The sequence below is a fragment of the Lissotriton helveticus genome, chromosome 9 (genome assembly GCF_964261635.1).
Source record: "Lissotriton helveticus chromosome 9, aLisHel1.1, whole genome shotgun sequence".
NCBI classification, from domain to species: Eukaryota; Metazoa; Chordata; class Amphibia; order Caudata; family Salamandridae; genus Lissotriton; species Lissotriton helveticus.
The window spans coordinates 1173889187-1173961275 of record NC_136070.1 but is presented as its reverse complement, the minus strand read 5'-3'; positions in this window follow the sequence as shown (position 1 = coordinate 1173961275).

The window sequence follows — 72089 nt, the reverse complement described above, 5'->3', positions numbered from 1 at the left end:
AAGCCTTCTTCAAATGCCGCAGTTCGTATAAGGGTAATTTCCGTCGAGTTAATAATAAGCTACTCCCATGCAATGATGAAGGGCCCAGCTGCGGCACATACCTTTACCGACATCAAGCAGCCTCTGCCACGGACTGCTGATCCCGTCGTGCATCTTGTTGGTAACCGATGTGCCACAGGGGAAAATCACCCCCAAAAATACTGGAAAACAACTGTCCTCGGGTCCCCTACTCCTTAGCCCTCATATCCGATGTCATCGAGGCTGGAAGCCAAAGACAATGCAGACGCCTCTCACCCGGGAAGTTCCAGGCCGCCATCTGGCAGCAGCTCCTCGATAATACAGGCATGCAGGCGGGCCGTGATAATCCGATACCTCTGGGAAATACAAGTTAGTTGCCTAACGTCCTGTAGGTATCACGGCCAAAGCATGAAGGGTCCCTTTAAAAGTGACACAGGAATGCACTTGAAATATGTCAGGAATCCTCTCTAAGACGAAAGAAGGAAGGGAGACAGCGGGGTTTGTTTGGGACATTTATTTAAACAGAGGTCGGCATGACCGGTTTCGGCGTCAAGACTTCTTCAAATGCCGCAGTTCGTGAAAGGGTAATTTCCATTGAGTTAATAACGAGCTCCTCCCATGCAATGATGAAGGGCCCAGCTGCAGCACATACCTTTACGAACGTCACAGCAGCCTCTGTCACGGACTTCTGATCCCGTCGTGCATCTTGTTGGTAACCGATGTGCCACAGGGGAAAATCACGCCCACGAAAGTACTGGAAAACAAATGTCCTTGGGTCCCCTACTCCCTAGCCCACATATCCGATGTCATCGAGGCTGGAAGTGAAGGACAATGCAGACGCCTCTCACCCGGGAAGTCCCAATCCGCCATCTGGCAGCAGCTCCTCAATAACACAGGCATGCAGGCGGGCCGTGATAATCCGATACATACATATATATATATATATATATATATATATATATATATATATATATATATATATATATATATATATATATATATATATAGACAGCATAGTAGTGGTTACGGCAACAGGGCATGGACTGGTGCATCCCCTTGGGCGATGGCACACATGCAGTATCTCTGTATGCTGATGACAGACTGATATATCTCAAAGATGTGCATGCACTACTGTGCACACTTCCAAGTACGCTGGAGTCTGTGATATTTGATATTTATTAGTTTATATTGCACCAAAATCACCCCGTAAGGGGTATCTCTGCGCTAGGACAGCATTTATCGTCAGACAAGTGGACCTAGTAGAGATGGGTTTTTAGCAACTTTCTGAAGAGGGGAAGGCTCTGGCAATCACGTAATTGGTGGGAGAGTTCATTCCAGAAGGGTGGGGCAAGGTAAGTAAATGCTTTGCCACCAGACCGAGCCTTTTTGATTCTTGGAGTGCAGAGCGATAGCTTGGAGCCTGATCGAAGGGAGCAGGAGGGGGTGTATTTTAGCAGGTTGTCCGATAGGTAGGAAGGCCCCAGGCCATGAAGGGCTTTAAAGACTGTGCAATATATCTTTAATATCACCCTCTTTCTCACGGGAAACCAATGCAATTCGTTGAGAAGTGGTGTTGAGGCCATTTTGGGGGTGGCGGTTTCTACTAGTCGGTCTGCCGTATTCTGGATTACCTGCAGTGTTTTTAAAGAAGCCTCGCTGGCCGAGGCTAGCAGTGCATTGCAGTATTCCAGCCGGCTTAACACTAGAGCTTGCATCAGTGTTTTTCTCATTGAGGCAGGTAGCATGGGAAACACTCTTCTGAGCAGAATGAGTGTGTGGTAGCAGGAACCAGCAGTGGTAGTGGCATGAGCTTCAAGTGTGAGATTCTGGTCGATCTTGATTCCTAGGTTCTTGACCACTGTTTTTGGGGTGGGAGCAGGTCCAGCTTCTCCAGCCACTAGCTGGGAGACCAGCTTATTGCTGCACCTACAAACATGACCTCCGACCTTTCGGCGTTAAGTTGCAGGAAGTTAGCTCTCATCCAGGCAGCGATGGTTTTCATACCCTCTGAGATGGTAAGTTGAATGTTGGAATTAGACTTATCAAAGGTGAGGAGGAGCAGGGTGTCATCCGCGTAAGAGAATGGACTGAAACCCAGATTCCTCATTAGTTTTGCCAAGGGTGTAACATACATGTTAAAGAGGGTGGGGCTCAAGCAGGAGCCCTTGGGTACTCCCTTGGTAACTTTGGTGGTCTTAGATCTAATAGTACCCAAAGTGACTGTCTGGGTTCTATCTGTCAGTAAAACTGTCAGCCATTTCGGAGCAACTCCTTGAACCCCGATGTCCTGGAGTCTCTCCAGTAGGATCTGGTGAGAGATGTTGTCGAATGCTGCAGATAGGTCAAGCAGCACTAAATGTGCTGCTTCACCCTGGTCCAGGGACATTCTGATGTTGTCAGTTACCTCTATAAGGGCGGACTCTGTACTGTGCTTGGCCCTGAAACCAGACTGGGAGACATCCAGGCAGTGCGAGGTTTCCACAAAGTTAGACAGGTGTCTATTTATATGTTTTTCAAGGAGTTTGCTCTGAAGGGGAAGCAGAGAAATGGAGCGATAGTTTGATAGCTCAGAAGCAGAGTTTTGGGGTTTTTACGAATGGGGACAACTTCTGCTGCTTTCCATTCGGGGGGAGTCTGCCAGCTCTCAGAGAGCTGTTGAGGATTGTGCAGATAGGTGTGGTCAGCTGCTGCGCTAGGCGGGAGGCTATTTTTGCAGGGATAACATCTAGGGGGGACCCAGATTTAACTTAGATAAGGAGAGATTCTACCTCTTCCGGTGTTAGTGAAGGAAAGTTGTGCATCTGTGCAGTGGGGGTTCCGTTGGAAGTGATAATTTCAAGATAGGTGGTGTAAATTTTCTGGGTTAGGAAGGACGCTATATTATCGCACATTGACTGTGAGGGAGTCTCCGCCTTGGGGTTAGTAAAGGTTTTCAGGATTTGAAATAGCGTTTTAGAAACGTTTCCAGCTTGTTCGAGTTGATTTGCGATATGCATTTTCCATGCAGACTTTATGTTTGTATTATATGAAAGAAACAACTTGGCCTAGGTGAAAGGTCTGTAGGGAGAAGATGGCGGCTGACTAAGCAGTCTAGTCGTGAGCTCCCCGTCTCCCAGCATTTGTATGTAGTACTTCCCACCGAGGCAGAACCGAAGCAGAGCCAGCAAACCGAAGACGAGCAGAACAGGAGCAGAAACTAGGTGAATTATGCAGCGATGTGGGATGTGCCATGTACTCTAACACAATCTATTTTTGAAAAGCGGCCGCCTACGTAACGTTCAAGATCTACCGGGTATGCAGACATGGTGAGCGGGTCCGTTTGAATGTGGCAATGAAGGAGCTGGACGTCAGCAACGACTCCGTGTAAATTTATATTTACTGTGGACTTACTGTGGGCATTTTGATGGTTCGTTGCAGTCTCCTCACTCTCTTCCCCCGGTTTTGCGGTTTCGGCGTTTGGTGTCCGACCTCGTTTCCCTGTGGCTGCGCGGAGCACCGTACGCGGTGCACAGACAGTGGACAGATCGGCGTAGAGGCGTAGAGGCTCCGGGCTGATCTCTGGAGATAGAGACATAGGGCTGTAGAGCAAGGAGGTGACAGGGGAGGCGAGGCAGCTGGAGCCCAAAGAGGAATCCGTCACAGCGCCACTGTTAGAGGAAGGAGCCTGCGGGTGTAGCACTGGAGGGTACTGAGAGCAAACACCCTGACTTAAACAACAAGGGAGTCAGTTCCAAGAGGTGCTCACCTTTAGTGTGGGCAAGAGCGGCTCATGCTCGATTGATAAACAATAAAACGGCACATCGTGTCCCACATCATGTTCCAGCCAGAGGAGAACGAGGCATAATTTCGGACTATAACATAGTGGGTGCATACTTAGCCCCTATACAAAACAATATAACAGAGGGGCCCAGGAAAGCTGTGTTTCAAATAAAGACTACAGTAAATACTTTTTCCTGTGTTATTTTGAGGTCTAGGGGCGTGGAGAGGGGCCTTAAGGCGGAGGCAGAGGCAGCGTGCAGTAAGCCTGAAAGCAGAGAAGGTAAGCTGCGCAGAGCACCTCTCAAAAGCAAACTGGATAAACTTAAGGTGCCTCCTCCAGAAAAAACTACCCTAACGGAGGGAAGGTCCACAGGAGGAGGTTACAGCCTGAGGAGTCTGAAGGGTGGCTATCAGGGGTTTAAGGTTACTAAAGATACAACTAAAACTGAAGACCTAAAAACTGCAGATATATCCAAGGAAGAGAATAAAGACGCAGGCAGAGGTAAAAGCAAGCCCTGCAACACACCCAGGACTGCTAAAGGAAGGAAAAAAAAACACTGTACCACTGTCAAACGCAGCACGGCTCAGCTTGACAAACCCAGGAGGGAAAAGTTTGCAAAAAATTACCCCTTCCCTTAGTCTGTTTTTCAAGGTACAAGAGAAGAAGGGTCTGAGTGAGGGGAGTGAAAAGAGATCCAGAGAATCTCAAAGAGAAGATACCACACAAAAGGAGGTAACGATGGCAGAAAAACCAATTATGGAAAGCTATGGCGTCCCAATAAGTAATCAGTACCAGGTTTTGGAGAACTTTGAAAAACAGGAGACTACAGGGAGAGACCAGGTATCAAAAAATATACAAATTCAGGCCCAAATATTCCCCCCCAACACCGTTCCAGAACCGGAACCGACTAAATCAAATGATAAAAGCAAAACTCCAGATGACACAGGAGGATCTCAAGCAGGAAAGATCTTTAGGGAGATGGGAGAGATGATGAGGGAGCTAAGGGACAAATTCGCGACCTCCGAAGGAAATCAGATCAAGATCCAGGAGACATGTGAAACACTAGACCACAAAATAAATACTTTGATAGAAAGAGTAACGCATGTGGAAGGGGAAGTAGAAGGCCTAAAGAAAAAAACAGAAGACAATTGTAAAGAAATAACCAAATTGAAAATCAGAGAATCAGAGATAAGTGAGAGAATGGAGTCTTTGGAAAATCACGCCCGAAGAAATAACCTTAAAATTTTAAACATCCCAGAAGGTTTGGAAGGGGATGATATAAAAGGGTTTACAATTCGGCTCCTGGAAGAACTGATACCCTGGACTAAAACAGTAAACTTAGTCGAAGACATATAAAGGATCCATCGCCATCCCTTTAGGAAAAGTAACCAGGAAAATATTGATTAACTTCCTGACGTACGCGCTTAAGGAGAAGATCTTGAGCGAGGGTCTAAAAGCAGCATCATTCTCCAAAGACGGTTGAACTTGTAGGATTAGATCAGATATCTCAAAAGCTACACAAGATAGACAGTGGGAGCTGGGACAACTTATCCCACAACTTAAGTCGCTTGGTGCAAATGTTCAAATGCGTTTTCCAGCCTCTTTAAGGATCATGTGGAGGGACAAGATGTTTAATGTTAAGGATCCAAAAGAGGTGGAAAGACTAATGGAACAATAAAGATCCACCAGGAAGAAGATGCCCATTCTAGTACACACAAATAGTTATGGTTCACTCCAAAAATAAAAATGGAGACTAAAAAACTCTCGATGGATGTGTAATAATAATTAAAGGTGGGAAGGAAAGGAAGCATTAACTCAAAGTACACAAGTTGAGATGGGGAGCTCGAAGTAAGGGCAATTGAGCCCAAAGCAAGAAAGAACAGGGAGGCTTCTCCAGGGGGGGACAATCACCTTGGAAGTACTCACCAAAAATAAAATGTAAAAAAATAGAAGTTTCACCGGGTGAGGAGCAAACTGGGGAAAAAAATAAAAAAAAAACGAAGACCTTACAACAAGCCAAGAGAGAATTCAGAGGCCGTCAAAACCATGGTTAAAAATGAGTAGAACAAATATAAGAGGGAAGGTGAAAAAACTTAACATTTTGACCTGGAATGTAAATGGGCTGAGACTAAGAAATCGAAGAACAAGAATTTTAGAATATTTAAAAAACATTGATTGTGAGATATTAATAATCCAAGAAACGCACCTAACAAGAGAAGAATGGGAACCTATAAAGAAAAAGCAAAGTTGGATAGATCACTGCATCTGCACAAATCAAAATTGCAACGTTAAAGGAGTGGCGATTATATTTAAGAAATCCCTTAAAGTAACAATAGAGAGATCAGAAGTCGACAAGAAAGGGAGATGGGCAAGTGTGACGGCTAAAGTACTTAATAACCAACATACAATGGGGGGTATTATGGTCCAAATGTGGATGATCCGGAATCAATACAAGATTTATATGCCCACTTACTCAAAGTAAATACTCCTATAATAATGGGAGGTGATTTCAACATCCTATTAAATCCAAAAGAGGACAGATACCCGATAGGGAAATTACCATCAACCCCGAAAATGAGAGAGTGGGTCAGAATCTGCATGAAGGATCTAGAGATAATGGATATCTGGAAAGCGAAGGGGGACAAAGAACATAAATTCACCTTTAAGAACAAGAGGCTAGGCCACGAATCCAGAATTGACTTTTTCCTTCTTAGTTATAATCTTGCGGAGTACACAAGTAAGATGAAACATATCCCGGAACATTTGTCTGATCATTCCGCGGTGCAATTGAACTTGGTGATATCGGAGGTTCAAACGCAACAAAGATGGACCGTGGATAAGAGAATATTCCTAGACAAAGCAAGTGTGGCTAAACTGGAAGAGGAGACACAGCAATTTTTTTAATTGAATAAAGAAGGAACCTGCAAACAAATAACGTGGGATGCCTTTAAAGCCTGTATGAGGGGGAATATCATGAGTATAATGGCCCATAAAAATAGAGAGAAAAGAGTCTATATACAAAATATCGAAAGGGACTTACTGGACCTCAATGGAGAATTAAAAAAGGCCACGAATGATCAAGAAAGTGAAGAATTAAGAGAAAGAGTAAGAATAAAGAAATTGGAAATGTCTGAGTATCTGGAAACAATAGTAAAAGAAAGATGGGAGGTCAGCAAACTTTCTAATTACGAATACGGTGAAGGATGTGGGACAATTCTTGCCTGGAAAGCAAGAACAGAGCGAACTAGGAATCACATTAATAAAATACATAGAGAGGGTCAAAATGGATGTGTCTCTGAAAACAAGGAAATAAGAAAGGAATTTGCAGATTTTTTTTCAGAGCTATACACGGAAGAAAGTACTTGTGATGAAGACCAGATACCAAGCTTGCTCGAAATGATAGAGATTCCTGAAGCATCCCCGGAACAAAGAAGGCAATTGAATCTAAAAATAAGTGAGAAGGAAGTTGCGGAAGCAATAAAATCACTAAAAGAGGGAAGGCGGCCGGCCCAGATTCTTTACCTAATGAACTATATCAAGTACTCCAAAAGAATGTCCTGACCCCTTTTACAAACCTTCTCAATGAAATTTTTTTGATCAATGGAGAGCTTCCTAAATCATGGAATGAAGAGATAGTAAGTATACTATTAAAACCAGGAAAGGACCCCACTAAATGTGAGTCCTATAGACCCATATCCCTTCTAAACAGCGATGACAAAATATATACGCAAATGTTAGCAAGAAGGCTGGGGACAGTGGCAGGGTCCCTAATCCATCCGAATCAAAAGGGTTTTATTAAGGGTAGACAGATCACCGAGCTGTCTCATGAACTTATCGCCACCAAAGATATTGCAACCCATAACCATGTACCATTGGCAGTTATAACATTCAATGCTGCCAAAGCGTTTGATCGGGTTAGCTGGCCCTTTCTAAGCGCCACATTAGGAACATTTAACCTGGGAAATAATTTTGAGACAGCTGTAAAAAACATCTACAAGAGTCCAACGGCTAAAATATTGGTCAACGAGACACTTACTGATAGTGTGCACATAGAGAGAGGAACTAGGCAGGGATGCCCCCTGTCCCCATTATTATTTAATTTTTACATAGAACCTCTAGCCTGCCTCCTAAAACGGGAAGAAGAGATTATACCCTTTAAATTTCAGGGATGGGATAAAAAAAGTTGCACTGTTTGCTGATGACCTGATGTTATTCACCGGGAACTTAAATAACTCCCTTCCAAAAATAGAGAAGATTATAAGTGACTTTGGAGCAGTTTCAGGGTACCAAGTAAATAAATCTAAATCAGAAATAATGGAATGGAATATCGCGTCTGGAAATCCTTTAGTGAAGACCAAATTAAAGTATCTTGGAGTTGAGTATAGTAAGAATATTGAAGAAATAGCAAGCTTAAACTTCAAAAGAGTGCATAAGGAAATTAGCAGACTTCTAAAGGCTTGGTCAGGCCTACGCTTATCTTTCCTAGGTAAATCAAACCTAGTAAAAATGACAGTATTACTGAAGTGCACATATTTATTCAATTTTCTTCCATTGGAGTTTAAAAACTACAAGGGGAAGTATCCAGTTTCATATGGGGGTCAAAAGGAGTAAGGATCAGTTGGAAAAAGCTGAGAAGACACAAGCTACAAGGAGGAATAGCCAGCCCGGATCTACTGAAATATTATAAAGCGTTCCAATTTAAAAATATAAGACTTCTACTAGGCAAAAGTGAAGAACGGCCTGAGTCTTGGAAAGCATTAATTGGACCAGGAAATGATCACTATCTATACAAATTTGGCCATCCCAAATAAAAAAAAAAAATCAAGTTGAAGACGATAAGATCAGCAGTAAGAATATGGTATAACATGAGAACTACTTTAGGAATACCGTACTATAGCAAATACTCCCCAATTTGGGATTCTCCAGGAACACCAAAGTGTTTAAAAGATAGCTTAATCAACCCACTAAAAGAAGCCAATATAATATATTGGGGCCAGTTGATAAAAGGAAACAAGATTACAGAGTGGGAGACCCTTGACAGAGAGACCATGGGGACGTTATCAAGATTCAAATATTATCAATTACCAAGTTGGCTTAAAGGAGTAAAAGAAAACTTTCAAAGGGATGATAATATTGAACAAAAGATCCAAAACACGGTACCCTTTAAGCAGGAGATATCATTCTGGTACTGGGCCTTGATAAGATATGGGGAAGAAGAATATAAAGTCCCGCAAAACATCTGGGGTAATTCTATGTTAAACTGGCCAATTGGGAACCTTTGGGAAGCCTCGAACACTATTGCAGCTAGAGTGATAAAATCTGCTCCGCTAAAGAAGAATCATCTGTTCACAATACATAGAGCATATTGGACTCCAAAAAAACTGTCAAAATTCAAAAACAGCACAGTAAAGAAATGTCCAAAATGTAGTATGGAAAGAACGGATGTTCTGCACATGTTCCGAGAATGTCCACTGCTGGCAGAATACTGGGACCTGATTGGTAAGATGCTCTCCGAGGTCATAGAACAGCCCATAGAGGTAAGCATTGAACTAAATATTTTTGGGACTTGTAAATATGCACACAATATCATACTGTCTAAGGGGCAAGAAAATATCCTATTTTTACTAATCCTTTTAGCCAGGAGGGAAATATGTATAAAATGGTTAAAAAACTCACCACTAAGACACTCTGATTGGTTAAACTCCATCCTAAGGGTATATAAAGTGGATAAACAGGGAAGGCAGAGCAAGAAAAAGAACAGGTTCTGGGATATTTGGGAAAAATATAAACTGTGAACTGATAGGGGGTCCAATGATTAAAGCAAAGGCACCACTGATTTCAAGCTGAGTCTTGAATTGAGTAGTCAAAATTACTAGCTCCCCTCCCTCCGAAAATCATGTGCTAAGAGATGGACAAAAGGAGGCCCAAAAGGATAAGGTAAACGGAACACCTCGAATAACCAAGGGCCGAATTAATTAAGGAAGCGGGGCCCCTGACTCCTCCATACTCCATAAGATAGCGCAGTTTTGAATCTTGCTTTATCCTATTCATTGTGTAGATGTCCCCATTTCTGTTCCGTAAAAAACACAAATGGGGTGCTACTGGTCTCAGTGGACTAGAAAGTGTCTGCTTTCTCCTAAAAAGTGTGTGTATAAACTGAAGAGTGGTGAGAGAAGATAAGAAAACCCATCAGCCCACCCATTGGCGGAGCTTCATCATCTGGGATTTTTAGAGTATAAGCTGGTATCCACTAGATAACTCACTGTTGTTTGTGAGTAGGTTCTAGTAACGGATCCACCAGTGATGGAAAAAGGTCAAAAAGAGTGGTAGTGTAAAGAGCTGTGGGCAGAGATGTTGCAATGCTCAAAAGGTATGTGCTAGTGAAAAAGTGGTGTGTTAAAATTGACTAACATGGTGCCTAAGGATAACTTTTATTCTGGTGGTCACCATGATGACAAGGTTAAAATACAGAGTGTGGATAGAGTTTCAGCAAATACTGCTATCCTGGTGGTAAGTTAACTGGTCAACATGTTTCAGCCGGAAATGGCTTTCTTCAGGACCTATGATAACAACACTACTGCAACTATTACCAAAAAGGTATAGTGAGGGCTACGTACCATGCGTGGATGACCTACCAACTGACAGGTTAGTGAGTGGTAGCTCCGAAGGTCATGGATATAGAATCACCTCTCCTAGAAAAAAAAAACAGTGTATACAGACACACAATATGACTGATGAAAGTGACAATTTGCAAACAGACTTATAACATCCAACGAGACGTTGCTCATTCATTATTTTTCTAAGTAATCACTCACCCAAAATTTGCTTGGGAGTGGCCTCACCTCGCCTGGCTCTCGCTCAGGTAATGAGGCCCCGCTCTGAAGAAATGGAAACAAGGGAAATACCAAGAGAGTCACTTTTCTGGTATTGACTCCACTTAATGAAGGATATCCCCTAGTGTGAAGCAATGGGCATGGAACGGACAACGGTACTCCGCTTACCTAGCCAGCTGATGTTGGATGGTGTTAAAATAAATATGTGCATGATTGTCAAATGGCCATATGGCCACTGCACATATCTGATTACCTTCAGAATAGTACTCGAAAGGATACTCTGCACTCATTTCAGCATCATAATTTACCAGCTGTTGTATATCAGTTGGTAGAATCAAAAAGAATACTAAGTTGAAAAAACGAGTACTAAGTTAAAAAATTAGTACCAAGTTAAAAAACGAGTACCAAGTTAAAGAAACTCTCAAGCCTAAGTTGTTTAAACACAAAGCACTAGCTGGACCCATTTACAAAGTGTCTAAATCGTTTGGAGAATGCAATGAGTAAAGTAAAGCATTTATCAAAATAGAGTGAAAAAATCACCTGGCAATATCGCTCCAAGTGAGCAAGCATCCAAAGCACCTAGCTAAAGGATCCACAAGCCGCTGTACTCACCTGTCCGTCAGTACCTCCAAGCCCTTCTGAGCTGAGGGGAAGGTAACATGACGGACAGGGACGTTGTGTGCGGACCACGGAGAAAACAAACGGTCTGATACTTCCGTTTCCTCTCTGTGTTTCAAAGGTCGTGATGAATACACGTATGCGGTAAGAGAGCGGACCAGCAGGGAAGCTATGAACGCCCGTAATGATGTAAAAAATAATAGACGGCAAGAGCGTCCTAGTAAAGCCATGTTTTTTCGGCGAAAAAGAGAACTCGCTCTTATGATTGGGTAGAAAGTCAGCCAATCGGGGCCAAGTTTATGCCCGTACGTAGCGATAGAGAGATGGCCGAGTCATCTGAGAAAAACGTGTTATCGTTTAAATGATTGGGTCGACAGACAACCAATCTGGGCCTAGCTTATGCCCATCGGTAACAACAGAAAAGCGGCTGAGACATCGACATCGGCCTCGCTCTATATCATACGGGCAAGGCTCGAGAAATGGTGCCAATACGGTATCCTAAGATTGGGATCATATATTAGCGCTGACATCCAAAACAGTGTATGAATGAAAGTATTTTTGAAAGTATTTGTCTCCCTGGTGTATCTAGAAGATATAGTACGCCGAGTATTATTGAAAAGGCGGACCAGAAAGAACACCGAATTGAGACAAGTAGACGGTCAGTAAACGCCCGATTGACTTCGAGTATGTCATGGGGGTACAATACGTCGGTATTGTCAAAAAACGGCAGACCAAAAAAGGCACCGAATGGAGTGAGGTAGAGACATTTCATTAAGCGCCTGGTTGGCTGACTTCTCTGGCAGATATTAGCAGTCGCGCTATTGGATCGCAAAACAGCCAACCGGAGGCCATATTACGCCTCTATAGTCAGAATGGGTGAATAGCAGTGTAGACCTAAACCTGCTTTACTTTTTATCATGCAACAACCATTCTGACAAGTCAGGTGACTGGCTCAAAGAGGACAAGATGGAATGTAGATGGTGATAAAATGGATCAAATGCAGTACTGTGCCCAATGGCTGACCAACAGAGGCAACCGCCGATGTTGGCACCTGCCCAATAAATGAACAGGAAGGGTGCAGGGTAAGTGGAGTGATCAAGGGATCTTGTTAGTAGTACTCTGGTGGAATGAACAAATGGTCGAGAGGAACCGAATAATGCTGGGCCAGTTGGTCATCAGATTTGGACCCAAGGGATGTCGTCATTTAACCCCATAGTGTCCCACTTCATTCTAAAAATCCATTTTTGTTCTTTGACAAACAGATAATGGGAAATGTCGCTGGCATGTTCCAACTTTTTACATTGGCTTTTTTCTTTCGGATGCTGGGGGAGTACCAACTAGATGGGAAGTATTTGGAAGGGTGGATCTGCGGTTTCCTGGGTGCTATGTGATCCATATTGGATTGTGCAGTGGTGTTGAAATGTGTTAACTGTTCTTCTACACTGTATGTGGCAGTATCAGTGTTCCAGGAATTAAAAAGGGTCTTGAATTGGTCGGGGTTGAGTTTATGCCATGGCATGTACCAGTATGTGGTGTGAGATTTAGAGGTGGGAGGGACTCTGGGACATGTGAGTTGGACATCCACTAGATAATGGACTGACCAAGTCAGAGGATAAGTTTCCCCAGAGGTGATGTTAGGGGAATTGCAGTGTAGGTGGGTGCGTTGTTGATCTTCGAGAGATCGAGTGTGGCAAGATCTGTTAGGCAGGCTGTGGCATCGGGATTGGCAGCATTTTCACTGTGGATTTAAAAATCCCCTAAGAGTAGAAAGTTCTGGGTAGAAATTACACGGGGGAAATGAGCTCCATTAGATGGTTAGTAAAGTCTGACAGAGGACCGGGGGTCTGTATACGAGAGCCCCTTTTCAGCTGTGTTGTGGGTGCAGGTTGAGTCTAAAAACTAGGCATTCAATAGAGTCCTTGCACAACTGATCTAGAATGGTGATTGACACAGATTCCCTTTGTATAATGGCTATGCCTCCCCCCGCCCATTCTGGCCTATCGAGTTTTTGGATTCGGTAGCCGTCCGGAAGAGCTATTGCAATGGCAGGGTTGGAAGAGGGTTTGATCCAAGTTTCAGTGAGAAACCCGATGTGGGGGGCTGTTTCTGTCAGAAGGTCCCACATGTTATCGGCGTGTTTGGGGAGGATCTGACATTGGCCAGAAAACAGTTCCATCCAATGTTTGTGAGCTGCGGCTTGATACAACTTTGAGGATTACTCCTGCAAGGCCCCACTCCAGTTACTCTGAAATTTACAGAATCTGCAAGAGAAAGGTCCTTCTAGCAAAGTGAGGGAGTGTGCTGTGTGTTCACAGGGGTTATACTTAGTCTTTATTATTGAATTGTGTAGGAGCGACAGTGGCTTATGGGATTGACAAAACCTGGTGGAAATCTGGCAGTGGTTCTGGCTCCTGGTGACGTCCAGGCGTGGATGAGCGCAGACGGACTTGCCTTAGGCGCGGCTTCGGCGCACCAGCGGCGAGCCTGCTGCGTGCATCCGCTGGGCATCGGTTTAGGCATCTGTTTAAGACTTTCACTGATCTCCTGGGCCTGAGAATCAACTAGAACAAGTCATGCTTGCACCCTTTCGGTCAAGAACAGCCTGAACCTGAGCTAATATGCAATTGAGTCCGCGTACCCTGCCAGCCCAACATGTTCAGATATCTTGGAATTCGTATTTACAATAGATCTCCTGGTGGGTAATCTGGGAAGAGCAATCACTGGATTACATTCATAGATGGCTTTCTGGCATACATTACCGCTTTCAGTCGTGGGTCACATTGCATTAGTAAAAATGGTGGTGTTCCCTAGACTGTTGTATCACTTTGTACACCTGCCTGTATATGTAACCCCGGTATATATATAGTTGGAGTCATGCCCAAATTACCCTCATATACCTGAGCAATAAACATCAATGATGTAGAGTCAAAGAAAAAAGGTATAAAGGGATCAATCAAAGCATTTATTTTCAACCAGAGTACAATTAATTACCCTGCTAGTACGAATTCTTATTTATGACTAATTAATTTCTACTATTACAACTTGTGTACGTGTCAGGTGATGGGACAAAACACAATATGGTCACAACAAACTAATACATAGATAATTTTCATATATACACAATATACACTTCATTACATAAACATTTAGATCACGCTCATATATATGATGCACTACATATATACAATATATACAACATGTACAACATATATCAAACATATACAAATATCACAAACAAGTAGATCAATAATTAGTTCCCCTACTGAGAAAAAAACAATCAGGGTGTACACTCTTAATTCAGAACAGTACACTATAAGGTAGTCCCTATTGCGCCTGAGAAATAACACATCAAAACTGTTAAAATTGCGCTTTTCCTCGTTTACACAACTCTAAGTGATGGGACTCTTTTGCAAATGTCGACGCAGGCACGGTCGCGTTTCAGCCAGAACTTCCTTTTGGCTTCATCAGGACAGGGGGTTCAACAGCTCTGAACATAATGTTAGCTCTCTTGGGCAAACATGGCTGGCAGGGATCTATCCCGCTGCCACCTGGCCCCAATGGCCAATGAACCCTTGCACGGCTGTATTCCACTCTAATAATGTAACGTCAAAGGTCCACTTAGATTAAAGTTGAGAGAGTACACAGGCACTTAATACCTGCAAAAACGGGATCCTGTCACGAACACAAGATTTCAATACATTCGGAACAGCAAGTTTCCAAATAGCCATATGTAACCCTGTCACGTTTCCGAAAACTAGACTCAGTGCTGCAGGAATTCATATGGAACTGTGGCCGGTGACAGGTTGCGCTTGCAAAGCTTTGCCTCCCAGTTAGTGGGGAAGCCTGGCTGTTCCTAATATGGAACAATACTACCTGGCATCACAACTACAATGGGTGACAATGTGGTTGAAAGGACTGCAGCTCTCTGATACAGCAGGGATAGACCCCCTTTGGTCTGAGGAATACATTCTCCATCTGTTTCACCCATGCGCTAGGGCCCAGCTGCAGGAACAACTGATGCTCCAGGTGGTGCATAAAGTATATTTCAGAAGCCTCTATTTGACATGCACGATAATCCTGTATGTGCCGGCACTCCCACTGCTGAGTACACCTAGGGAGACAGGCTCAGTAACCGCAGAGGAGCTCACGACCTGGCTGTCGGTGAGAGTGCACACACAAGGCGACTTATATCAAGATTGGTCACTTACTCTATTTGCGGAATTGGCAGAGACATACAGAATGCCACCTGGCCAATTTTTACAATTTTACGCAATACTGGCAACATTCAGGGATAGCGGGGGAGACATGAACACAGAACAGCCCACACACCTCACAGTGCAGTATCTCCATATCATGGGTAGGGGCAGACACCAAACCAGATGGTTTGCAGACTCCCTACTGATCCACACGGTGACATCAATTATCCCTGTCAGACAGTATTGGGAAGCAGACAAACTGAGGCCATTTACGGATAAGGAATGTTCGGAGGTATTGCTTAGCCGAGCTTATACCGCACGTAACTCATGCTTTCGACTTATACAGCACTACATTATTCACAGGGCCTACCTACCATAGGATCTAAAGGATCTATGGGGGTGCCCTAGATGCAATCACATCGGAGCCGACCTACTAAATATGTTGTGGACCTGCACTTCATTACACACTTACAGGCATCTCATCTGTGACATCCTCATGGCGACAAAACATTGCCATCTGGACAATACTAGGGAGGAGTGCATACTGAATCTTTATGCTTGAGGCAAAAAGCTGAGGGCAACATCCTGTTTCCTAATCCTGGGCAGACAAACCGCAAACCGCTTGATAACTAAGAGGTGGAAAAGGCCGGAGCATAGAGTCAGTCTCTACTGGTATGGGCTATAGCAGAAGTCTCAGCGCTCTGAATAGAAGATATTTGGGAGCTTCAAAAAGTCTCAGTAGCGTTGTAGTGGGAAACCATGCTACAGGAATTACGCTGGTCAATGGAGAGGGACACGAAAGAAACGGCTGCCGTCCCTAATGGGGGCCTTGCATCCATGGCGAACTCACAATGAGAAAGCACTTCTGGGGCAGTGTAGAGCTGGGGTTTGCCCCAGGTCATCCCGCCTTTATGCTGGAGTTTCTTTAATGGAACCAGTAGCCTGGAGAGGCGGCGCAGGGGGACACTGGTGGGATTGACCCAACAGCAGCAATATTACCTCTATGAGCGCACCCACAATTGCAAATCAAACTAAGACAGTCGCAGTGCATAACCCATCTTTATATATGAAATATAGCATACTCCCTCCCACTGAACCCATGAAAAAGATGGGTGAAGCCTGAAAGCACTGCACGCTGTATGTAGCACTGTACATACTGCCTGCATTTATGACACAAGACCACGTAATCATAAAGGGGGACAGCAATTTACATGTTTTAATCTGTTGTATAATTACGTGACAGCTGGCCCCAGCTATGGAAGGGCTCGTGGAAAATTGGACAATGTACTAGATAGCCCTGGCATAAAAAAGCATTACATGGTTAGCGGTAAAATTGTGTAGACATGCTCATTGTAAACGAGTGACTTTAACATGATGAGCCTTATCACCAGGAAAACTTTGCATTTGCTATTTCTGTATACTGTATAATGTATGCAGCTGTACTTAAATTACAAAAAAAAAACAATAAACAAATGGTTAAAATGAAATAGATAACATAGTAGCGGTCTCCAATGTGTAGTCACAGTTATGACCACGGTTACTCGGGAAATTTACTTTTTGGTTTGCGAATGACTTTGATATTTGACAAATCTTAACAAATCTTTAAACAAAATACTTTTATCCAACTTATCTCCTTCTCCTTTCTGGAGAGTTTCAGGGTGATCAGTCAAGTAGGGTCTGAGAAATAGAGGGGGGTCCCAAAATGTGGTTTACCCATAGTTTTCCATAGGAAATTTAGACAATGCTACAGTCAAAATGGCTTAACGGAATTTCATCTCATTTGTCAGAAAGCTAGATCTTGATCCAGAAAGTGTGCTTTTTCTGAATAAATATATTTGTGTGTAATCTTGGAGTTTGCTTGCAAGGTTCCCTTTTTCCTTCTGGCCGTACCAGGTCTTCTACAAAATGCAGATGGAGAGGAGCATCCTCTAGTGTTGACAGGGTCTTTGAGCTTTCTGGCCTGGAGAGTATCAGGAGATCCAGAGAAATGTCAGGCCTTCTAGAAGAAGTGATGAGCTCCAGCTGGAATCCTGCGTTCCGGTTACCCACAGTAGATACAGAGGAATTTGGAAGTCATGGGTTAGTTGGTGTTTGGAAAGTACTTGGATCCTGTGGAAGCTCCTATAGTACAAATGGTTAATTTACTTGTGGAGCAGTTTGATAGAGGGCTTAGCTATAGTATGTAAAACTGCTATAGATCAGCAATCTCTGCAGGTCAGAGTTTGGTTAATGGCAGGACTGTAGGAAAGAAAGTTTTGATCTGTAGCCTTGCTTAAAAGCACCAGATTGAGGAGACCTCCGCAAGGCTAGGTATGATACTCTTTGTATCTTGTCTTTCATTTAGTCCTCTCTATGTTTTCATCTTGGCCTGGTAATCGATGTTTAGATTTTAAAAGGTTTCTATGAACTTAGTGTCTTTGCTTTGTCTAAAATCTTGTCAAAGATTATTTAATGGAAAGGCCTTGGAGGTATGTAACCGAGTTTATGACTCCTTTGGTGTTACTTTTGAGATAAACAAAAGAGCAAAAACCATGTCCTACATCATATTTTATCCTTACTTTGATTTATGCAAAATGCTCTGTGTTGTGAATTGCATGAAGGAATATGATTCCAGAATGAGTGAATTTAGACTGGATGGTTCTGACCAGTTTTTTGCTGCCTTTTGTTGAAACCTTTCAAAGCAGTTTCCACAGCTATGATTGCGAGGTGGTCAAAAATATACTATGCAGCAAGCTGGAGTCGACTTATTGAAATTTTAAGCTCATTCTATGAGGGGTGCAATCACTAGCCAATGTTTTTTCAGGGGTGGCAGACTGGAGGATATTATGAATGTGTTTAATTCTTCCACTTTTGCAATACATTATTGTAAGCTAATTGAAGACATGTCTGAGGTGATGTAGAGGAGCTACCAACATACATAATGGTAGCCTTTGGTCTTGGTGCTTTGGTGAGGTTACAGGAGACGAAACAAAGGAATAGAAAATGAAACACATGAAATTAAGATTAAGATTTGGATGGCAGATTAGGTTCTCTGGACCTTTCAATTTCCCCTCGCCTGCCTCCCTGCCTGATCTTAAAGTTAATGTCTGAGGTGTACAAGGTTTCATTCATGTGCAACAGTTTATGTAACAGTTTGTAAACTAAACTGTATTGTAGTGCCAGTATGCCGCTTTGCCTACCACCTAGCCACTGTTTTCAGTTTAGTGAGCTTTATTGAGAATAGAATTCTCAAAGTAAAGTAACAATAAGGCTAACAACTGCAAAATGTTTAACCATAGATAATTAATATTATATAAGTAAGTAAAGCTGTTTACAATTTTATATAACAAAGGGAAAGATGGATAACAGAGAGAGGGAAAGGGAGGATGTGAGGGAACTCATAAACCAACAATTAAAACAGAGTATTAGCAAGCAGTAAACAATAAACTGGAAATAAGTAAATAACATAGTTAATTAAAACATTGAGTATGAAAACTATCATTAACAAAAAGCAGAGAACGTAATACATTACGGGGCACAACATTCTCAAAATTAGTAGAAACTTGTTGTTTAGCATGAACATCTAAATTTTTCCTTGAAGGTAAACAATATAAGTCTCTATTTACATGTGGTCAACACAAAGAGGCAAATGCTATATCTAATCTGTGATGATGAGAAACCTCTTTTGAAGTAGGCTAAGATGTTTAACAATATGCGCATTGATGTATGTCAAAACCTTACTTTGTCAAATTCTATCAAAACAGTGCTGGCATCTAAATACTTGTGACCAGGAACGTTCTGGGGGAGTTGCCTGGCACCCTCCTCCTTTTATGATGTATGCGAATTAAAGTCCATTAATTTGTGCTTATACTGACCTATACACTAGTACAATGTCCTGTCCTACTCATGAATAAATTAAATGTGTTTAAATTACTCCTGGGTTTTAATGAAAGTAAGAATGCAAATCTAACCGAGAACTCATTCAGAACCTCACACTTCTCTGTATCTGTATTTTCATCCCCCAATTAGACAATACTAACTGAACCAACTAATAATTTGTACTTGCCAGTTTACACTGCAACTCTGGACTATTTCCATAGAACTACAGGACTATTTCCAAGAACACAACGTGGTCATTAACTGTCATGAAGAGTTTGGAATTCATTAAGCGATATATGCAGACAAGGAATTGTGTTAATTGAGCTCTTTGGTTTGGTTGTTTCCACGGAGACAACCATTGCTCTGTATTTTGATAGCCCTTAATATCTACATACAATTATCTGCTGTTTCTAATTTATGTCATTTCTTTGCATCACGAGGAAATATTATTAAACTGTCATGAAATGAACCCAGAGACCATCAAATGATTTTTTTATTGCACCACTTAATTGGTAAGGAGTGACTTAATTGCATATATTAGCTATTGAACATATAAATTCAGAAGAAACTGCTCTCAGAGGTGTAATGCAACAAGTTTGCTTGCCAGCTGCACAGAAGAGAACTCTACATAGAACATGTTTTACATTTGCAGTACAGGAGTTTTCAATAAGTTTAGAATTTCTCCATTCTAAATGTAGGTGGTATTTTATTTTGATAACTATTTGATTTGTGTGTGACATGCTGTAAATACTAGTCGATGATGAAGCCTGACTTTGTCCTATATGAGCCCAGTTATGTTGAGTGAAACGGTTTTTCTGGGTAGTAACGGCCAGTGCAGGTAAGAGTGGGGGGGCAAGCGGAGAGTCGACAAATGATGGCAGGGAAGAAACAATTTAAAAATAGGAAATCACTTACCTTGCACTCGCCGCATCGGTGATGTGGTGAGCGCTAGGTAAGTGTTTTTCTTTTTTTCTCTTTTATTTTCCCTCGTCATTGTTTGTCAACTGCCCCCCTCGCCACCCCGCCATTCTTACCTGCACCAGCCGCAACTGTCCTAGGGTGCGATAGCACTCCACACAATACTATTTGACTCTACGTTCTGCCATACTCATAACCCAGGTGTGGAATCTCCAGATCTGATTTTACCACAACCAAATCCAGGCAGAAAAATCTCTTAGGGATTGAGCTATAAACGCAGCTTGTTCAATCCATGGCCCGTGCCTCAACCTCTTCCAAAGCATGGGGGAGCTTTCAATGCTCCCTCTGCCAAGCCACATTCTACCCTTCCCTCTGCACTAGCACTTGTGTTGAACAAGCGTATAAGACTGCTAGTGCAAAGTAGAGGCTGGTAACCTTTGTAGTCTGCCCCTTGAAGGCCTGGAAAGACTGGTAGAAGATGTGCTTAAATATTTTTCAATCTGAACGTCTTTCTCTTCTCTAACTGCCTCATCTTCGTAGGGAATGGCATGGGGTCCCTGAGAACAACATTCTCATGGCCTTTCCAAGTCTTCTTTCCTAAGAAGTCAATATAACATAAAATAACGTAACATAATATACCATGACCTAACATAACATAATAACCAATCTTGTGCACTATGGTCTCTTGTACACAGCATGTCCCGGTGTTAGAAATGGCGGTCTCTAGTTGGTAGAGGTAGGTACCTTTGTCCAAATAATGACCCTTGCTTCTAGTCAGGGTAAGTTGGATACACTTCTAAAATAACCCCATCTCACCCCCTTGGTAGCTTGGCAGGAGCACACACAACGGACCTGTTCACAAGGTGAATCTAGTGCTCAGATCCCTTCCAATCCATTGTAATCTCTAGACAAAACCTGTTGGATCAGCGGTTAGCCTTATACCGTCTGTACTGGTCAGACCCTTCAGGATTTCGCAATATGCAAAAAAATTGCGAAATCGTCAGTTTTGTAAAAAGGCAGCGATTTTTACCAAACTGCCCGCGAAATTCGGAAAATGCCATTTTCTTTTTATTTTTTTCCTGCTAACCACAGAGGAGAGAATCACAACAGGAACCTTCACTAGGCTGAAAGAGGCCAGGTCCCGGGAGCAAAGAGAAAAGTTCAGAAGTTAGACTCGAAGGCGAAAGGAGGTAAGGCATCGAGAGGAGCATGCACTCAGCAAGGTGTGTATGGCAAGCACACCAGATGCAGGGGCAGTGAACCTGTCTCGGAGCTACTGAAGATCAGTTCTGATTCTTTACTATCATTGCCTAAGCACGCATTCATGTTGTAGGGAAGTTCTGTGGGACTGTTCTACATTTTTCACTGGTTGTGTGTGATAATTTCACATGCAAAAACGTTGATGTTCTTTCCATGTTATTCCTTCGAAACGGGAAATTGCCCATCATGGGCCAGATGTAGGTAATCTACATTTACCGATTCTAAAATACCGAATTTTACCAATTCGGTATTTTAGAATCGGTAAATCTTATGTAGTGTAAAATTCTGTAAAATGTACCGAATCGGTAAGATTTGGTATTTAAGAATCGGTATTTACCGATTCGGTAATTCCCATTCATTCCTATGGGCCTGTAGGCCCATAGGAATGAATAGGAAGCCATTCAGTATTACTGATTCGGTAAATACCGAATCGGTATTAGGGGGCACATATTCAAGAGTGGCAGGGTGTCACATTGACACCCGGTTGCACCCCTGAATAGTGCATGGGTGCACATGTGGCACACATACATGCTCTAAGGGCATTTATGTCTGACACATGGCACTTCAAATTAAATTCAAAAGTCAATTTTTAAAAGAATTCGGTAATTACTAACCACTTGAAGTTGGTCGTAATTAACGAATTCTTACAGCACATAAGCACTCTTTAATGTGCTTTCTACATATCGTTTACCGAATCGGTAAATACCGACTCGGTATTTACCGAATCGTCACCTGCATTGGAAGGGGCTAAATACCGGTCGATAACGGACGAATTTCAGCCGTTACAGACTGGTATTGGGCTACCTACATCTGGCCCAAGTGCCTTAATTAACCATTTTGAGGGAGATTCCCCTAGTATTTGCCTCCATACCACATGCCATTTTTTTCCCCTTGCTCGCTATTTCAGCAGAGCAAACGCTGATTTCCATCTCCTTCATGAATTTACGAGTGCTTTGCACCCAAAATCAATCGCAAACAAAGTATGTTGTTTTGCTGTCAGTATTTTCCCTGTGATGCTTTTCTCTGAAGGAGTTTCCCATCTGTGAGGCACAATCCCCCAACTTGCTGCTGGAATACAATCTGTACCAATTCAAAAAATAACTATTCACAGGTACATTTCACTAATGAAATTGAAATAATGTCTGGTATAGTAAAGTCCATTTTATGCGTGAGCCATTATTTCACAAAGCTTGACTCGCTAGAGATAAAAATGTGTAATGTTGTATGCTTCATGTGCACTGCCAATTGCATGGTACAAACACATTGAGCAGAGAGAGCTCCTTCCCGCCAGAAGATGCTCTGCTGAGTGTCAAAGGCTGCTTCGCACTGTTATTCGACCCATGTGGATGTCACCGGTGCTTGCAATGACGCTGGAAAGCCATTCTTGGCCGCAGCCAGATTCTTTGATGGTGTCTTAGTGCTATGGGCAAAAAGAAACCTCTATAGCATTATAGTAATTTTCATGGAGGAAGAGGTCCTGAATCTATAGAACTTGTGTAAACATGGTTACTATGAATAAACGAGATTTCAGTAAGCTACATTTATTAATTAAACCCACATAATATACACATTAATTGGAGGATTTGTGGAAAGAACAGATTACCTATAATAACCCACTATTTCGACAGGAATAGTGATTCTGTCTCTGCATTAAATCGAAATATTATTGAATGGAAATGCTTCAGCATACACTTCTTATCCAGCGGGAGTTTATAAGGTTGCTTGTGTTCACGTGTTTGTGGCAGGATTCTTGTTTGGGACATGGCAAAGACAGATTTGCATATAGCTGTTTCTCTTTAGCAATACAATATAAGAGCTAATAATAATTAATACCCATTGCTATCCAATTCTTAAGAAGTGATGGCCCAAACATAACCATCCATTTTTTTAGTGGGGTTGCAAATCTACTGATATCATTTGACTGATCCTGAGGTGACACAGCTCGGAATTTGAAAACCTGGTCCCATCTTACCTTCAGTCTTGGGATCCCAAAAAGGGGTACATGTTTCCTGTGTAATATGTAAGCTGCTGAAACAAGATAAATCAGAAACAGCTCAAACAACTGTGCCTGTGGACCGCCTACCATATCACATGTATCCCAATTTCTTGCACTGTCTCTCATGCAGTAAAGGGGTAGATTTCAATTTTTTCTAAACAGTCAAGACACTATAACTGATTGCAATTTGGTGTTCTGCTTCACACTGACAACATCCTCTTGGGTTTTAAGATGCCTTTGTGTATTATGCACAGGAAATAGTACCAGGGTGGTAGGTGTATGCTCAAGTCGACCTATGAGGTTTGGACCAGGTAAGCGAAGGTGACTTCCCTATGGAGTCTGTCTCACTTATTTGGTTCAGCCACTACGATCCTGCACCCTAGGGTGCCTGAGGAACAGGTATCCTGCCTCACAGATTCAGGAGGCAGCAGTGACCCGGCAGGGGTGCATACATGGGCGCTAGAACATCCCAGGGAGAAATACAGCTCCTTTCCACGAGGTTAGGACTGGAACTATGCTTTTGTAGGGCTGCAGCTACTTTAAACATGTCTATTGCAAAGTGGATACTCTGCTAAAACAGTTTCCATTGATTTCAGGCTTACAATGGATGATTATGAGTAAAATAAAGTGGCACAAAAATGTGGTAAATTTCCATATTTGTGCCGCTAAATTTCCATATTTGTGCTGCTAAATTTGCTAATCCATGCCGCAATATCCTGGAGAGTCTGACTGGTGGGATATGCATCACCATTTAAATATAAAAGCTCATGTGAGCAAAAAGTAGTGTTGGAATAAAAAGTGCGAAAGGGGGTTGGTGGTGCCGCAAGGAAGTAACACAATGAGAGTGAGCAGGAAGGTACTCACCTGCATCCTCAGGTTCTCTCACCACCAACCCCCTTTCGCACTTTTTATTCCTACACTACTTTTTGCTCACAGGAGCTAGGTCTTACTACACAAGGGGATGGGTTTGACCATGGGAGACTTCAACCGAATTAACGCAACAGGAATTTTTAATATTTAAATGGTGATCCAGATCCCACAAGTACAGACGGTATTAGGCTAACCGCTGATCCAACAGATTTAGTCTAGAGATTTCAACGGATTGGAAGGGATCTGAGCACTAGATTCACTGTGTGAATAGGTCCGTTGTTGTGTGTGATTATAAGAGTGGGGGATGACCTGTTCTTTACCCCTTTAGCTCCTTTTTGTATATGAGCTTGGCACGAGCAGACCGGCTCACCTCAGAGGCAGTATGTAAAGCATTTGTGAACACAAACAGTAATACAGTGAAAACACTACAAATGGACACCACACCCGTTTAGAAAAATAAGTAATCTTTATCTAAACCAAAACAAGACCAAAAGACAAAAATCCACAATACAGTATTAAAAATAAGGCTTTCAAATGGTAGAAATAGTTCAGTCCAATGCAAGTTGTAAATGCAACCCTTTTCTCTAAAGTACCTTAGATGCTTCACGCAGAGCAAACAAAATGGCCCCAGGGAAGGTGATGCGTCGGTTCCTTACACACAAGGAAGGTGATGCATCGGTTTCTTGCTCCGGGGGAGGTGATGCGTTGGTGCCTTACTGTTGCGCAGGGGGTGATGTGTTGGTTCCTTATAGGAGAGGAGGTGAAACGTCCCCCAAGGATGCAACAAACTTGGCGCCTCGATGTGACAATCCGGGATGATGCGTGGATTCTTCCAGCTCTCAGAGAAAAAAGTCTCTAGAGGTCCACAACAACAGCAGGCACCTCTTTGCAGGTCAGAACTCCCAGCAAGGAAGTTCAGGGGAGCTGGTGCTGAAGTCTTAGTGTCCCTGAGACTTCATAACAGGAGGCAAGCTCAGTTTCAAGCCCTTAGAGATCTTCTTCATGCAGGTTACAAAGCAAATAGCAAAGTCCCTTTTCTCCTTTCCTTGGCAGCAAGCAGCCACTGTAGGCCAACCCCAGACAGCAAACAGCACAGGGGCAGTATTCCTCCTCAGCTTATCCGGCTCTTCTCCTTGATTTCCCAGAAGTAATCTAAAAGTCTGGGGTCTGGGCCCCTCTTTTTATGCCCAAATATCATTTTTTCCCTGAAGGCAGAGAGTGTCTGTACCCAGCCAAAACCAGTTCTGTGGGGCACTTTGCAAGTGCACTTTGCAAGTGCACAACAACCTCCATTGTCATTGTGAGCCCTGGCTCCAGGTACACCACAGGGGGGCGGAGCCATAATTGTGGAAGGCAGGCGCTACTCCTCCCACCACTCCAAATGCAGATCAGGCCTATTCAGCCTACTGCTGACTCATCCAGACTCTTTGGAGCCACAACACATCCCCAGCCCCTGTCACTCCAAAGCCAGACAGCCAGACACTCAATAGACATCCTAGCAGAGGCACATTGGAAGGTTAGGCAAGAAAATACCTTCTTTCTAAAAGTAGCATATTCAAACACAGAATGTTAAAATCACCCTCACTAAAAGATGCACTTTGACATTCTGAGTTCAGGCATGCTAAACTTTACTTTTCCATCTTGTTCCTAGGGTCAGTTATATTGATAAGATGTTATAAACAAACTCCCAATTCCGTCCTATGGGAACAGATAGTCTTGCAACAGTGAAACCGAAATTGGCAGTTGTTGGACTTAGCCCTTTTAGCAGGTTCACCCCTAAACTTTTTGCATTCTCCTAGCCTTTTTCTGGAACCTGGTGTTGGTGGTTTTAGGCCTCTGGGCACTTTACCACTGTGGTCCAGTGTAAAGTTTGTGCGCTCTCTGTGTTACCTTGATAAGGTTGGCCTGCCCTCCCATAGGAATGCATTGGGATTCCCTGATTAAGTGTGTCAGTGCTAATTCATGGATTGGGAGGGGCAGAATGGTAAAATTTAGTATGTATGAAATTGTTGGAATAAATGCTGTGCAATGGTTGCACGGATTTACTGTGGCTATTTTGGAAATGCCACCTTTAGAGGTTGGCATTTCTGTGGGCTATGTGTCTGCCTGCCTGATGTGAATTGCATGTCTGGCTTGTGAGTGACAGGGGCTGTGTGGCTCCCGGAGGGGCAGGGTGAGTCAGCACTAGCATGAATGGGACATCTGTGCAGGGAGGAGTAATCCCCTGACTCTAAATAGGACTGTGCCCAGCCTGTAAAATGCTGGCTCCCCCCCCCTGTGGTGTGCCTGATGACCTTGCCCCCACCTGACAAAGGGGAAGAGGAGCTTGCAAAACAAAGTGCTCCAATTCCCCCCCTGAACCAGTAGCATCTGGTTCCCTCATGCCCTACACTACAGACAAAAGATTGTGTGGTATACATATAGGGGCTGTGACCCCATGAATAGGTTCTTGTGCTTTTTCTTGAACATGCGAGGGCGGGCTGCTGCTGGTGCCCAGGAGGAACCGTAATGAGGGCTTGCCTCCCTGGGCCCAGCCTTGCCCCCTCCATCTATAAGGACTTTCTGTTACCCTAGCGCACTGTGAGCGCTTTTCTTTTAATTTTCACCAAGAAGAGCTTGGGCTTTGCAGCCCCCCTTGTGAGGGGAATCCAGACGTGGGGATTCCCCCGCGTTTGCCGCCCTTGAAATTGTCTGCAGTGTGGGAGCCTTCCCCGCTTTATGAAGATTTACAAGGCGGGTGCCCACCCCGCATTTCTGCCGCTTTCCATGGGAGCCAACCCCACTTTATGCTGATCTTAAATTACGGGAGCCTACCCCGCTTGTGTTCTGTTATGCAGCAGGTGCCCAGCCAACATCGCGGCCAAGAAGCAGAAGTCGCCGAAAGAAACTACCGGGCCGTGGCTGAGCGCAACCCGGAAGACAGGCAGCCTTGCCTGGTTGTGGGCGGGGCCTCCTGCTCAGGCCGGAAGCAGGAAGTCAGGCCGGAGCCCACACCGCCCTCATTAATGGCACATAAGGCGGCCCGGGAGAGAGGAAATGCCCAGCGGTACTCCCTTGAGCTTTTGGGAGCCCCAGTGCAGAAAGAAAAGGTCCCGGAAGTGCTGCATGCCTAAGCGAAGCTCTTGTGAGTCTGAGAGAGACCCACAGTCACCTGAGAAATTGGAGCAGTGCGTGCTCCAGTCTTGCCGCCCCACCACCACCAACTCCCAGACGGGGAGGCTGAAGGCACCAGTAACGTGAGAAGTCCCCGACCGGTGGGGGGCCATTGAAGGACTGGTGCATGGAAGAGCAGACACCCAGAGTCCCGGTGAGTGGGTGCTCCATGGGTGACTGGTTGGTGCCTACCGATTGGTGCCTACCGAGGCACGTTGTTGATGCTTCCATGAGTGGACCCGCCATTGCGGGCCGCTCCAACGTTGGGGCACATTTGTTTAAAACACCCCAGTGGTGCCCCAATGGCACAGAGGTGCCACGGCCCCTTCACTTTGTCTATCTCAGCTGCCCCGCTGCTCAGGGCAGCTGCACTGATGGGGTAATTTCATTTAAAGAGGCCCAGTGGTGCTGAAGGTGCACAGATGTGCCAGGGCCCTTTTACCTGATTCCTAACTGCGCTGCACCACCACGGGCAGCTGCAGCGAGATGGGCACATGTGTTAGAAGTCCCTGAGTGGGGGCTCAGAAGGCACAGTGAGCGCCAGTGCCTTTATTTGATTCACAGCTGCACGACAGTTAGCGTAAGCTGCAACGTTTAGGCCACAGTTCTTTGGGGCATTTTGAAGGAGACAGGTGTGAGATGCACTCCTCTGCCCCAGCGCAATGCTGCACTTTGGATTCCGCTGCCTGGGCAGCAGCCCTGACATTTTGGGACATAGGGCATTTGAGCCCCTTCGAGAAGGCAAGTTGGCCAGGGAGACTGTGAGGTTTGTAGGGTGCAAGGCCTTAATGTGATTTATGTGGTGCTAGGAAATGTAATTCATGTCCTAAGAATTATGCACCGGTATTGATGTCTCTGATGTGTTTTATGTTTATGATGTAATTTGCATTCTATGATTTATGTTTAGGAGGTTCTTCCCTAATCTAATAGTTCTGTTTATGTGCTACTGCATAATGTATTTATGCTGGTGAGGGTATTGTCTAATGCGTTTAGACTTATGAGATGATTGCATAATGTGTTTATGCTGGTGAGGTTGGCGCAGAATGTATTTCACGCACTAAATGTGCTACTGTGCAAATACGGTTTATGTTACAGGATGATGCTGAGTACAGTGTTTGCCAGTGATAACCAGTTGTACGTTTATGATATGTCCTACATTTACTAAGTTCACTTTGTGATGGTTCTGACAATGGTCCATTTATCCCTGCCAGGTGTATATAATCCCCTGTAAATATTGCCTTGTGCCTGGTGGCACAGTGTATAACATGTGATTACTATACTAATGTGTTATGAGAATACAAAGGCGCTTTTATAACCTTGTGTGGAGTTCCTTTTGTGGTGCGCCTGGTATGTTGTTGCTCTGAGTGTGTTGCGCAAACGCTTTACACATTGCCTCAGGGATAGGCTTGACTGCTTGTGCCAAGCTACAAAGGGGGTGAGTAGGGGATATCTTTGGTGTGTAACTCCCTTGCCCTGACTAGAGTGGTGGTCTCTGCCTGGCTTTGGCCCAAGCCTTAGCCAACCAGAAATCCCATTTCTAACAGTAGTATTTCAGTATCAGGACATGCCACACACATCAGGGCATTTCCTATCTTTCACATAAAATGCACCCTGCCCACAGGGGTATATTTGGCCTACATTAGGTGTGACTAAGATGTAGAAAAGGGAAGGTCTATGGACTGGCAAGGGTGTGCACTTGTCAAGTCGACATGGCAGTCCCAGACTGCACACAGGCTCTGCAATGGCCGGCCTGAGTCACATTTTACAAGCTGCTTCTGTGGGTGCTGCAAGCCCACCAGCAGGAATTGATTTACAGGCCCTGGGCGCACACAGTGCACTGTACTAGGGTCTGACGAGTAAATAAAATAAGCCAATCATGGAAACACCAATCCATAACAACAATTTACAGGGAGAGCATATGCACTTTAGCACTGATCAGCAGTGGTAAACTGAGCAGAGTCATAAAACCACCAACAACAGGTCAGAAACAATAGAGGAGGAAGGCAAAAAGTTCTGGGATGAGCCTGCAAAGAAGGGCCAATGCCAACACCCTGTATTTACATTAACAGTTAATGTGGCCAAGTTGACTCACTCAGGTTCTAAATATCTTGTTTTTACACTGTCATACCTGGTTTTGTTCTTTTTTTTTTTTTTTCACTCGATGGTAACGAAGGCCATGGTAGCGTCAAGAGAAGCCAAAATGGCCGATTTAGTGAGTATCCCAGCCCTCGCGAGAACTCCATGGAGTCTCCGAAGATTAAGGGCGGTGCTTCGATGTGGGATACAACCGGACTGATCTGGATGGATCAAGTCTCCGATCACCTTAATCAAGCGATTAGCCAACAACTTAGCCAGAATTTTAGGTTCGCCATTAATTAAAGAAATAGGTCTATACGAAGCACAACGATCTGGCGGCTTACCTTCCTTATGGATAACTACGATGGTAGCAAGCTGTTGATCGGCAGGAAGGGAACCAGACTCCAAAGCCTCAAGGAACATCCCTCTCAAGTAGGGCGCCATTTTGTTGGGTCGCAGCTTGAACAGTTCGATGGGTAAACCATTGGGGCCCATTGCCTTGCCAGAACGAAGGGAACGTATGGCCACCGAGACCTCATCTACCATAAGAGGTGCATCCATGAGATCTCTATCCGCGTCAGAAAGACAGGGCAATGCAATGTCCCGCAACAACAAGCGAGAGTCCTCCTCATATCTATCACAGACCGAGGCATACACAGTTTTGAAGTGGTCTACAAAACACTGAACGATCCCAACTGGGTCAGTAACACACTCACCATCGGGCCTCTCAATCACCGGAACAACACGATTCACTCTCTCTTTCTTGTCCAACCACGCAAGCAATTTACCAGCCTTATCTCCCACATCATACAACCTGCCCTGTTGCTCTCTATACATCATTTTCGCCTCATCAGTAACGAGAGCTCTATAATCGGCTTGTTTCAAACTGAGGGAGTGCAGCTTTGCGCGAGATACTTCTGATTCAAGATCATCCTCAAGTGCAGTTATTTCGGTTTCCAAACGTACAACTTCAACATTGTTAGCCTTCTTGGCGGCGGCAATCAGCGACAGGGATTGCCCATGAATAACCGTCTTAAAGGCTTCCCACAATGAAACAGAAGAAGAAACAGACCCCACATTTTCATTAAAGTAATAGTCAATAGCTTTCACAAGTTCAGAGCGGGTCTTGGCATTGCGGAAGTACCAGGGATTAATAGGGGCAATTCTACCCTCACCGCCCACCCCAACCTCAAAACAAAGCCACAAAGGGGAATGATCAGAAATACCCCTGTGGAGCTGGCGAACTTCTCTAATGGAGGAGGATTGGGCCGATGGCATTAAAAAATAATCCAGCCTGGAGAGACTGCCATGGGCCCCCGAATGGAAGGTGTATTGTAACTGCGTTGGATGCATCAACCTCCAACTGTCTATCAGTCCAAAGGTTTCGAGCAAGTCACTCAGCCACCAGCCGATATCCACGTCTATTCGTGGCCTGACACGCATTACCTATTACATGCGTTCCATGCAAAAGGACAATGTCGGGGGAATGGCGTCTAAGGAACTGTAACACAACCCCTTGTTTTATCCTGTCTCTCAACCCATTGACATTCCAGGATAGCAGTCTCAACTCGCCACCCCCCATCCCCGAGAAGAAAGCAGAGCACCACCCACACAAGACCCAATGACCAGAGCAGATGAAAAAAACAGTACGATGCCTCGTGAGTAAGAAAAATCACACACACACCCCCCCACCATCCCCCAACTTAAACCCGTTACAACACCCCCCACCCTGCACCCCTGCATACGACTCATGAGTCACCCCAACTTGCAGTGTGCCTGTTGCCCCGTCATGAAACTAATCTACACAAAGAACCCAGGAGGAGGAAGAGTCCCCATTGACTCCCCGCCACCCTCGGGCCAATCTAAAAGAAAAACAAGAGAACTAATGTCCAGACTCAGCTGAAATAGTAGAAAAGTTCAGACGCCAGGATCCACAGTGTCACTCTCATTCCGGCACGCCACCATCGGCGCCACCGGGTTTTAAAATTGTGATATTTGAATTTAGCTACTCGATTTGTAGGTCGAGCTGGTGTAAGCAGCGCGAAGCGCTGCGTCCAGCGAAGCATCTTTTGTCAACCACTTCCTGGGAATGTGAGACAGGGGATGAGCACGCGCAGGCGATTTCCCCATGTGAGCGTGCACGTTCACCCACACGCCGTGCACATCTCCTGTCCTACATTGCCAGGAAGTGGATAACACACACACACACACACACACACACACACACACACACACACCCACACACACACACACACACACACACACACACACACACCCCACCCTTACCTCACCAGGCTCTTGCGTCATCTCTGCATCACGCAGGGCTTCCTTCGCTCATGGGAGCCCCGCACGTGCATCGGCGGCCCATGTAACTCCATGCTGGGAGGGAAGGTTGTAAAACGGCTGCAGGGAGGAGTATGCAGAACCTGGAAGGGTGACAGCGATTGGGAATGTCCTGAAAAATAATGGTTACCTGTTGTCCTTCATACAGCCCTGGGTCCTAGTGCCTCCCACAGGGCTAGTGGCTCATGCTGGGTGAGTCGGGCTTCCCTCCTCTGCTCTCGGCTGGCAGCAACTCAAGCACGCACCCCGAGCCGCCGCCAATGTTGCTGGAGGAGCCTGGGAGGAGGCGCGGCTTCTCCTCCTCCCATGGAGTCCCGATGGCTGAGCCTGGCCGGGGCGGGAGGAGGAGAGTCGGCGGCGCAGACTGCTGTGCTGGAATCTCCCCCTTGTCCTCCAATTCTGACTATAATGCAGGCTTTGATTGGTCGCAGTGTCGCAGTGCCGAAGCTGCCAGTGAACCAGGATCACCCCCATGCGCCTACCCGGCAGCAGCATTATCAGAGGAGCGGCATGAGGGGGGGGAGCGGAACTAGGGTCAGAGTGCCGCGCCGCCGAGTTTATTCCGTCATGGCCCCGCTGTACGGGAGTGGCGATTTGCCCTCGTGCTAGTCCCCAGACCTTGCTCCTGTGCTGCTCATCTCCAAGCTGCTCTCTCGCGGGTAGCTCATTTCCACCGTTCTGCCCCATAGGCGCAGAAGCTCATTTGGCTCACTTCCACACAGCTGCTCATCCTCTGTTCCTCGGAAGCGGCCGCTTACCCTCGAGGTTCGCTTTTGGGAAGCAGACGTAGGCAGCCCCCGGTTCGAACCAGCTCCCTCGCAATCTTAATCTCTCCATTCTCTTCCAACTACGCTTTTTTTGGCCTTGGTGCCTTGTTCTGGCATACTTTCTAGATTGAGATTCTTTGTGAGTTTTCAATGAAGGACCTGTATGTAGTACGCTTCAATGATTTTGTTTAAATCTCCATGGCTGCCAGGGTTTTCAGATTGCTTATGTGTGACATTTCCATTTCAGTACACTTACGAGTACTACCTTGGAGTGACACATATCACATGTAAAACCAAGCAATGTAGTGCATAGAAGCAAATAAATATCAGAATTTACACTATTTAAAGCAAACTGAACCGCTAATATATATTGAAAATGCTGCAAAGCCCCTGGAATGTATGATTATCAGTTTATAACATTAAATCTGTGCACGCCCTGCTGCAGAACAACAAAAAAGTTATAGAAATCGATTTTCTTGTTTCCGTTTTGTTGTGAGACCTAGGCGGCACTGGCTGCTCCATCAGTCAGAGTTAAAGCCATTTAATACTTTGTGACCACTCCTTGTACCCCACCGCCTTCATCCGCACCAATCTCACCCTAAAAGACAACCCTTCCTTCACCCCAACATCACACAGTGCCACCACAGCATCAATCTGTGCAACCATTCAACAACAACTAGTTCAAATATGTTCTTTCAATGTTTCAAGCTTTATTACAAATGTTACAAAAAATATGTTAATATTTCACTTCTGTTCTTGGATTTTCGTCACAATAAAATACACTGAACATAATCTTCACAAAAGTTATTTACAAAAGTGTAATCTATTACCATAATAAATTACAATAACTTTTATTTAAGTATTCATTATTAAAAAAAAATTAAAAGCCATTGTTATTTGTAATATCAATACATCTAAGTCACGTAAATATAACACATATTGCATTACAAATGCTATAGGTGTCACATTTGCGAAAGTTATAACTATTGGCATTGTAAATGACAAAGCTATTAATTTAGCTATTTTCAAAACCAACACATAAATAACAAATTTGTCATTTACAATACCAATAGCTCAAACTTTCCTAATGCGAGACCTATTGCATTGCAAATGCTTGTTTATGCTGCATTGCTGATGTTCTTTTGTAAAAGATTTAAAGCAAGGGTCTCCAACCTTTCCTGTAATAAGGCTACTTTGATTCAATGAAAATCATTGTGAGCTACTATAATTACCATTGACCACATCGGACAAGATTACTTTAGTGACCACCATATGCAAAATGACCAGTAGTAGTCACCTCAGTGCGGCAGAAGGCTTGCCAACAGTAATGTAAACACGCTTTGTCCATTTGGAATGCCAGTACATGCATAATACATAGCTATTGCTGCAATGCCCTAAACTAACACTATTAGTAATACGTCTCCCCATAGCCACATGATTTATTACTGAAATATCAGCATTAAATACATTTTGGAAATGTAACCATTTTTCGTTAAACATCTTATGTGCTCTGAAAGTACACATATTTTCATCTCAAATACAGATTTTTTTTTTTGTTATACATATATTAATTCAACCCCCAAAAAACTTCGAATTTAGAGGTAGGACTGTGATTTTATGTTTATATTAGGGCCAATAGTCCCTTTCATCATTAGCAAGCCACATAAAATAACACATCACAACAAAACATCAATCAAAACATATAGGTAAACCAACTAACTCATTGTATCACTTCATGGGAAGCAAATCAATAAAACACGCACCATGAGTTTGAGAATCTCATTGGCAAGAAAAGGGTAACGTGAACCTAAAGCATTATGTGCAGTATAACTAAAGCCTTATAGGAAGTATAGCCAAGCTTCAACAACACACACGCTTCACTGTTCACAAACAGAGGTTAGCGAATATTTATACCAGATTGCATGCATTCACCTTTCTATGGTTTGCCATGCTCAAGGATAAGGGTGTAGACAGTGCGGGGGAGGTAGAATCGAATGAAGAATATGCAAATCAACGACCAGATAAAGCATCGGGGTCTGAAGTACGGGAAATAATGTATTAAGCAGAACACATCAATTATTAAAGGAAGAAAAGATACAACAATGCATAACCAGTGATGACTATAGAATTATAGGTCCAGGGGGGGAGGTTAAAAATAAAGTTCTTTTTAATGAGGTTGTGTATGTATATTCCCGAGAAAGGTCATTAAAAAATATGTTTTCATCAAATTAGATAATCTGCCAGAGATGGTACTTTCACTTTATGTTCGAGTTATTTTGCACTTTGGTCCTCTTTGTAACTGTATGTCATAGTTTAAGGGTTTAAGTAATTATTTATAGGAGTGGGTTTTTGTGGCAGTATAAAATCATATTTTGGTCTTCAAAGACCTGTGTAAATTAGAAGTACTGTCTATTAATTTTTCAAGACACTCTCCAATGTCTTAGGACGTTATTAATTGTTTGTCAGGTTTGACGCCAGGCTGCTCAGTCGACAGAAGAACTAACTCTGCTGGCTGGAAGTGCCTGGCCTGCTGAAGTTAGTGTTCAAAGGCAAATTATGGGGAATATTCATTGAAAGTGCCTTCACAGCAGGAAAACTTTCAGTGACACTGAATAATGCTGGATGAACCACCGACTGCACGGTCAGCTTTCTTTTGCTTTTCGGACAAAAACAGTTTGTTTCTCAAAAATTAAAAAGACAATGGGGCAGATTTACAATAACTGGCGCATCCCCAGGAATGCGCCAGTTATTGTGCGCCGCAGCTCCGCCACCCATGGTGCGCCGCATTTACAATGCGGCGCACCATGAGGCAAAAACGGCACAGATGCGTGACGCATCTGTGCCGTAAAGGTGGCGCATTGCTGGAGTTGCGTCGCAAGCGCGACGCAGCTCCAGCAATGCTCTGGGGGGCCCTATCTGTCCAATGCTGCATCAAGCCTTATGCCTGCTTCAAGCAGGCGCAGGGTTTTGACGCAGCATTGGCCTAAAAGTGCCTGCGTGAAATCTTGTAGATTTCATGCAGGCACTTTTGCGAGGCGCACCTGCCCCGGAACGCCCACCCTGCGCCGGAACGCCCACATGTGGGGCAGGGCTTTACAACATGACGCATCTGCCTAGATGCGTCACGTTGTAAATGGGTCGCAGGAATACGCCACGTTTACACCGCTGTTGCGAGACGCAACGGCGGCGTAAACTTTGGAGCAAGTCCGACATAAATCTGCCCCAAAGTGCCTGAAACCGTTGGTGTTTTCTCCCAGGGATTCGAGAACGTTGTTTTTTCCTGCCTTCCTGATTTATAGTGTCATAAGCATAGGCCTCGCAATGCCATGGAGACAGCAGTTCTGCTGCACCTTGCCAGCCATCAAGATATTTGCAACAAAAAGCTGAATGAGGCTCCACAATCACAAACTAGTGGCCTTATTTAAACTGAATTGGCATAGGGCAGAGCTTCAAGTCTTTTTGTTGGGCTGCTCTTCACCAATTCGAATGTGCAGGAATGTACTGTATTTACATGATATGTTTCAGGGACTGTACACGATTGTGTCGGGAACACAGTCAGGAACTTGGGCAAGGACTATGAACTAAGGAGAGTGCATTGCTGCCCAGGATCACACAGAAGAGAAAAGGGTTCCAAAGGAAAAGCCTGTACAAGTGGACAAGATGGTAATTTGCTAGTAGAATCCAAATGACTGGAAGTCAGTATATGCATGAAGGTGAGGATCTGGAAGCTTATTAGAACAATGGAGAGCCTCACAATTCATACCCTGGTGGTGGGCACGAGAATGCAGGGAGCGATTTGTGACAATATGGTGCATGCCTGTCCTTTCTGCCTGCGCACGATTTGGTGCCTAGCGCCAATGCAGGTACCCCTGGATTATAGTGAAAGGGTGCCTGAATTGTTGGCAGGATTGTTTTTGTGCACTAAGAGACACCTTCCCACACATAAACAATCCATGGAGGCATTTCCTCTTTCTTGCAGCACACTTAAAAAAAGGAAAAAGGGCCAGATTTAGGTCGCCCAATACCGGTCGGGAACGGCCGAAATTACCGAATTTCGTCGGTTACCGACCGGTATTTGGCTTTCAAGATGTAGGTGGCATGATTCCTGGATTCGGTATTTTACAGAATCGGTAATTTAAGGAATCGGTAAATTACCGAATTCTTAACATACCGATTCGGTAAATTACCAAATCCGTAATGTAGGGAGCACTCAAGTTAGTGCATTCCTGAGTTAAGGATTCGTTATTTACCACCAACTACAAGTTGGTGGTAAATATCGAAAACCTTTGAAAAAGCAATTATTTTGCTTTTACAACAGTGCAATGTGGCAGACATACAAGCACTTAGGGCATGTATGTGTGCCACATGTGCACCCATGCACTATTCAGGGGTGCAACAGGGTGTCAATGTGACACCCTGCCACCCTTGGAAATGTTCCCCCTATTACCGATTCGGTATTTACCGAATGGGTAATACTGAATGGCTTCCTATTCATTGAATGGGAATTACCAAATCGGTAAATCCCGATTCTTAATTACCGAATCCTACTGATTCGGTAAAATTTACAGAATAATTATCTACATCCCATTTACCTATTCTTAAATACCGAATCGGTAAAATTCAGTATTTAAGAATAGGTAAATTGAGATTACCTACATATGGCCCAAAATGAGGAAAAATAAAGACATTTCTCCCCATTGTGCCTCCCCTGGGTAGGCTTACAGTTTTAATGTCAGTCAGTCAGTCAAAATACTCTTTATTCGATTTTTGTTAAAATCATAAAAGGCAAAAAGCAGACACAAATACAATATTTAAGACATCACTTGATCTCATTACAAAAAGGTTTTCTGCATAATGATTACATTTCATCAGATTGTTACACGCAAAAATACAAATCTATTTACAAACATTAAAAATTTCCCTTTAAAAGCAAATTTAAGTTAAAACAGGTCAATCTGGGGTAGTCTTTTCTTTCTAGTTCTAAATGCCGCGGTTAGATAGCAAGCAACACTGCACATGGTGTAAGTATCTGCTAATGTTTGAAGGAAGATTAAGGCTGGCCTTATTTGAGTAAAGCCCGCCGCTTTCAAGACAGGGAATAGATATTTTTTCCTTTCACTGCTATAAAAGTCACAAAAAAATATAAAATGAAGGGTGTCTTGAACTGAAAATTGATCGCATCCGCATGGCGGACCATCATCAGGTTTTGACCACACCGGAAAATTTCCTAGAGAGTAATGGATTAAGTTCATCCTGAATTTGGTTAGTAGGAGTCTATGTAGAGGATTGGTCACAGTTTTTAGATAGGGTTCCATGGTGGGCGAAGTGGTTAAAACAATATGTGCCCTCACCATGGGTTTCCTCAGTTCCAAATCTTCTCTATCCATCCGAACCCTCTCCAGGAATATCTGCTTAATCCATCTGACATCCTCCCTCCTGATGCTAGAAGGGTCATTAAAGAGTTCCGGTCTCCCCAGCATTAAAAAAGTAGATTTAATGAATTTTAGCCAGGGGATTCTCATGGCGTTATCCCTTGCAATGACGTCCCTAAGGATGGCATGGTTTAGCGTCAGCTCGGTGTTCAACCATGTTTTGACCCAGAAAAGGAGGGGGGCTAATTTTAGTTTATCAGAGATGTATGGTAAGCCTATTTCCTCATGGATAGAAAAAGTGGGTGTGGAATCAGGGACAGATAAAATATTCCTGATGATACCGTTTTCTACCCTCTGTATTTTTGCCGTCTCTGCATAGCCCCAAATCGCAGATCCATACATAGCGATTGGAACGCACTTACTATTGTATATTTTAATCACCGCCTCCATTGGTTTTGCTCCCAGTCTTTTTGTGAAGGCCAGCAGGGCTGATGAAGATCGTGCTAAGCTGAGACTTTTAGCTTTGATCTGGGGGACCCAGGACCCTCTTTGGTCAAAAAGGACTCCCAGGTATGGAAAGGCTGGAACCCTAGAAAGGATCTCCCCTTTACAAATAAAAGATTTTTTCTGCAACATATTTACTTTGCGACCGATGATCATAGTGTGGGACTTGGAAACATTGATTTTCAAGTCTAGATTCCCCATAAAGGAAACAAAGCGGTCCAGAAGAATCTGTAGGCTAATCCCTGTTCGTGCTATCAGGACGGCATCGTCCGCGTATAGGAGGGCTGGGATCTGAGCACCTCCTACACGGGGAACATCAACCAATCCTGTTTCTAGGTATTTCCCCAGACCATTTATATAAATAGTAAAAAGAAGGGGGGCCAGGATACAACCCTGGCGCACCCCTTTTTCAGATTTAAAACTTTCCGTGCACCTTCCGTCCCTAGTGACTCTTATTTTTGCCTTGAGATCTTGTTGTAACCTTGCCATAAATGCCACCAAGGGCTCCTCTATGCCTAGGTCTAGTAGAATAGTCCATAGCTTACTTCTATTCACCAGGTCGAAGGCCGAGGAGAGGTCCATAAAGGCCAGGTAAGCTGTCCCCTCCCCGGCCACCGTATACCTGGAGACTAAAAGGTGGAAATTAGAGCATTGTTCCAAAGTCCCCCTATTCTCGCGAAAGCCGTATTGGATATTCGAGAGTCCCCCATTCAGTTCTATATTTTCCCTTAGTTGGTTCAGAAGGACTCTACCTAAGATTTTAAAAGTAGAGTCGATGAGGGAGATTGGGCGATAGCACCCGGGGTCCTCCCGATTTCCCTTCTTAAAAATGGGAACTATTATGGATGTTGCCCATGTTTGAGGTAGGTATCCTTCGGCTGCTGCTCTGAACACTCTAGTCAGTACTTTACTCCATAGTACTGGGCAATATTTAAAAAAGTCTCCCGGGACACCATCGGGGCCTGGTGCCTTATTTTTTGTGGTATCTCTAATGGCTTTAAGGACCTGCTCTTCCGTAAATACCACTGTGGCTGCACAGTGAGCCACCTCAGTGGTACTTAGGCAGGCTAATGGTTCACCCCCATAAATGTTGCTAAAATGCTGTACCCATCTCTCATCGGGAATTACACAATCTGTGTTCAGGTTGTTCTCCCCTGTAAAAAAGGAGTGGTTTATAATTTCCCAGAACTGTTTACTGTTTTTTAAAACATCTACATTGAGTAGATCAGTCCAAGCATTGTTCTTAATCTCGTTTTTCCTTGCCCTCACATTGGCCTTATAGGCCCGTCTTAAATGAGAGATTAGTTCTTTATCCCTTTCCTTGGCCTTAAGAGCCAGTTTCAATTCTCTATGTGCCTTCGAGCATTTCCTATCGAACCATTTGTGGGGGTTTGTGGGCTACTTAGATTTGGGTTTTGTAAGATCCCTGACGGTTTGTGCACAGATACTATTAAAAGCTGCAACAACCTGAAGGTTCGAGGCAGTTTGATCTAGACAAGTTTCTATCGGTCCCTCGATTTTGGGAAGTAAGGTTTCCATAAACCGTTCCTCCATGGCCATACCCCATCTAAGTCGTCTGCCCTGATCACTGGGCACCGTCAAGGCGCAAACCCGGGGCTGGTCCATCTGGCTGCGCCATAAGTCACTCCAGTGTATTGCAGTTGACAGGGGGTTATGATCACTATGGGGTGAGACAGTTACTTTATAATCACTTGTCTTTGTAACTAAGCCTACGGACATAAATATGTAATCAATTATCGTCCCCGTAGTTGTACCTTTAAAGGTGGGGACCTTCTCATTAATAGCAGTTTTAAATGATTCGTATAAATTAAAATTGGCACACAATAGGTCAAGTGACTCCCCCATTTTGGTGTGTTCGAAGTGAGGAATGCAGGCTCCGTCAGGAGAATCTGCATCTAGTGATTGACAAGGCAATTGACATTTGTGGCTATTAAAATCGCCCATTAAAAGAATTTCGAAGGGAGTATGTAAATTTTGACTGTATTTATTAATCAAGTTCGCCAGACAATGCACATGTTCAAGTTCATTTGGTCCGCCCCAGGCATTGTAGAAATTAATTACTAGTATGATACAGCCTGGGGAGACTGTCCATTCTATTGCTAGAATGTTTGGGGAACCTGAGTTCAGTAGGTTAAAAGTTCCTGTTAGATCTAATGAAAAAAATGTAATAAGCCCCCCCTTTGCTCTCCCCGCGTTACTGGTACTAGCGGGTATTATAAAACTTAGGAAGCCATCTAAGTGGAAGGAAAGTGAAGTGTCCCACGTTTCTTGCAGAGCTATGACCTTATATTTAGAAATGTGTTGTATCCAGGTAGGGTCTGATCTTTTAGCTCTTATTCCTGCGGCGTTCCAGGTCATAAATGTACATGGTAGGTGAGTTACCCTCTCAGGCATGGCTATTATAGGTGATGTTAGGGGTATAGGTAGTCAATCGTTAGTGTTCAAATCACTTAAAGGATTAAAACGGTTAACCAAATCCATAATAGGGCCTGTGTTGTGGTACGTTGGTGAATTTCGGCTCACTTTCCTAGTTACGGTTTGCCACCCATTAACTGCTGGGACCATGTTTGGGGGGGGCCTCCTCTGTGAGTTGAAATGGGGCTGTGGGGGATAAAAGAAGCCTAATGGAACTGCCCTGAGGCTATCACTTTCCTTAATATCTGATCCATCCCAGAACAGAGTACTCGGGCAATGGTCGTTATTAAAGTTTATCACCACACAATCACCTTTCACATTTTTAGCCCGTTTTCCCACCCATCCTACCCTTCTTGCGGCTATAATGCTAGAGGATGTATTTGAGTCACCGCTACTTAAATCATCACACCATTTTTTTGCTTTTCCAATAAGTGCGGGAGTTGACTCCTCCTCGCCTTGCCTTAGTGGGGTCACCCCTAGGAAAACGGCTACATAGGGTACTACCGCAGGGGGCAGATTTAGATGAATTTTACTTCCCATGTAATTAGTTTCCCCTGATGTTGAGGGGACCTCCTGTCGGGTAATAGGTATGGGTGGATGGGGGACCTGTAAACCCACTATATCTGATTCCATGGGCTCGGAGGTGGCCTCATAAAGTGGTAAAGGTGAGTGTTGTGCTCTGTGACAATCTACGGCCTTTTTGTCACTAAGATGCAAGCTATCGATTTTTTTTGCTATATCATCTATCAAGACACATTTTTTTAGCAAGCCATCGAGACAAGTGTTCATAGTATCTACTATGTCCTTTGCAATTCCCACTAAGAGGGGTTCAATCCGTTCCTCGAAAAGAGCCTCAATAAGGTCCTTTAGAGACTCCTCCATCCCATGAGTAACTCGAGGGGGGGCCTCCCTCTTCTTACGTTTTTTCGGGGGTGATTTTAAAGTTCCCATAGGGTCCAAACTTACAGTGGGACGCAAGGTTTGGGATGCGCAAGCTTGAGGTAAAGTGGAAACAGTAGCAGTTATGGGTTTTGTTATGATAACGTCAGGCTCTAAAGGGATGGCTTGTGCTTCGGGTAGTATAGCTGAGGAGGGGGACTTAGCTATTAAACCCAGTTCTTGCTGTGCTGTAGCTATTTCTTTAGTTAGAGCCCCCACCGCAGAAGTAAGGTAGGACAAGATGGAGTCAGATTGTTTTGCCACTTTAGCCTTTTTCCTGCCATCGTCTGCGGTAGCTCCGCATTTCCGCTTACTCATGTTAGCAGAAGATGTACGATGGGTGGCCCAGCCCTGCCTGGTCTTGCCGTGGACTGCCGTAGACTGTCCCGCCCTTGTCCCGGGCTTCTCCCGGGCTGCTCCCGCGCGCTCCCGCGTCGCGGGGGGAGACGCTGGTGTTTATGCGCCGCCTGGCGCCAAATCGCGGTATGCGGCTTCCGTCCGCACTGGTTGCTGGGGCTTGTAGTCTCTGCTCCTGCTGCCCCCGGTGGTGTGTGCACGGCGGCGGCGCTCGATGGCAGAGAGCGCCGCGGCTTCAAGCTGGATGGTTGTTGTCCCTTCACGGACCCCTCACGCCAACAACACAACAACGCTGCGCCCCTGGTGAGTGCGCTGTGTCCCCCACAGTTTTAATGGATTCCCAGGTTTGCCAATCCTTGAACGTCTTGGAATGTGTCGAAAGCATAGGTGTTGCATGGAAAAACACACTGCAAAGCCTGTGGAACCCCCCTGAAGCAGTGTAAGGCAACGCTGTGACTAGTGTTGTGTTGCCTTACACCAGATCTACAAGGCCATGACAAGCCATGCAAAGTGGCTTTGTGTGGCCTGGTAGATATGAGTCTGCACTCTGCATTGCCAGAGCATCCGAAAAGTATTGCACTGGCAGCGCAAGGGGCTGGTAAATAATCCACTAAATGAGTTTGGGAAATCAAAGGATTGGCAGTTGGAGAACCTGGTTACTTTCATCAGGTTTTCCAATACCCACCACTAAATGAGACCCTTAGGGCCTTATTTCGAGTACGAGTGTCCTAGGACTGCCATACTTGCAGTCTGACTACCTCCACCACTCGGGTCCACTCGCCATATTTTGAGTGTGGCGGTCGGACTGCCATAGTAAAAAGGCCTGGATCCGGTATCCACCAGCAGTGGCATAGCAGAAAAGGGCAGGAATTTGCTGGCGGTGCCAATGCGACACTGCAGTGCATATTCTGACTTAAAAATCCACTGTCAATTTCATGGCAATGAGCAAACCCTTTTTTCATGTTTTTGCCCCTGGCGCATAGAGTTTCCCTCTCCCAAACAAACCTCTCCACTTCACGTGGTCTGATATTCTTTAGACAGATGCAGACACAGGTACACCACCAAATCCAAAACCTGCATATAAAGTGATAGATACCTTTTTATGGGGGAAGCCAGGTAGGAAGCTAGCAAGACACCCACTGTGAAAATGTAAATAAAATAGAGCATATGGTGCAAATCAATTTAAATATTGGCTTAATGAGGTAGGAGCATCTTTAAAAACTTTTTCATGGCACAATAACACATTGTTTGCCCCTTTCCAATCACAGTGATAATCATTTATTGAATTTGACAGCCTGAAATGGTTGACATTAAGAGCCTCAGAGCAGAGCCATTGTTAGAAGGTGGTTTATTTGCAGAGTTAAGTTTGCACCTATCACTAGCAATAAAGCCACCAAAGCAGTATGAGGTCCAGAAAAGGTCTCCATAAATGAGTCCCTTTCTCACCCCTTGGTAGCTTGCAACAAGCAGTCAGGCTTAACTTAGGAGACAGGTGTGTGAACATTTAAATCACCAGTACATTAAATAAGCAAGACACAACACACAATAAAAATCCAACACTGTTGATTGTTACATAGGAAATATTGCTATCTTTAAAATGAAACCAACATGATAAAAATCCAATGTAGGGAACCGGATATATGAATTTTTAAAGAATAAACACTTTCTAGTGCTTAAAAAACAATAGCACCGAATTGGGACATCTGGTAACACTTGATCGGCACAAAGTTAAATTTTGAGGCAAACTGCGATACCGCCCTGCTAGGATACACTAAGCAGGAGGCATTGGTCAAAATGTTACCATTGCACTTAGAACCTTTTCTGGAGCATTTTCTAATTCTATCGAGGGGGTCTCTCCAGCAGGCCGAATTTGCAGGGGCTTTATCAGCTTGGTTCACCAGAAGCCCCTGGTCAACTTCTGGAAGTCTTGAGGTCCAGAGCTTTCAGCAGGACAAACCAGGGTCATGGTGTGAGATGGTCGGCTTGACTCTCAACGTCTGCTCCGTCACCTTTTGGAGCTTTTTCCAAAAGCTGCAGCAAACCTCTCAAGCTTTTTCCAAAAGTTTCTGTGAAATTCTGGAACTTCTGTCCCAATTTCTTCTTGGGGGTTCAAAGTGTCCACAACACAAATCCAAGGTTCCAGAGTCTCAGTGTTGATCCTTGGAAGTTGGGGCTGCAGTTCTCACAATGCACCTGGCAAAATTCTTTAAAGTCCAGAGGTGGTGATTTCAGCATGGCTAAAATCCCCACCTCTGAGCTGGAAGCTCCGCCTCCAAGCCGCAAGCTTCGCCTCCGGGCCGCAAGCTCCGCCCCCAAGCCAGAAGCTCCGCCTCCGGGCCGGAATTTCCGGCCCGAGTTCGGACTTAGAGTTAGTAGTCTTAAATCTATTCTGTGAATACCGAAAGTAGTAAGTTTATGCTGTGAATCCCGAAAGTAGTAAGTTCACTCTGTGAATCCCGAAAGTAGTAAGTGCATTCTGTGAATACCAAATAGTAGTAAGTTTAGGATTTAGTCTTACGTTCATTCTGTGAATCGGGCCCGAAGAATATCTTTTCTTGGTAATAGGATCTGGCTAAGCCAAACTACTGATGTGGTTCATTTACCTTAGCACTCCCCTTGCGGACCTTCTGAAAATTCCATTCCTGGGGCTCCCATCATACCGGACGTTACAGATAGAGGGGTAGGCCTGGATGGCATTCCTTACTGTTCTGCCCTCTGTGAAGTCCTCTTTGTTTACCCAGCCCCCTTCCTGTCCTGTTTTCTGCAGCTGCAGAGCTCCCTCCAGCAGAGAACTTCTGCCTCTATGCAGGCCACTTATCAGCTCATCAAAACAGTTTGGTAAAATCTGTTAAGGGCTGACCAATCTGGAGAGGCTGCTAGAAGGCTGGATTTAGGATCACATAAGAGAAAGTTCTATAACATTTTTTCTGATTAATTATGATAAATTCAAAAGTGGTATTAGATTTATCATTACCAATCTTTTATGTCCTTGAAGTATTAGTTTAGCTCATTTATGTCAATAGATACACTATATTACAGTAATCCCATGGAAAGCTAAAATGCTACAATGGGGGAAAACAGAATTGGTAGTGTTTAACTTCACCAAAGCATGTAACACATCTTTCAACATGTATCTGCTTATTTCTACATAGCACCCTACCCTGGGAGCACCTAGGATAGACCTTAGTGGTGACTTATATGCATAAATAAGGTAGTGTAATACTTTGGAAGTGCATTTCAATCCAAAATCGAATATGCATGTAATTTCAATTTAAAAGTAGCTTGCAAAGCAGAGCTGACACTTAAAATGACATTAGGCAACACAACAATACACAATTTAGGTGATTCCAAGCTGTCGGGCCTCAAAACCTACATGCCCTACCATATACTAGGGACTTACAGGTTGGTTCTCAGTGCCCATTGTAATTATACCTAATTACCATATAGCTTTTTAATCAGAGCACTGGCCCTGGGCATGGTTAGCAGAGCCCAGGGTGCAGTCAATGTCAGTTACCACCAGTATCAGTGAACAAATGGGGGTGATCAGGGCAAAAAGGATGACTTTCTCACAGCCGTCCAACATACAATTGACATGTGAAAGAAGAGTCAAGTTTCTCCCTTGTTTTGGCCTTACAGACAATATTTAAGTGTCAGTTAATCTGGTGATTGCGGCACAGCAAAAACATTTTTAACCAAGATTGTAGCTTAATGGTTGTGGCCTTACTGAGCTTACAGGTGTTGGCTGCAATTATTCATCCACTTTTCCATGTCGACAAAGGTCCCCTTAGATTCAATAAATGTTTCCAGCGTACCTGGAACACTAGCACATTGATCAGGCTAAAGCTGTCTAAATTCTCCAAACCAGCCGGATCCGGATTTCCTGTAGAAGACTCAGTGTTCTTTTGAGAAACTCAGCATTCAGCCCCATAGTAAACCAGTGATTGGTAAACATTTTGTGGGTTTATGAAGATTCCTGAACATTCCCTCACAGAAATGTGATGAAAATGTGTGATATTTTTAATGGTTCAGGTTTGCAAGGTATTTTGGGCAAGAGAAAGCTTTGGGATCCTTCAAAACACACCATCTCTGGATGGGTAGGTTAAAATGTTTGGGCGTGGTAGGTTTCACTGAGCCCGTTCCCGAATTCCGTAGCTGGTCACACTGACAAACCAAGTCTTTTTTTTAACAGGTAATGTTGATGCTTCCTTGTTGCACTTTGAGGCTTATTGTGTGGGGCTGTTTAGCTAAGCCACACAACAACTAGAGTAACATTTTTATTAGGACAAAAAATGCTGAGTGGTAGAAATGTTGTGGAACTCCAGTGAATCTGGAATGTTCATGCTTATTTCCATTTTATTTTTCAATGTTTGAAGTTTGAAGATAATTTTTATGGGATCCATGCAAGGTCAGAATAAACTCCCCCAAGTGTCTATTTTGTTTAATTATCTGGGGTTTGGAGTGTTCCTTTGGTGGTGGTTGAGCCCGAGCCAAAATATCACAACTACTTCGAATCGCCAAAACAGATAATTTGTTTGACAGGTAATGCCAGTCTCACGACTTTGCATTTTAGGGCCTTTTGTATCATGGGTGCCAGGCTGAGAGACAAAAGTGGGGTAGCACTTTTGTTGGGAGAAGTGTGGAAGCATAGAATAGTTTAATATATATTATTATTATTCCAATCAATGGCTGCCAATGTATTGTCCTCATTCATAAATAAGCAGATATAGGTCGTCTCCTGGTTTTCTCAGAGGGAGGTCAATGCCTCGTCTGTAACTTTACCACCTCCAAGGTTCCTAAAATGGCCAACTGCAAGACTCTAAGGGGGGAGATGAGAAGGGGCATAGCAACCTTCCCCAGATTCAACCTCCTTCCCATAATCTCTCCTATTTCTTAATAATTGGACCTTTTTAAGGTGCTGTATTATTAAGCTTGTTAACCCACTCCTCCCAGGCTACCCAAAATCTGATTCTTTTTCTCGAGAAACAGAGATGATCCAAATTATAAACCCTTTTAACTGAGGCAACCCAATCCGAAAATACTGGGGGCTGATGTGATACCCATTTTAAACAAATTTCTCCCCTTGCCAGGATTAAAATATATAGCAGCGAGGCTTGGAGTTTAGAAAGCTTACAACGGGTACTCTCCTCTAGGAGGACTCCAAAGATAACAAAAACTGGGCTAACCTTAATCTCTTGCCCCAGAAACTCTAAAATGGTTTTACCAACTTCATACCAGAAGCCCTGAATTCGAGTACACTGCGGAAACATATGCAGATCGTCCACATTCCACATAGTGCACTTCAAGCAGGGCTTCAGACCTTCACCTCCCAGCTTTGCAAGCCTCTTAGGGTTCCAGTATGCCCTGTGGAGTGTAAACATATGGTTTCTCCTAAGAGGGGCAGCTTTAACCCCTTCCATGCTGCCGTCGGCCAATGGCCGACGCGGCCCCGCCCGTTTTGCGGAAGTGCCGCACTGACGCAAAACAGGCGGCGCAGCTGAGGGGTTAACAACACTCCATAAGGTGTGCATCGATACTTGCCATAAAGATGTTAGTTCTCTTCTCCAGGGCTCTTCCATTGGCATTGGTGGGGGCACTCTTTTTACTACCAGCCAGTACCATTTAGAAAAAGAGCGGGCCTAAGAGGGCATTCTTATATTCTTCTTTTCCATCCCCATCTTTACCCAGATTAGTAGCCAAGCTAGATTGTCTGTAGAATATGGATATCCTCTGGTTTGAAATGTTACCTAGGAAGTCCAAAGAGAATAGTTTGTTGTTTTGCAGAAGTTGACCCCATTTCTCAATGCCTTCTTCCAGTAATGGGGCCGACAAACTACCTTTAAAACACGTGGTCCTGCCCGGAAATTTATAAGATAGGGGCACCAACACTATAGTATGGGATCTTAAGAATGTTTCCAAACTGGTACCAGAGCTCACAGGCAGATCTCATAACCTTTGATTTGATTTAAAAAAAATATTTGGGTTGCCCAAATGTTGGAAACCGGAGTCCCAGTCCCGCACCTCTGTCACCAAATGTGAGACCCGGAACTCCTCACTCAAAGTTAGGCCAAGTAAGGACACCGTTTGAGATAGCCCTGCTCGCCCCTTAGTAGCTTGGCACGAGCTGCCAGGCCTATCTCCAAGGAACAAGTGTACAGTTTGTGCAACCACACTCACAGCAACCCACTGGTGACACCACAAATGGACTCCACACTAGTTTGATAAAATGAGTATAAACTTTATATAAAAAGATATACAATCAGACCACAAGATGCAAAAGCCAGCATAAAATAAAGGGTAATATTCATTCCGGCTGGCTGGTAGGTTCAAGTAGGAGAGTGTTCCAAAGTTTGGAGGCACTGTACAAAAAGAGCCTACCCCCACTTCTGGCTCTCTTGATTCTAGGGACTTCAGCTAGGCGGAGTGAATCTGAGCGAAGGTTTCTGGAGGCTTTATACGGACAAATCATATCTTTGATGATGGGTGGACCGTTCCCTTCTAGGGACTTGAAGTAGATTGTTTCCTGCACTGGGAGCCAGTGCAGGGAGTGAGTTGTGGGCTTTGCAGAACAGCGATGGCTAGTGCCGGAAAGCAATCTTGCCGACATGTTCTGGATAATCTGAAGTCTCTTAATCACCACGTTGTGCGACCCCAGATAGAGCGCATTACCAAAATCTATCCTGGAAAGGTTCAGGGCCTGAATCAATGTCTTTCTTACTGGAAATGGAAGTAAGGGAATTACTTTCCGAATCATTTTAAGCAGACCATAGCAAGAAGCGACCTTCTTTCTTGCTTGATTTTTGAAGGAAAGGTCTTGGTCTAACAAAATTCCAAGACTTTTTATTTCCAGTTTAGGGACCGGGGCCGTCCCCATGCAGGCTGGCCAGAGAGCGTTAATGTTGGTACTAAGATGATTACCCAACATCATCAGCTCGTTTTTGTCACGTTGAGTCTCAAATGGGAAAGGCTCATCCACTTGGCCACTTCCTCTAAACAGGATTGGAGGTCAGTGGGCGAGTGGTCAGGTTGGTTCAGTGCTACGACCAGTGCGTGTCATCGGCATAAGACACAATGTGGATCCCAAAGGGGGCGACACTGTCCGCTAGGGGAGACATATAAACATTAAAAAGGGAAGGGTTCAGGGAGGAGCCCTGAGGAACTCTGCACTGCAAGGGAATGGGGTCTGAGGTGACGTCATCTTCAAACTCTTGATAAAACCTTCCTTCCAGGAAGGATTGCAGCCAGGTGGGAGTGCGGCCTGACAAACCCACGTTCCTCAGACGATGAACCAGGATTTGATGGTTCACCGTGTCAAAGGCCGCGTTAAGGTCAAGGAGGATAATGGCAGATGTGCCTCCTGCATAAAAGGATCTTTCTTGTTTCCTCCACTACCGCTATCAAAGCGATTTCGGTCCCTTGCCGAGGATGGGAACCTGTTTGTGACGGGTGGAGCAGATCGTGGGATTCAAGAAATGCAGAGAGAGTGCAATTAACATATTTTTCCACAATTGTGCTTACTCCAGGGAGGAGCGAGAGGGGACGGTAATTGATCAAGTCAGTGCGATCCAAATGGGGTTTCTTTATAAGTGCTTTAACAATCGCACTTTTCCACTCGGGGGGACCAGGCTACAGGAGAGGGAAGCATTGATTACGTTGAGGATGGAGGGAGCAATGGCGGTTGCTGCCATTTTCAAGATGTTAAGTGGAGCAGGGTGAAGTGGCGGCCCACTTTTCACAGAGGCTAAAATGTAAGGGGGGGGTGAAAGTCTCCAAACGGGGACATTCTTGGCTGGGCAGGGTTTTGTAACATTGGATTCAAAAGACTTTGTCTTTCACAAGAAGAAGCTTAAAGATGTTTTGTATTTTAGAAGAGAAGAATTGTGCCAGGTTATTGCATCAACGTCCTGAGAGATCAGGGATCGTGAGTGGATCTGGGACTTTTAATATTTTTTTTGCAATCCGAAAGATTTCCCTGGGGAGTTGGCTGCAAGGGAGATCTTTTCCTCGAAATATGATGCTTGAGTTTTTTTTGTTTCTGCCTTGTATGTTCGGAAAGAAGCTCTATACTCCAGTTTCTTACTGTGGGAAAAATCTTTTCTTCACTGTCTCTCCATCTTTTTGCATTGTTGTTTAAGACGGTGTAATTCAGGGGTGAACCATGCTGTTTTATGAGATCCGGTTCTTTTCTGTATGAGTTTTTTTGGAAGCACTGAGTTGAGGGTGCCTTTGATCCAGGAGTTAAAGTGATCGTAGGCTTTCACCACATTTGAGTCTGGTGTGGGTATGGCCCTACCGAGTTCCAGGAACCACTCCTCTAACTGAAGTTTGGACCACGGGCAGCTAAGGGTTCGAGACAGGTGAAAATGTGGAACTGTGGAAATGGGGGACCAAGTGAAAGGGACTAAAAAATGGTCCAACCATGGGAGGGGGATGGAGGTTTTCCAATGAGTTAATCCAGGCTAGAGAAAATAGGTTCGAGGAGGTGACCTTTAATGTGGGTGGGGTGGCAGACCTTCTATTGTAGATGGTAAGACAGAAGGTCTTGGGTGAGATCAGTGGCAACCATAACGGTTGAGTCGTCAAAGTGCAGGCAAGGAGGGGAAAATTGGCATTTGTGTTTGCTAGATCGATAGCTATTTCCAGCAATGAGTTGCAAAATTGACCCGGCGCCCCGGGAGAACGGTATATAAGCATCCCTGAGAGTGTAAGTGTCAGGGTAAATTCTAAGGAGAAGCAAACTTTCTCGCAATCTAAAATTGTTCTCCAGAGTAGGTGGCAAGTCTTGCCATTTTTATAAATGATAGCAATACCACCCCCCTTACGGGTTGTTCTATCTACCCTTTGGATTGAGTAGCCCGCGGGCAGGGCTCTGACAATATCGGGTTCTGAGCTAGGGGTAAGCCAGGTCTCAGTCAAAAACATTACCTCTCGGTCAAACTCAGTTAACAGCAATGAGATCTCCGTTGAGTGTTTCAGAAGAGATCTACAGTTGAGCAGCAGTAAATGAAAATTAAAATGTTTCTCCAAGGAGATTGGGGTAAATGAGTTTGTGGACAGTTCACATGGACACTGTGCACACTTATCCAGACAATCCTCTAGCACAATGGATTGAATGCATTGAGGATCTAGAATTCTGTTCATCTATTTTACCTAATTGCTGGTATAACCATGAAAAACTGGGGGTAGAGATGTAGGGGTTCTGGCCCCAGGGCCCGGTCGGGCGCGGTCGGGCGCGGTCGGGCGCGGACGGGTGGAGACGGGCTTACCCGCGCCAGCTGTGCACATATTCTGCGCGATCACGCCATATCCTCCTTTTTATTAGCCCATCTCGTTGTGGGACCGGAAAAAAATAGACCGCTCCGTATGCAAGATAGCGGTTCATTGCGTCCCTAACAGGAAGTGAGTCACCTCTAAATAACTTTCAATTCCCGGAATCTCCCTCCACAACAAACAGCCCGCTAATGACTGCGGTGGACCAGGGCGATTACGGGCGCAAAAGGTGCTGTTCCACTCCTTGAAGTAAGTGTACAGATAATTATTAAAGTGCCAAGTGGTTTTAGTTAAAACAGTTAAGTCACAATGAACAAACAATAGTGCACTGCGTAAAGATACAATCCTGTGCTGGGCTAAAGAGAAATAATACAATGCGTAGTGATACAACTCGGCACCTTGCAATGGGCGAAATAATGCCATGTGTACCGCTACAATTATGCACTGCGCAATGAAGGAATAATGCATGGCGCTACACCCCAATCATGTACTTGCAATGAAGAAATAATACAATGTGACCGCTCAAATTATGTACTTTGCAATTAAGGAATAATGCAATGAGTAGCTCCTATCATGTACTTTGCAATGAAGAAATAGTGCAATGCGGGCTGCTACAATCCTATACTTTGAAATGCAGAAATAATGCAATGTGTAGCGCTACAATCTTGTACTTCATTATGCAGAAATAATGTCAGGCATCATAAGACAGTCCGGCAGCTTGTTAGCAGCAATATTGGCAATGTGTATTACAACAGACTGCCTCTTCAATAACAGTTGCCCCCCACACGTATGAACAATGACATAAAGCACATATTCTCAATCTGGCCCCAGTACTGCCACTCCTCTGGTCAGTACGGGCCCCAATCTGAGCCAAAGCACAGGCTCACAGCACCAGAAGGACTGAGAGGCAGAGAGAGTGTCCCTCTGAGCCCCACCCCACCCAGGCAGTGATCCACTTTACCTGGGGGCGCGACCCCACTCTCCTCTCCTCCTTCAGCGAACTGGGCATTGGCTCGGCCTGGTAGCTCAGCTCCTCCGGCGCTGCCGGTCCCAGACGCGACTGTTAGGAAGGTCTCAGACAGCTGCAGGGCACACATGCCCCATGCCTCTGAGATTACGTTACTCCGGGTGCACGTTCACCACAGCACCCTCCGGGTCTCCTTTGACAGGAAGTCACACACACAATGCTGATGGGACTTCAGGTTGACTCCGAGTGCACATTCACCAGCCACTCCTTTCTGCGGTCTCAGTTGGCACCAAGACACTCACGCCACTCTGCAGAGACTCACTTTCTTGCGGTGCACACAATGATCAGTCGATCACCTCCACAGTCCCAGGTTGCACCAAAGCACGCACACTGCTTCACTCAGACTTACCTCAACTCCGGTGCACCGATATCCAGGTGCTCTTCACCAACACCTCTGGCTGCACCCCCAAAATGCTCACCGAGTCTGAGCCTCACTTCTCTTCCGCTGCACTCGATGACAGGCGCTCTTCACCTGTGCCTCCGGTGCACCCCGACATGCACCCTGTGCGTCCGAGACTCACTCCACTTCTGATGTACATGTTGACCAGGCGCTCCTCACCAACACCTCCTGTGCACCATGACACGCACCCTGCGCGTTGGAGACTCCCTTCCCCTCCGATGCACACGCAAACCAGGTGCTCTTCACCAGTGCCTGTGGTGCACCATGTTACGCACCCTGTGCTTCCGATTCTCACTTCACCTCCGATGCACAAGCCGACCAGGCGCTCTTCACCAACGCCTGTGGTGCACAACGACACGTACCCAGCGCGTCCGGGACGCACTTCACCTACGATGCACATGTGGACCAGGCACTCTTCATCAACGCTTCCTGTGCACCACGACATGCACCCAGCGCATCCGATTCTCACTTTCCCTACGTGTGTCCAAGATCACAGGGCACACCTTCCAAGGGTCTCAAGCTGCCACAACATGCACCAACCGTGCCTCCTGAAACTTCTCCAGAAACTTTTATGTTCCTGTGTTTCCAAACAGGAAGCCAGCTCACCTCATGCCCTTGGGGTAACAAGACACAGCACAAAGCACAGTTTCCTTCAAGCAGGGGGGCCCAGCGCACAAAGCACAGTCCCAACAGCCTCTTCCTTGGTTAAAACAGCAAACTGCAGACCAGCCCCAGATCACGAAGCAAGGGTCGGTCCTTACCAGCTATCTCTTCAGTTGTTCCTTCCTTAGCAGAGGTTCCTCTTGACCACAAAATATGTCCAAGCCTTTTCAGTCTCAATCAATTTCTATTCCAAGGTTCAGGGGTCTCAGCTCTCATGGTTATACCCTAAATGTCTTTGAAGTTTGTTGTGCTCAGGGGTCCCTGACCCCTGTCTAAATCAGTTCTGGGTGTTTCTCCTCCCAGTGTCACCTTTCTCCCTTTGATACTGGATCCTTAATCACTCAGCAGGAGATGGGTCAATTGTTTTATAGCAGCAACTTAGGCCTCTTCACCTCCCAGGGCTTCTCCTCCGCCTACTCTCCAGATGCAGGTTAGCCTGGTGCCATCTCAACCCCTCCCTTGGTCAAGACCTCCCCCGGCTCCTCTCACCTCTCAGATCCAGACAGTAAATCCACATTCAGCAGAGACACACAGAAATGCTTAAAGCACACAACTCAGCCACTTTCTGGTTTCTAAACACACCACTTTCATAGAAAGATGTGTTATGACACTGTGAGTTCATACATTTTAAATGTCACCTCTCCATTTTAAACTTGTGGGAAACTCGGCTAACAAACACAATACCCAGCCTCCCCATTCTGTCCTATGGGCAGGATGGCCTTTCACCAGTGAAAAACAAAATGTAGTGGTTTTCACTGTCAGGATATTGCACACACTTCAGTATATGTCCTGCCTTTTACTTACACTGCACCCTGCCCAGGGGTTACCCGGGGCCTACCACAGGGATGCCCACTGTGTACGCAAAAGGGAAAGTAAGGCATGACAAGTGGTTGCACTTGTAAGGACAACATGCTAACTTAGCAAACCGCGCGCAGGCCCTCCACTGCAGGCCTGAGTTCCCTTCTCCGCGCACCTTTGCATTACTAGCCGTGGCACACACAGTGCACATAACTAGGGACTTTACTAGTAAGGCAAACATACCAATCATGGCCAACCAATTGCCATTACACTTTACACAGGGAACACTTGTACTTTGACACTGATCAGCAGTGGCAAAGTACCCAAAGCATCTAAATTGGCAACTCTATGTCAGGAAAACGGTCTAGAGGGAAAGCAAAAAGTTTATGGAACTTTAGCCAAAAATGCTAAGTCCTACACCAAACTTGAAAACCACCACCACCCAAGGGGACATTCTTAGACATCACCTGAAGAAAGGGGCAAAAACAAGAAGATCCAAATAGGAGAGATCTTATGTTCTTTAGTTGGAAGGCCCAACAGTAGAAACAAAAGTCAGAACTTGCTATAACCCTGTCTAACTTTGTACTTCGTAATTTCCTCCAAGCAATCCTCACCCTCTCATTAGACCAGAGAAAGCTGGATATGTCACTCTGTAGGGTTTGTAATGTTTTGAGATTAAAAGATAAAGGAATCCATTAAAAATAAATGTACATTTTGGGAGGATTGACATTTTAACCAGGTTAGAGCGGCCCAAGATGGAAAGTGGGAGGCTACTCCAGGATTTCCGTAGTGTTTCTGTCTCTTTCCTTTTTAAATCAAGGTTTACCTGGGCTAACCTGGCAATGTCATGTGTAATCTGACATCGGAATTGATTAGGTAGCCAAAACCCTCCCAAACTCTGTTGCTCCAGTCTAGGCAAGATGATAGGACTCTCCCTCATGAAGATCATCAAGTCGTCCCCATAGAAGGCTACTTTTTTCACCCACCCATTCCATTCAAATGGTGCAATGATCTGACTAGCCCTATGACTACATGCCAAGGGTTCAATGTATAGGTCAAAAAGTAGTGGGGAGATAGGACAACCATGTCTAGTTCCTCATTACCACTTGATTGAGTTGGTTAGATTCCCATTGACCAATAGCCTCACTGAAGGGGTTATAGATGTTACTAATGGCCCTGGCAAAATTATCCCCTAGCTCATAGATATGAATCAGGTAGTGTAGAAAGGGCCAGGTCACCCTTTCAAAGGCTTTGGCCGTGTCAAACACAAAGATGGTAAGAATTAGTTTTTTAGATGAGGCAATAACGATTGTGCCAATCAACTCATGAGTTAAATGATGAAGTTGGCGACCCCTAATAAATCCTTCTGATCAACCTGAATCAGGGAGCCCATCACATGATTCAACCTCCCTGCTAAAATGTGCGTATAGATTGTATAGTCACAATTCAGCAAGGAGATAGGGTTGTATGACTCACATTTTTTAGGGTCTTTGCTAGGCTTCAAAATTAGACTAACTGCTGCCTCATTCCAGGACTTACGAATCAGAAGACTATCAGAGAAGAAACTGTCAAACACTTTTGCCAGAACCGGGGGGATATCCTCAGTAAGAGTAATATAAAACTGTTTAGGAATACCATCTAATCCCGCAGCGCTACCTCTTTTTAGATTTTTCATTGTAGCCTTGAGTTCTTCTAAGGAAATATATTGGTTCGGCCATGGAGCTTGGTCATCAACCAGTAATGGTATTGTTATTCTCGCAAATAAGGGGCAGATTTACAAGCACCTTGCGTCTGTTTTACGCCGCCCTTGCGTCACATCTGTGACGCAGCGGCAGCACAAATCCAGCGCCATGGTGCGGGGTTCTTACAACGTGACGCATCTGGGAGATGTTTATCAATTAACACAAGGGAACCCAACTAGTTTGCTGAGGACCGTGGGTAGTTACTGTTATCAAAGACAAGGGTCCTTAGCTTACATATTTTACAAGGAAAAGGATAAAATATAGACCATGATAGGCAACTATATGTGTCACTGTCCAGCCGGACAGGATATTTATTTTCAAAAGAATAAGACTTGAAGTTCAGAGATAGTTCAACAGGCACAATCCTGTACCAAGGCAATTCAGAGAACATACAAGGTGTTCGAAAGTTTAAAGCAGGCAAAAAGAAATGAGCAAAATTGGCCACTTTTAAATCAGTGTTCTATTAAAGTAGTGCCAAAGAAGGCACCAGACACAACAAGGTTTAACATAATAGTTTGGTTGTGAAGGTGCTTTACAAAGTCGACGTTTCGATCCCCTATGCTCAATTGTTTGGGATCATCATCAGGACTGACATATTTTACAGCATTTGCCTGACAATTTGACATACAAGAGATTTTCCGCCCTGATAGGGGTTAATTAGACCCTATTCAGACAGGTGGTGTTTGTAAAAAGTGCCAACCTGGGCGCAGTCCTTCTGAGGTATGGACTTCTGTTGGGATAGCGTGGGGCAGGTTATATTAACCAGATACTTCCGTGCGGCGGGGCACCCTCGTGTTGCAACAATCTGCAATACCGGAGCTGGCGGAGCGATGTCCTTCTTTCAGCCGCTATCCCAACAGAAGTCTTTTCTGATCATAATCCTATATTATTATCCTTCCAGGTCAAGACCTAGAATAAAACACAGCGGCCATTTTCATTTCCGCAATACTTACTTTCTGATAGTGATTATTTCCTCTCTACCCATCAAAAACTAGCAGACTTTCTTGAGGATAATGTGGGGACAGCTTCCCCCTGTGTAGTGTGGGATGCAATGAAGGCATGCAATAGGGGTTACCCAGCAGTATATATGGCGGCATAACAGGGAGCGGGATACTTCCAATGGAACTGCACTTAAAAAATTGCTAGCAAGTGAACTTCAGCATGCAGAGGCAATTTGGCAGGGCTCCCTAGATGAGGGTCTGTTGTATAGCGATTTTATAGAAGAGCGACTGGTTATTAGCAGGTCTTTTAAGGAAAAAGTAGCGGCTAGCTATATTAGGCATCGATCATTACAATATGAGTAGGGGGACCGAATAAGGAAGGTACTCTCCGATCAGCTAGTGGATAATCATGCTAAAACATTGATAAAGGCTATTAAGGGGGAGAACAATATGCTATATTCAAATCAAAAAACAATAGCTGAACAATTTCAGTTTTTTATCAGAAGCTTTGCACACAAAAAGTAGGGGCAAAGGAAGGACGGCTTCAGGAATATCTAGATGGGAGCAATCTGCCCTCTATGTGTGAGGAAGATGCTGTCTTGCTGGGACAGGAGATCACCCATGAAGAAATCGGTGGGGTAATATCCAGGTTACCATCGTGGAAAGCGGCTGAGGAGGACTCAAATACAGTAGAATTCTAAAAGGCTTTAAAAGATGCCTTGGTTCCTCTTCTGGGGGTAATTATCCAAGTTATCAGATTAGAGGGTCAGGCCTGGAGTCATGGAATATGACAAATATAGATTTTTTTTTTTTAAAGGGTAAGCCGCCTGAGTCCTACCGGACGCTATCACTTATAAATATAGTTGCAAAGATTTTCGCTAAAATCTTAGCCACCCGGTTGGCTCCTATGATTCCCGGCTTAGGGGCTCATTAGGATGGCGGGCGGCCTGATGCAAAAAGGGACCGCTCACCATAAGGGCGGGGGTCCCGTGGGGGACATTAGGATGCACACACCACAGTGGCGGGCACATCCAGCATTCCTGACATTGTGGCGGGAGGTGCAGTCAGCACCGCCCGCCACAATGCCAGGAAGGCATGTTGTGCACTTCCATGCACAACATGGCAGGCACCGTGCGGTGCCTGCCATGTCATGCATGGAACTGCTGGGGGGGTTCCATAGGTACTCCCCATGTGCACCTCCACCCCCCAGAATCCCTAGGGGCCCGCTACGGGCCTCCAATGTTAAGAACCGCCTGCCTTTCCGTGGCGGCGTTGCCACCACGGAAAGGCACATCTCAGCCTGCATAGTAATATGGATGGCGGTGTCTATCAGACACCTCCATCCATATAAATTGCTTTTTCGCCCTGTAGGCATTGGGGCGGATTGCCTACCGACGGAAAAGCGGTGGACGGTCTTCCCGTCCGCCGGGGTGCTCCCCGCCATGGTAATGTGGCAGGGGAAATTAGAGGCGGGCGGTGGTTTCTGGCAGGTGGATCGTCACTGCCACATGGGCGGTGGCGATACGCCCGTTATCATAATGCTACCCTTAGTCTCTAGTCAGCAACATGGATTCGTACAGGGCAGATATACTACAGCACATATCAATACCGCAGCGGGGGCTTTTGATCTAGCAAGGAAATCAGGGTTGAGGCTGGATATTGATCTGCTCGATGCTGAAAACGCATTCGACTGGGTGGCTTGGGATTATCTGTGGGTAATACATGCATTATTTGGACCCGGAGGGAGATACAGTAAATGTGTACAGGCTTTGTACTGTAAGACCCAAGCCGAACTGTATTATGCCGGTCTACAAACATCTGCGTTTGCAATCCGGTGCAGTGCGCAACAAGGCTGTCTCATTTTCCTCTCCTTTTTGCATTATACATAGAGCCATTTATTAGGGTGCTGCAGAACAACGCTCAGATTTCCCCGTTAGTCACGGAGGAGAACCAGCTTAAAGTTACTGCTTATGCGGATGATATAACTGTTTTTACTTCTGATCCTGCTGCTGCAATGGGCGCTATGGAAGCTGATGAAAACAAATGTATCCACATTTTATTTATTTGAAAGGTTTCATATAACGCTGGCTACACCCGGAGCTATCAGAGCGCTTTACAAGAGCAGGAGGAGACAACAAAAACAAAACACTAAATTTAGAGCAAAGAGAATGACAGTCAGGAGAGAGCCCATCTCTCAATTTCTAAGGACAGCCATGGTTCTGGGTGATTCACGAGTTATAGTACATATAGAAATAAGATGGAGGTCACGACTTAAGGCAGAGGAAAGAAGAACAACAGGGCGAACACAAATTGAAGAGGAGGAGGGCTGGGGAGCAAAGAGGGGGAGGGAAGCAATGGACAGGGACAGGGGAGAAAGTCCACAGATAGCTAGCAGAACATATGTTGGAGCTGCTAAGATAGGAACGGGCAGGGAAGAGCAAGGTCAGGATACACAGAAAGGAAGAGAAAAAAAGAGAGAGCAAAAGGTCAAACAGGTTAGCCGAAAGGAAACCAAAACAGGGGAGACAGTTTGCCAAGACGGAAGAGAAATTATAGACTCCAGTACTTTTTACAAAGGTGACATTGTAGGTCTTTGGTAAAGCTGAGGTAAGAGGGGTTGCAGCGCAGGTCCTTCGGGAGGGAATTCCAGATGCTCACAGCATTTCCAGAGAAGGAGCAACTTTGGGTGGTTTTGTCTTTTAGTAGCAGGGGGATGAGGAGGAGTGCAGTGGAGCTTCTCATCAGTCTGGAGCAGCCAGCAATTTTGAGCTTGTTTGTTAGGTAAGATGGAGATTGTGAGTGGAGAGCTTTGTATGTGATGCAGGCAGTCTTATAAAAGCATCTACCTTCAATGGGCAGCCAATTTAGGGATTTGAGGGACGGCGTGATGTGGTCAAATCTTTTACAGTCAGTAAGGAACCTGGCCGCCAGGTTGAGCACAGCTCAAAGAGGGGCAAGGTGGATTGTTGGGGTTCCAGTGAGGATGGTATTGCCGTAATCAAGTTTGGAGAGTACTAATGTTTGTACTACACATTTGAAGTCGTCTTGGGGATGAAGGGTTTGATTTTTTTGAGGTGTCTGAGAGTGAAAAGTGCTCCTTTGACCGAGTTATTAATATGGTCCTTGTCAAGGGGAGGTCCAAGGACACGTCCCTTTTTACACCTCTCTGCACCGCAGCTCTGTGGCGCTTACTGGAGGTACCTGGTGGGCTAGTTGGACCCAATGGACCCTCAGGATTCAAGGGGACTTAATCCCCCAACTTACAATGCGCCAGAGGGCCCGTTTGCATAGTGGTGAAGGGAAGGGGTGTGGCCTGATGTTACAAGTGTGCAAATGCGTCTGATGGGTGATCTTAATGCAAAAAGTGATGAATATCCCATCAGGAGGAGATGAGACCGCTAAATATGAGATCCTCAGGCCATAACGGGCCATTAGAAGAAAGCAACGGCGACCTCTTCATCCCGTAAGGGACAGTTGGTATCTTGGTAGCAGGGGGTGTCCTTACCTTGCTACCCGGTGGCACGGGTGCAGAAAGCACTTAAAATTATTGAGCCACAGCCCCAGTGAAAAATGTATAGCACCAGATAAATAATGAGATGGCAATGTAATGCCCGGTGGCTGGAGATTGTCTTAGGATGGGTGTCAGCGGTTGGTCCTAAAATGACGATGCGCTTGTATGACCTCCCGTAACTTAGCCCTACTTATGAAACTGTATAACAGAATATGAATACATTTAGGACAGTTTTCCCACAAAAAGGCGTGTGGTCTGTTTGTTGATGATGAAACTGTATTTTGTCACAAAGGTATGTCCATAGACATGTCAGGTAACAGAAGGGCCAGGGGTGGAAATGTTAAGGGCACTCTAGGGTATAAATGACCCAGTATGCAGTGTTCAGGAAGGTTCCACTTCTGGAAGGGTCTGGAACATTTCCCCCAAGCTCGACAACGATCACTGTACACAGGGTTTATATCCTCACCCCAGCCATTTCCGGATCTGCCTCATTGCAAGTAAGGTATTAGAGGCCTGCTGCACATCGGCGATACCTGTGAGCTTGTTCTAAGAAATGTCAGGGTTTATCTATGTGAAGCACAGCCTGTCCTAGACATGGGTTGCGTCCAGTTCCCTCTGCTGCGTGCCTTTAGTGGTTTCTGTCCACACAAGGGAGTTAGGACATGGTGCATGAGGGGGTTGGAAGCAGTGAAGAGTTACACATGTGGGGTTGGAAGCACAAATACATTTGGCACAGATTGATAAGGTGAATAACTTAGGTGTGGGTTGATGTGGTGATTAACTGTGGTAAGTAAATAAGTTTGGTGTGGGGTGACGTGGTGAATACTTTTGGTCTGGGGTAAAGTGGTGAATAACGTTTTCTAGGGGTGATGTGGTGAATAACTCGTGTGGGGTGATGTGGTGAACAGTAAATGCGAGTAGGTCATAAAGGTTGAGGGTGATGCATCCAGTGTGTTTAGTAAAAAAATGCCCATCCCACTTATACCAAGCTCTTTCAGATACACAATTACACACATCAATCAACTCAGATACACAAACGCACAAGCAAGCTCCCTTAGATACACATATTTACACAGCAAACACACGTAGATACACACAACTACCATAGACAACAAAAAACACACAACAAATTCTCTAATACATACACACAAAGATCTTAGACACACAAAGTTACAACACACTTCATTAGGCACACAAATAGACACAACAAGGTCCTTTAGAAACACACATGTGAACTCCAGGACCACTTAGATACAGAAACAAATGCAGCACTGTCCTAGCGGCAGATTTCATTCACATAGACATACACAGGAAGGTCCCTGCGAGTGACCCACACATGTACAACAATCTCCCTTTAACACACAAATGTGCAGAGCAAGCTTCCTCAAACACACACACACAAACAAAAAGCTACCTTTGGCAAACAAATGGACACCGCAAAACCCCTTAGTTACACAAACACACACACACACCAAGTCCCACATTTATTAATGAACTCAATATTCAGTTCCTCATTGCCCTTGACAGGAGATACATCAAAATCATGAAAAATAAGGCCCACAGATTTCAAATTGTCATAATTTATAGTCACCTTGTTTTGAAAAAGTGCCCCCCTACTGATTCCATATCAGTTGAGAAGGTTTTTAGACTCGGATTCTCCTAAACAAGTGCACATCATTACCTAAGCATCAAAAAGTTTTACCCTTTTATCTGAAACTCCATCAACATAAACTCGAGTATTCAGGTGCGTAGCACCACATCACACCTACATCAAAATGTATCTGTGAGGGTCTAGGGAAAATATGTTGCTACTGATTAATCTGATAAGGGTCATACGTCCATTTCCAATAATTATGAAGTCTATAATTTCACAGTGATTAAGAGTATTGACAAATGGAAAGCTAAATATGGCTGCTAATCTGCCCTGGGGTGGAAGTCCCAGTAAATTCACCCCAAGAACTGAGTCCCCCAAAGTTACGTCAAGGGATCTACTGACCTCTATCAATACAATAAACATTAGTTCCTGAGTCTATAATTAGGAAACAACTGGGCAAGTACACCTTTTATAAACCACCGCTTGGTTTTGAAAAATAGCAACAAATTGAAATGCAAGATTTCAGGAACAATACCCTTTGGAAGGATGAGCCCAAAGTGGAGTTGCTTTCCTGTAGTCCAGGACATCTTTGGCAAAAACAAACACTGCATCTCACCACAAGGACCTCACACAACCATCATGAATGGTGCTGAAGGGGTGATAAATGTGGCCTGCTTCACATCCACTGGACAGAGATGCATCACAATGCCTGAGTCCCTCTGTACCAGGTCAGTCTACAGGAAAATGTGAAACCATCTGTACAACAGGAAAAGCTTAGCCGGAAGTGGACCAAGAGCCAAGACAGTGTGTCAACACACAGTAGGAAATCTAGGCCTGAGTGGTGAAAAAGAACAGAAGCCGGGTTTTACAATGGCCAAGTCCTGCCTCTCCCTCATTGGCAGGCTATGGTGGATTTAAAGAGAGAAGACCATCAATGAACCCCCTGAAACATCACAGAGTGTAAGCCTCTTTATAAAGAGGAGTGGGTCGGCAATGTGAGTGGGGTAAACTCTTTCAGGCAAGGGTTACTTCAAATCATTGCTCCTTTGGGAAGTTTCAGGTCTGAGTGAAAGGGGAGAGTTTCATTATTGGAATCTTGGGAGAACCTGAAACTTACTCTTCCTGGGACTTCCTGCTCCTGATTTGTTTATTTAAATTCAGCTCTGAAGTTAGAGTTCATGGGTGGATAGCAGAGAATGAGCAGGCGATATAGTCTAGTGGCTGAGCTACAGATCAAAAAAATTATGTGGTTCTGGCAAATAATGTGTGACCCGAGGTGCAAAACAGTTATGTGATCACGACCCTTGCAATTCACTAAGTCATAGGGTTTGCAACTGCCAAAGATGGCTTTCAGGTGTATTGATCGCCTATTAGGAGTCAAAAAGTATTTCTCTAAGTCCGAAGGCATTTTGCATCCTATTACAGACCACATTTAGGAGAAGGGTGTGAAAGGAGGGTCTTTCTCTATTGTGGGAGACACAATGGAAGGTATCCATGTGTTAAGGATGCAATTGAAACCATCGATCAGATAATGACACTGCAAAGGGAGGCTGCCCCACAGGTCAGCTTACCCTTTCTGAATCATATTTTTTTCCTGTGGAGTTGTATATAGCGCCAGCTAGACCCGAAGGTATGAGAGCGCTTAACATGAGCACCAGTTACCTTACAGACAGACACATTCATTTTTGTTAGGGGGGAGATTAAGTGATTTGGCCAGAATCACAGGATGTTGACACTCGAACCGGTTCCCCTGCTCCAAGGCCCTAGCCCTTAGGTCCACAGACTTGGAAACTGCCATTTGGCTATTTGGCAACATAGAGAGGCTCTGTCCTATCGTAGAGCGTAGCGCGCTCACCAGGAGCATCACAGCTTGTTTTAAAACTCCTGTTTTGTCTTTTTGGTTCGGAATTGATTTTTACATTGTACCTTGCTTTTAATTCATTATTCACATGCCGCATACCTGCACATAATATTGTGAGATCACCGCGTTTGGAGCGGGTCCCTTTCCCCTTTGAAATTGCACCACACCGTCAGAACGGCGGACATCTTGAGTGAGGGCTAAGGATTGGAGCGGTCTAGTCGTCACAAGGACGCTTGACCGGTACTTAAGCCAGGTAAATTAGGCGGCCGAACACTTGGAAACTGCCATTTGGTTATTTGGCAACATAGAGAGGCTCTGTCCTATCGTAGAGCGTAGCGCGCTCACCAGGAGCATCACAGCTTGTTTTAAAACTCCCGTTTTGTCTTTTTGGTTCGGAATTGATTTTTACATTGTACCTTGCTTTTAATTCATTATTCACCTGCCGCATACCTGCACATAATATTGTGAGATCACCGCGTTTGGAGCGGGTCCCTCTCCCCTTTGAAATTGCACCACACCGTCAGAACGGCGGACATCTTGAGTGAGGGCAAAGGATTGGAGCGGTCTAGTCGTCACAAGGACGCTTGACCGGTACTTAAGCCAGGTAAATTAGGCGGCCGAACACTTGGAAACTGCCATTTGGCTATTTGGCAACATAGAGAGGCTCTGTCCTATCGTAGAGCGTAGCGCGCTCACCAGGAGCATCACAGCTTGTTTTAAAACTCCCGTTTTGTCTTTTTGGTTCGGAATTGATTTTTACATTGTACCTTGCTTTTAATTCATTATTCACCTGCCGCATACCTGCACATAATATTGTGAGATCACCGCGTTTGGAGCGGGTCCCTTTCCCCTTTGAAATTGCACCACACCGTCAGAACGGCGGACATCTTGAGTGAGGGCTAAGGATTGGAGCGGTCTAGTCGTCACAAGGACGCTTGCCCGGTACTTAAGCCAGTCATGCTGACGCGCAGCGGGCACGCGCGGCGGGCTCGCCAGAGCATCGCCGGAGTCACGCCAGAGTCCACCCGTCTGCGCCCGTCAGCGCACGGACGGGCCCGGGGACTTCTGGCCAACGGCGTACCTACTCGGAGGAGGAGCTGCGTAAGTTGGATAAAGGTGAGCTACGCCTGGATCATGTAACCCTGATGAAACTTAGGAAGTACGCAATATCTCTCCCCCATAATGGGACCCCCTCAGGGCTGTGCTCTACACTGAAAATAGCTAGCCTAAATACCCGCTCGCTCCACTGCCACCATGTGGAAGTTTACAATCTGCTTCAGGACAACGATATAGATATATTGACCCTTTCAGAGACTTGGATGGGCGAGAACTCGATGCCTGACATCATTGCCGCTCTCCCTAGCGGCTATGATGCTATGTGGCATAACCGCCCAGGAGGTGCACGGGGGGGGGGTAGCGGTCCTTTGTAAAAAGGCTCTGCTAGTGGAAAGACTGCTATCAGAGACAGTCGATCTAGCTGATTTACTTGGGGTAAAGGTCACCTTGAATAACTCTTGCTGGGTGGTGCTATCAGTGTATCGCCCACCTAACTCAACCCCACTTTTCTATGATCTTTTTGGTCCCATTATGTCGGACTTATGTACCCGATATACGAAAATCTTAGTAACAGGAGACTTTAATCTACATTGGGATAAGTCCCATTGGGACCTGCCTATGCGCCAATTGGACACCATGATGTCAGCTCTAAGCTTCAAACAACTGGTGGAGGTTCCCACACACATCAAAGGTCATGTTCTTGACCTCGTGTGGACCACAGACCCAAATGCGGCCCTTAAAGACGTTGCCCCATGCATATGGTCTGACCAACATTTAGTATCCTGCGAGGTACGCATTAACGGCCACATAAATAACTTATCGCCGGAAGTTAGGAGAACCCGTAAATGGGCAGAGGTTGATTTGATAACCCTGACCAAGGTGCTCTCGCCAATGGATCAGTCTTTGGGCCCGGGACGTAGTTTGGACCGGGAATACGCGGATTTGACGCGGAGCCTGACTCAGGCTATTGATCAGATAGCACCAATAAGAACACAGCTAATAAAGGGACCTGGCAAAGGGGCTCCATGGTTTACGCCATCATTGAGGGACCATAAAAGGAAGCTTAGAGCGTTGGAAAGAGGATGGAGAAAAACCAAGCAGGACACAGCTAGGAACCTCTACCGAAACTCTCTTCACCTATATAAAAAGTCTATTGCTCTAGCTAAAGTAGAATATTATGAGTCCCGCCTAAGTAAGGCAGCTAATGTCCAGAAAGAGACCTTTAAGATGTTGTCGGAGCTGAGCAAAAAACCCGAAAGCTCCCAGTCTCCCATAAACTGCAACATCTTCCAGGGATACTTCTTGGAGAAAGTGAGAACCATTATCCAGGAAATAAAGAGTGGCATGGCAAATGGGATGGCTATACCTATAGCCTCTCATAAACCGGCTGACTGTACTATCGCACTGTTTCCAGAGATTGATATATTGAGTCTGGAGCAGTTGATGGGTAGAATCAAATCCGGCTCCCCAGCAGACCCGTGTCCACCTAGTGTCTTTCGGGTAGCTCGCCCCTTACTGGAGGAATGTATCATCTCCCTCCTCAACAGATCCTTGGAAACAGGGTATCTACCAGCTGAACTTAAGGAAGCACGTGTAAGACCTCTACTGAAGAAATCGGGCGCAGACCCCGCAGTGCTAAAGAACTACAGGCCTATCTCTCAGTTGCCATTCCTCTCAAAAATACTGGAACAGCATGTATTAAAATCCTTGTCCATGTACCTAGAGTCTCACCATCTACTTCATGAACGACAGGCAGGGTTCCGAGCTCATCACAGCACCGAGCTGGTGATGCTCTCGGTGTTGGATGATTTGAGAGGCATGGCTGACTGTAAGAAACCGAGCGCCCTGATTTTGTTAGATCTTTCAGCGGCGTTCGATACCGTCAGCCATGCCCTGCTTCTGGATAGATTGAGTGACTTCGGGATCAAAGGCCTGGCCTTCAGATGGTTGCAATCCTTCCTCTTGGGAAGGACCCAAAGGATACAACTGGGGGACGAAACATCCGAGGTGGGGACTTTAGAATGTGGGGTGCCTCAGGGCTCGGCCCTGTCCCCACTTCTATTCAATCTCTACCTGCAACCTCTGATTGCTTCCTTGGCAAGCATGGGCTGTAGAGTATTTAACTATGCGGACGACACGCAGCTGTTGCTGAGTGTCGATAACACAAGCGCCGCACAACTCCAAGCCCTGAATATCTTGAGGTACACTGTACAATGGATGACGGAAAATCTTTTGAAAATCAATCCAGATAAGACCGAGGTATTGGTGATTCCATCTACTACCTCACCATGGTGTGACCTCTACTGGCCTGCGGAGTTAGGCCCGGCTCCAAAACCTAGCTTGAATGTAAAGAGCTTGGGGATCAAACTGGACTGTGATCTATCAATGGCCAGTCAGATCTCTTCTGTGGTGGGAAGCTGCACTAATATCATCCGACAGCTACGGAAGCTAGCTCCCGTCCTTTCTCAATCCATGATGCGCTCAATCGTAGCAGCCACTGTTATCTCAAGGATAGATTACGGTAATGCTCTCTATCTCGGCCTGCCGAAAACCCTGACCAATAGGCTACAGGTCGTCATGAACGACGCTGCACGACTCATTTTCAGGCTCCCAAGACGAACTAAAGCATCTCCCCTGTTACAGAGCCTGCACTGGCTCCCTATCAAAGAGCGAGTGGAATTTAAGAATCTGTGCACAGCTCACAAGGCAATCTACGGTCTGGCACCCGCCTACATTAAAGATTGCTTGGTGGTGTACAGTCCAATGAGAATTCTTAGATCCTCAGATTCTCAGTTATTGGTCTGTCCCCGGTACAAACTTGTAACCAAGGGAGGGAGAGCCTTCTCTGTGTTAGTCCCCCAGTTATGGAACATGCTACCTGAGACGCTGCGCAGGGAAGGGAACCTCCTACGGTTTAGAAAGGTGCTAAAAACACTGCTGTTCAGAAGAATCATGAGTGCTATATAGGCCAGTGGATACCTTTTATTCTGTGATTGCCAAGTTATTGTTCTTACCACCGATTTCCGAGCGCCTAGAGACCTGCAGGTGATTGGGCGCGATACAAATCCAAAATAACAATAACAATAACAACAACATTCTCTTCCCCTTAAGCAGCTTCAGTCTCTTTAATGGAGAGGCACTGCTTTAAAGTATATATTAAAAAATTATCCTGTTTGGGAAAACAGATGTACAGATAGTGATCTTTAATCCCTAACAGACCACCATCCCTGCATTTGCACACATCTACAGGGAGTCATTAAACTGTTTGACTGTATATTTATTGTTATTTATGGTTCTGCCGTTGTGTATTCCTGGCAGAGGGTATTCAATATGTTGGTGGGCAGGTGTATAGAGAGGGCATATTGCTATGTTATTTAAAGGGGGTGGTGCGATGGACAAGCATAGCTTCTAGGCTGTGAGGTCCGGCCTGTCAAGAAGAGTCTGAGCGGGTCTGTTTGTCAGCGTTCAGATGGGGTCGGCGATCAGACACCCTGCTGATAGGGATAATGTTCGGTGGAAAGTCAACGACCCCGGGCAGATGGGCAGGGAGTTAAAGGGTTATCTCTTGTCTCGGCCTGTTGTCTCCTGCGTGGTTCACCAGGGGCTGTGCCAGGTTACTGGCACATATTTATTGGGGGTACAACACGTGAAACCGGTTTGCCCGAGTGACGCAGCGCGCCGTGCGTTGAGTGCGCAGTTGTGTTCCATCTCGTGTACCGTTTAACCCTTTCAGCGTGGATCTTGAGCTTAAGGGCTGTGGCCACATTTGACCCCCTGCCCCCACCTCAGACATATACAGGGCTTATTCCACTGCTGGACGGGGCGGGGGTGCCATCAGGTATTCTAGAGAGGACAGGAAACCAAGGTGACCCGTCGACTCTACAGTGCGTGGGGAATACCACCCTCCCCTAATAGTCATAGTGTTAAGTACCCTTAGAAAATAAAAATAATAATACAAATATTTTGACTACTAAACCATCATTAAACAGAATATCTTAGATACGAATATTGTTGCTCTTGGTTTATATTATCCTTTTGAAGAATATTCCCATATTTAATATTGTTCACTTTCATATAGTTATAACAAAAGTTGCGTATTTAATAAATGAATTTGTATATAAATGCTATTCTTGTCTTTAATAAATAAATTAGTATATAATTTGTTACATTTTTAAAATATTGTTTGAAATGTTAAATGTATATGCATATGCATATATTTTAACTTAATTAGTAATTTATCATGAAAAGGCAGGTTCGTAGGTTTATTGATGAATAAGTTGATTTATTAGATTAAATTAGAATTCATTTCATTTCAATGTTGCTTTTTATTGTTAGTTAAATATTTTATTAATAATGTATGGTGGTAAATCGTTTAATTGTTCATTACTTTAATTTGTTAATTTAAATGTTGTATTTCATTTTCAATTTGTGTTAGAAATGTATATTTGAGTAGTTGGGTTTGCATGGAAACAGGGTGGGAATGTAACTAAATATTAGTTAATTTAATTTATATGTTAATTCATTTTTTATTGTAAAATAAACATGTATTTGATTAATAAGTATTTTATTTGTTTAGTTGTTTAATTGTTATTTTATTTATTTAAGTTTCATTTGTACAGTCTAATGTATAGTTTTATTTGTATATTGTTTTTAGTAATTTATATTTTAATAGCAATTTGTTTAGTTTGTAGGACAAAAGGTTGGTAAGTGATTGAAAATGTTTTTTTTAATCATTTGATAATCTTCATCATGAATGTATTCATAATTCATTATGCATATGTTTCATTATGTTTATTATTTAGATTATTATTTGTATTTATTTATGTATGGCTGTATGTTTTAAAATGAATATTTCTAAACTTTTTTAATTGTTGTATTTAAGCAATATCTTCAATTAAATTTTTTAATATATTTTTAGATAAATGGTTTTTTTTTGGTTGTATGAAGGTTAGTGAATTACTTTTTAAATCATTTTTATTTAAAACTATTTTGTACTCTAATTTATTTTTTTAAGTGTATATTTTATACATTTTTATATAAGATATGATTTGAAAACGTATTATTGTTAGGTATTTCAGTGTTTTTTTTGGTTTTAATAAACATGAGTCCCAATGGGATATGCATCTCTTACTAACTTTAGCCCTTGTTACCTACAGTTGCGCACATTGGAGTGGACATATTAAATACATTTAAACCCTCTGACGTCGAGCACTTTCCCTACTCTTGCTTAAACTGGAGTGGAAATAGTAAATGTAACCCTTCTGAACTCCAACACTTACTCTAATGTTGCTTAGTCTGCAGTAGGAATAATAAATCTAACCCATTTGAAGTTCAACACCTTCCCTCTTGTTACTTAGAATGGGGTGGGAAAAGCAAATTGAACCCCTCCAAAGTCCAACACTTTCTCTACAATTGCTTAAACTGAAGTGGGAATAGCAAATGTAGCCTCTTCACGTTCCATACTGGTGAATAGATTGGAGTGGGAATAGTCAATTTAACCCCTCCAAACTACAACACTTTTTCTAATGTTGTTTAGAAAGGAGTGAGAATAGTAAAGCTAACACCTCAGAAGTCCACCGCTTTCACTACTATTGGTTAGACTTGAGTGGTAATAGTAAATCCAACCCCTCTGAAATCCAATACATTCCGTACCATTGCTTAGAATGGAGTGGAAAGAGCAAATTTTACCTCTCCAATGTCAAACTCTTTCCCTACTGATGGGTAAATTAGAGTTAAATTGGTTAAAGTGGAGGTATTATTTTTAAGGTTGTTCTTTATTACGTATTGGAGTGGGAATAGTAAGTGTAATTGCTGAGGTTCAACACTTTCCCTACTGTTGCTCACACTGGAGTATGAATAGTAAATGCACCACATTCAAAGTCCAACACATTCCATATTGTTACTTAGCGCTGTATTACAAGTTTGGTGGTGTGATCACATAAGGACCAGGTCCACGGCCACCAGAGCCCACAGCACTGGTGGTCTTCCGACCACCATATTCCGAGTTGACCGCAGGGCCCGGGGGTGGCTGTGGCAGTCTTGCAGTGGTGGGCAATGTTTTTACCATAGATATCGATGCATGTTTGTACATTTCGACAGTTTATCTGTCGAATGCACACATATGAAGGATTCATCTAACCATTGCCGGAGTCTGACCCATATGTATGCAGTCCCGGCAATGGGTATATGCTATAAAGGGCACTTACCTACGCATCGCAGCAGAGGGGGTCGTGTTGCTTCGGTTGAAGATGCTCCTATTTAGGAGAGACCAGGAGAAAGTGATCCACATTGAAATCTGCTAGAAAGAACTGGAAAGGGGTGAGTATCCAGCCAAAATCCTTCGTCTCCACTGACCTTTAGGGGGCGGCCCAACCTCGAACTCATAATAGGAATGGTGAGGCTGGATCTCTGTACTGCCCTATGGAGGCTGCCTTCACCTGACTGGGGTCCTGGTGGTTGGTGGTGTGCTGGCTGTGCCAGTGATCCAGCCACGGTCTCTGCACAGGCAAAACTCCCAACTCGTAATACGGCGGTTGAACCTACCGAGCTCATTGTGGTCGGACCTCCACTGCTGGTACAGTAGTCCACGGACCACCAAACTTGTAATAAGGCCCTCAGACTTGGTTGGGAATAGTATATTTACCCTCTCTGATGTCCAACACTTTCCCTACTGTTGCATACATTGGATTGGAAATAGTAAATCTAACTCCTCCAAAATCAAACACTTTCCCTACATTGCTTAGACTTGAGTGGGATTACTAAATATAACCCTGCCGAAGTCCAACATTTTCACTACTGTTGCTTAAACTGGAGGAGGGATTGTAAATCTAACCCCTACACAGTCCAACACCCTCTTCACTGTTGCTTCGATGGATGAAGGAGTAGTAAATCTAACCCCTTGAAAAGCTTGCATTTTCCCTACTCTTTCTTAGAGTGGATTGGGAATAATGACTCT